At 37.0% G+C, this 72089-nt stretch overlaps 2 protein-coding genes and 1 long non-coding RNA gene across 20 annotated transcripts; all 3 read right to left on the reverse strand.

Annotated features, from left to right (window-relative positions):
* Positions 1-11925: 11925 nt before the first annotated feature.
* LOC145639143 (uncharacterized) lies at positions 11926-18856 on the reverse strand. Of its 18 annotated transcripts, none has more exons than XR_014114825.1 (12): positions 18571-18856; positions 18388-18477; positions 18071-18170; positions 17507-17568; positions 17170-17262; positions 16952-17087; positions 16691-16800; positions 15126-15235; positions 14270-14443; positions 13062-14180; positions 12634-12918; positions 11926-12528 (listed from the first exon to the last, which is right to left on the reverse strand). It is a non-coding gene; the product is annotated as an uncharacterized LOC145639143 (long non-coding RNA). The 18 variants fall into 18 exon arrangements; XR_014114824.1 differs by having other exon boundaries at positions 18071-18295; XR_014114827.1 differs by having other exon boundaries at positions 18566-18856.
* A 1302-nt stretch (positions 18857-20158) lies between these two features.
* Positions 20159-22624, reverse strand: LOC145640434 (putative disease resistance RPP13-like protein 3). Its single transcript, XM_081691717.1, has one exon. It carries the CDS (start codon positions 22622-22624, stop codon positions 20159-20161), a length of 2466 nt encoding a protein of 821 aa, XP_081547843.1.
* Positions 22625-22675: 51 nt separating this feature from the next.
* LOC145640435 (disease resistance protein RGA2-like) lies at positions 22676-27608 on the reverse strand. Its single transcript, XM_081691718.1, has 2 exons — positions 26993-27608; positions 22676-22971 (listed from the first exon to the last, which is right to left on the reverse strand). The coding sequence occupies exons 1-2, from the start codon at positions 27606-27608 to the stop codon at positions 22676-22678; spliced, it is 912 nt and encodes a 303-aa protein (XP_081547844.1).
* Between the last annotated feature and the right edge of the window lie 44481 nt (positions 27609-72089).

Consider the following 72089-nt stretch of genomic DNA (forward strand, 5'->3'; position numbering starts at 1 on the left):
GACTCCAAATTTTGGGTTTAACTTTTAACTTAATTTTGGTAATTATAATTCTTAATAATTTTTTTGGAAAAATACACTTTAATAATAATCCCAAATATATATGAGCGATTATTTTTTTGTTTTATTATTCCAAGGTTTATTATCTAATAAATCCCAATTATGAGGTTAATTTGCCTCCAATGGTCCTAATGAGTAATGACCAGTGACCTGCTGAAAGAGTTTTTTTTTTTTTTCAATATCCATGTGGCAACACGTGAATGATCTAAAATTTAATAAAATATATCAAAAAAAAATTTTAAAAAGTGAAAAAAAAAGAAAAATTCCGATCCACCCACCTATTTCCCCACCCTTACCTTTGCCGGAACCCTAACCCATCCCTAAGTTTGTCAAAAACCGGTCGGCTACCCCCATTAACCATTAAAATCGGTCGGCCTTATACCACCTTTTTCAAGCTACCCCCAACCCCTAAAACCAGCCACTCCAACCCCAATCATCGCCGACGTAGATCCAAAAATCACCGCTAACCTACTTTTTGAGGCAAACCCATCTTCCCTCTCACTGTCACCCTCTTCATCGTGTTGGTGGTTTTTGAGGTCTAGTTGGCTAGGTGAGTGGTTTTGTAGGTCTGGGGTAGGTTAAATGGTGCGGTAGAGATCCGCCGGCAGATTTCAGTGTTTAATGGGGTGGTCGGCTAGTTTCCGGCGTATTAATTGGTGGGGTTAGGGTTTCGCGGTGGTTTTTGGTGGCTGAGACTTTTTTTTAAAAAAAAAAATTATTTATTAATTTTAGACCATTCACATGTTAACACGTGTCATGGTAACTTGTTATGATAGGTTGTTGACTTTGTGTTGATCGATTGGGATCATTGGAGGCAAACTAACCCTATAGTTGGGATTATCAGATAATAAACCTTACTTAAGATTATTAAAAGCAAATTGCCCATAATTAGGATTGTTAAAGTGTATTATATTTTTCCTAATTTTTATTACAAGTCTAGAAGGTAATGCAATTATGTGCTTTGTTTTCCTTTCCTTGTTGACTCCATTTTTTTTTCTTCTAAATTTGGAAATATTCCTTATTAAATTTAGTACTCTAATAAATGTGTTTGTTCATGAACATAATAAATGAATAGCTCGTTAAACATAAATAAATGAGTGTTTTGTGAACATAAATAAACGAGTTGTTTATGAATTTTTATGAACGAGCATATCTATATTCGTGTTTAAACTCAATTGTTAAACTGAGCTCGAATACGAGTAGTTTATTGATCGCACCCTGTACATGCATAGCACATCTTGTTCGAAACCTAATTGTAATCGTATGTGTGTGTGTGTGTATGTATGTATGTATGTATGTATGTATGTATGTATGTATGTATGTATGTATGTATGTATATAGCACATCCTATCCTATAATTCTCAAATGTGAGACATTTGGTTCTTGTTCGAAACCTAATTGAATGAGAAGATCCCTAAAATGAGAAGGATGAGAAGGATTTTATTAGCATAATTTTTGTACTAAATATGCATATTTTTCGAACTAAATGTGCAAAAAAAAAATTTGACAGAAATTCAATGTGCATAAATTTTGAACAGAATGTGCATATTTTCTGTTTTTCCAGAAAATTCAAAATTTTTATTAGTTTGAAAATCAATTTTGCACATTTAGTGTAAAAAATATGCACATTTAGTGAAAAACTTATGCACATTTTAACTATAATAAGTGAGTAAACCATGAAAGAATGAAAGTAGTATTTACAATATGTGAAAATATGTCAACTAAAAAAAAGAAAGTAATATTACATTACCTAGCTAAAATTTTATTGATTTATTGATGTATGAGAAATTATTGATCATCATTAGTAAGAACAAACGTTAAGATAAGAGTATTTACTTTAATTTCCAAGATGATTCCACTCACCATGTTTGTCCCACAAGAAAGTAAGATAGGGACATTCATAAATGTGAAGGTAACTCAAGCTTGGAAATAAGAGCTTTAATTCTTGCCAATCCATATGAAGTTGAGGTAAATGCCGAAGAAGCAATCTCTTAACATGTGGAAAGGAATATTGATCAGAATACAACTTCTGAAGACTACATCCTCTGATGTATAGCTTTTCGAGGCTGTGAATACTGCTGTGGCTAGACAGTTCTAGCAGTCGTGAAGCTGTGCTGTCATCAGGAGGAGCCTGGAGCTCTAGTTTCTCAATGGTTTTCGGGAGCCCCTGTGTGTATACATATTTCTCGCTAGCCACGTTAGCAGAAGCGTTCAGAACAAAGGCTTTCACCCAAGTGATTTTCAATGTCCTGAGCTCCTGCATTAGGTTGAGAGTTTTGAGATCTTCGTTTGTGGGAAAGCTCACTCTTCTAGTGCGAATGCTCAATTTGATGAGCTTTGTCAGGTGTTCCAAATCGTCGAATTCAGCAAATCGTTCATTTGAATCTTTTGGCTGTTGCAGGTTATCAGTAATTATGAACCCCAGGAGTACTCTAAGCTCGGTCAGTAGGGTGATTCCATAGGGGATGTGATTCAGCTGATAGCACTCCGATAAGTCCAAGCATACAAGCTCGATTAAGCTCCCAATATCGTTGGGAAGAGAAATTAAGTCTTGACATGATCTGAGATCCAATACCCTTAGTTTCTTAAGCTTGCAAACCGAATGTGGTAGCCGTTGAATTCTCAATATCCCTCTAAGGCTCAGAAACCTTACGTCTTTCTCCTCCTTCAACAACCGATCAAATACGCTTATAAACGTGTCTTCCACCATAACATGGCCGCCCATGCCACGGTGAATGTTACCGAGGTGTACTACCTGTAATGTCAAGTTATCGGCTTCATCAAGTCCTCTAGGCTTTTTTATCACCTGTTCGTTCAGCCTATATGTACTTTTGTTGACCATCATCAATAATTTTTTGTTGCCTTTACGCCATCTGTATGCAAATGGACCAGCAGATGATACTTTTTCTCTACCGCTTTCTGGAAGAAAATATGATAGTGATTCCAAGCACCAGATGAAACCTGGGCTTATTAGAATTCTGCTGCTGCTGTTGGCGCGTATCAGGTTGAAAGACGGCTCAGCTACAAGCTCAGCTAGAAATTGTTCTCCCTCCAACGGATCATCTATTATATCTATTCCTATCAACCAATTTAGTAACACTCCTTTGTTAATCTCCAGATTCGATGAAGTTAAAGACTCGAGACTAGTGTAAAGTCCTGAGAATTGGCTGCAACTTACAAGCCGATCTCTCTGAATGAGTGGAAGCCCCATAAATGCTTCCTCGAGATGATATATATCTGTATTATAAGGCTGTATGTCTTGATGAATCGATGGCGACAACCCACGACCGTTAGCACTCAGCTTTTGAGAATCATCCTTCATCGAATCAAGCTCTTTCAGTAGCTCCTTGTAGCTTTTCTCATTTTCGTGGTCAACAGAAATCAACCCTTCAACAACACCTCGAACTTTTTCAATGACTTTAAATCCGCCCCTGTCAAAAGAGTAGCAAGGTGGTTCTAGGCTTTGTTTGGCTTTTGTCAACTCTTGCTTAAATCTTTTGATTTCGTTGACAATATTAAAAGATTCAATTATCCTAATATTTTGATGACCATCTTTTTTCGTCATATTATGATGTAGGGCTGCAAGACTAGAACCATATTTGAATAGGAAACTAAGATGTTGAGTTGATATATACGAACACGACTCTGACGACTCAGACATGGATTTTTTTTTTTTTTTTTTTTTTTTTGGAAAAATAACAACATACAATGTAATTATACTAGAATAAGATTATAAGACAACTCAAATATGATGAGAATCTTGAAATAGGAGCAACTAACCTAGTGACTTGCGTAATGACGATGTAGCATTTTGGTCGTGAAATAAAGAATTTGATTTGGACTTGGACATAGTAATAAAATTAAAGAACTTATAGCAAAACAAGCAACGAATTTCTTTACTTTGTCAAAGGAAAGTAAAGTGCAAGTTGCCAAATCTCTTTTCCTGTATGTTGGGCCCGTTTCACTAAGCAACCCAATAACCCCTAGGGCACAGCAAGCATTCAATTTACATCAAGAATCAAGCAAAGATTGATACGAGCACAGCAAGAGAATCAAGAGATCAATTAAGCAATGACATGCCAAAAATGCAAGGAAAGAAGAATAAAATTGAGAAGATCTTCCCCTTTTGAATATATTCTGATATCTTTGTAACCCTAGCTGTTCCTAGGTATAAATAGCAGAATTAGACATTGTAATAGCTTCATATGCTCACTAATACATTAATACAAACAATGTACTTCATTAATTCTCTCGGAACTGTGTCCTTTCTAATCAAGGAGCTTGTCCTTACTCAGTATTGTATCTTTAAACTCTCTCTTTTATATTAATATTGTTTGTTTATTGCTTTATTATTGTTCTTGGTTGTTGTGTTTAATGTTAAAGGTTTGGTTGTTATTACCCCTTAATCCCTAAGCAAATTCCTAGATCATCCTAACTAAGATTTGCCTAAACAATTTGGCGTCCATCGTGGGGCTGATAATGAATTAACCTGCCAAGTCCACCAAAACCGAGACAATCACCATAACTAGACAACTAGTACCCTTCACCATAGCTGAAATCAATGAGCTGACGGAATGAACGCATTCCCTCAGACCCTAGACCAACACAAAAGCCAGATCGAAACGCTACTAGCCCAAAAAGTCCAAATCGAGGCCAAACTTACTAACCTAACCAAACAAAATGAGGCCCTCCGCAGCCAAATACAATTGGCTGCATCCAAAACAATCAATATCGGAAAGAATATCGAAGGCATAGCCATGCAATTAACTTGATTTGATAGGAGCTTTCCATACCCATACTAACGGGGAAACAAGTTCTAACAACAGGGATGAATCCCTGGACGAAGGTTTTATTGATGCAGGTGCATTTCAAAAAAGCAAGAAGGAAGGAACTGAGGAGGAAAAGATAAAAAAGGTGGTCAAAGAATACCTCAAGCCATTCGAGGCCAAGATCGAAAAAATCCCAAGAGTGCCAAAGCCCATGGAGGAAGAGGCTGCAGATGGCTGTATAGAGTCGCTCTTCTCAAAAGTGATCCCCATGGTGGAAGTACCAAAGAGGTTCAGTATGCCCAATATGGCCATGTATGATGGTACAACAAATCCAGATAAGCACGTGTCCCTCTACAAGCAGAAGATGATGACCAGTTCAATCCCCAAAGATTTTAGAGAGGCCTTCATGTGCAAAGGCTTAGGACTTAGGAGCCACATTGTCAGGTCTAGCTCTAACATGGTTCATTAATTTAGATAATGGGACTATTCGATCTTTTGCAGGAATGGTAAACCTATTCAAGATCTAGTTCGCCAGCAGCAGAATGATCGAGAAGCAATCTTCAGATCTATATCGAGTCATTGAGAGGCATGGAGACTCCTTGAGAGATTATCTTAACAGGTTTAACAAGGAGAAGATCGGGATACACAAATGTGATGCTCCTACAACTATCAAGGCATTTAGAAGGTGTTTGCTGGATCATAGCAAGCTCTATAAGGATATAACCAAATATCCCTGCGCGTTTTTTGAAGATGTTCAAGCCAAAGCAATGGCACAAGTCAGATTTGAAGAGGACGTGTATGCGCGAAACACTCATGAGCCAGATTGCTTGTCAAGAAGAAGCAACAACTTCTCTAGAAGGGATCATTGATTCAAGCCTTATCAGGGTTCCCGTTTTATGTAAGGACCAGTCAACGCTGTAGAAGGAGGATTCACATATTGGAGGGAAGATCTAGAACTCCCACCTAAACTACATGAATGTTGTTTCAATGTTAACCTTATAGGTCTGATTAGGACCTTGAACAAGATGGGAGATACTGTTCAAAAGCTCAGAAAGAGCGACAGATCAGGAGAAAAGAAAGATCCTTCAAGATGGTGTGATTTCTATTCAATGCGCTCAGGAAGGAAGTTGCCTACTTATTGAAGAAGGGCTACATCAAAGAACTCTTGACGGACATGTCCAAAGCCTCAGGAAGAGAGAAAGAATCCAAGTAGGGTGGGCCCCCACCTGCTCCTCCAATAGTCAAGACCATATGTTTCGTATCAGGAGAGTTAGAAGTATGCGGTCTGACGTATTCAACAGCAAAGCGTCATGGTAAGGAAAGTAACATGGATCACCCCGAAAGGAAGGCGCGAGCAAAGTTAGATATCCCCATCACGTGTGAAGAAAGCGATGTGGTGGAAGGACATCATGACGGACTAGTAATATCACTTACAATAGAAAATTGTCTAATCAAAAGGATCCTAGTTGACAACGGAAGTTCAGAAAATATCATCATGCTTGAAACATATGAACATTGACTAGAAGAGTATCATTAATAAATCAACAATAATGCTAGTAGGATTCAGTGGGGAAACCAAGAAAACCATCGGAGAAATCACATTGGCTACTGATATGTCCATTTTATATAGTGTTTTACCTCCGTCCCTTGGTCATAATTGGTAGTGTTTTTGGCTCTTTAGAGCCACTTTTATTACTAATTGGTGTTTTCTAGTGTTTTCGTAGTTTTGGTTGACTTTTGTAGGGATTTGCACTTTTGGAGCATTTTCTCGAGATATTATGAAGTGACTACGAGCATTGGAGGAGCACGACCAGTTTTTATAGCCTAGGACCGGTTAGAGTCATCGAACCGGTGATTAAGGGCTCAGTATTTGAGATTCCGAGGCATGTGGACCGAGTATTCAAGGCCTGAAGAGAAAATCTGGATTAGGCTAAAGAATCGGAACCCAATTGAGAAGTCCAAGTTACAAAGGAGTGTGACCCGGCCAAAATAGGCATGCCCAAAGGCGCGCCCGGCCGGGCGAGGAAGATTAGTTCGCGCCTGGTCGGGCACAAGAGATGCATATATTGGAAAAAAGGCGAGCCCGATCGGGCGGCCCTTCGCCCGATCAGGCGCGAGATTTTTAGGGGTGCTGGTCATCGGAGTTTCTTGATTTTAATTAGGATTAATTATTTTTGTATAAATACGATTTAATGCCTTTTGTTTTAGGACTTCTTCTCTTAGAATTTCTCTCTCTACTTAGTTTTTAGACTATTTTCTCTCTCTACAACTTTGTTCTTAATTCAAATCTTTAATTTCGATTACGTTGGTAACGACTTCTTCTACTTTAATCTCAGCTATTTACTTTATTTCTTTCATCATGTCTTGTTTAATTGCTTTGATTAGTTTAGTTTTAATTATGTCTGAGTATTTTTCTCTCTAGGGTTTATGGGGATCCATAAATAATATGAAGGGGTAATTTGTTATTGTTGATTATTGATGTTGCATGCTAATTTCTTATTGAATTGTTTTAACGCTTTACAACCAGATTATGAATCGAGCAGATTGGATTTGCCTGTAAAAGTATAGCAATATTGAATTGATGAATCGAGCAGATGTTAATTTGATATTAAAGACTATTTTCAATAAGAACTTAGATCTAGTAAATTGCGAGAGTCTGTTAGATCTATGTTGATTAATAAATTGCGACAGCCTGTTAATCATGTTAATTGTGCGATGTTAATTATTGATTGTTATGTTTTACCCTGAAATATTATTTATTGGTGAACCTATGCTCTAGGCCTTTATTCCTTGATTTTCTCTACCCTTAATCTTAGTAGTTTATTTTCCCTTCCATATTATTAATTTGTTACTTAATAAATTAGATTGCTTTAATTAATTAGGAATAGAAAGACCAGTTTCCCTGTGGATTTGACCCTACTTCCCTATCTGCATTAGTTAGAGGATTTAGGAATTACTTTTGATTAGGTGATACGACTTTAGCCTGTCACTACCTATGCAAAAAGGATCAATCTACAAGTCAAGTTCCCGGTGATCGATACTTTGTCATCTTAAAACTTGATTCTGGCAGACCATGGATACATGAAATGAAAGCCATTCCATCCACATACCATTAAGTCATCAAGCTTCCTACAAAGTGGGGGATCTAAGAGATCAAGGGAGATCCGAAAGAAGCCAAAAAATGTTACAAGATAGTGCTGAAAGCAACATTGCAGAAAAAGGCTCAGCATAGCAATCAGAGGGTTAGTTAGGCCAGGAAAAACTCAGTATAGCAGAAGAGCAAGAAGCAACAGAGGTCCAACTGAACCCAAAACACCTAGATCAGAAAGTACGAATAGGATCAAAACTGAGTACAGATCTCCGTCAGCAAATCTCATACTTCTTTGAAGCAGAGAAAGACATGTTCGTATGGACACATGAAGATATGAAGGGAATCTCTCCAGAAGTAATCACACACAAGCTAAACGTAGATCAAAAACATGTGCAAGTGAAGCAGAAAAGAAGAAAGTTTGCGCCAGAAAGGAATAAAGTCATTAATGAAAAAGTTCGAAATTCACTCAAAACAAGAAAAATTAGGGAGGTAAAATACCCAGAGTGGCTTGCCAATGTTGTAGTGGTCAAGAAGAAAGATGGATAATAAAGAATATGCATTAACTTTACAGACATCAATAAGGCTTGCTCGGAAGACCCATTTCCATTACCCCACATCGATGCCATGGTAGATGCTACAGCAGGACACGAGCTACTATTCTTCGTGGACGCATACAGTGGGTACAATCAGATACTCATGTACAAAGACGATCAAGAGAAAACCGCCTTCATCACCAGTCAAGGAATCGATCTATTGGCACAAGGTGACGCCTTTCCGACTGAAGGATGCAGGAGCGACATATCAAAGGTTAGTAAACAAAATGTTCGTAGAGAAAATTGGAAGCACGATGGAAGTATTTTACCTAGGAAACAAAATTTTCGTCCAAGAAGGCAACCGATGATGTCAAAGATCTCTAGGAAGCTTTCACCATCCTGAAACAGTAAGACATGAAGCTAAGTCCTACAAAGTGCACGTTTGGAGTACAATCAGGAAAATTCTTAAAATACATGGTAACACATCAAGGAATAAAGGCCAGCCTAGATCAAGTCAAAGCTATCATGGACTTAGAACGGCCAAAGTTAAAGAAAAATATACAAAGCCTCACAGGAAGAATAGCAGCACTGAACAGGTTCATCTCCAAGTCTTCAGAGGTCTTCTACGACGTAGTGAAGAAAAATAAAGAATTCAAATGGGAGCAAGAACATAAGGAGGCGTTCCAGAAGTTGAAGGAATACTTAGCCAATCCTTTAATACTCTCCAAACCAAACGAGGGAAAGCCACTCCAGCTATATCTCGCAGTATCAGAAGGAACAATCAGCACTCTCCTCACCGAGGAAGAAGAAAAGGAGCAGTTTCCAAGTTACTACGTAAGTAAAATCTTACTCAGTGCGGAAACCAGGTACGCTTCTTTAGAGAAAATCATCTTAGCCTTAGTCACTGCTTCAATTAAGTTGCGTCCATACATTGAAAGCCATTATATACATGTGCGCACAAATAATCCCATTAAGGTTACATGAGAAAGCCGGAAATGTTAGGAAGGATGAAAAAGTGGGCACTCCTTCTCAACAAGTACGACATTTAGTACGAACTTAGATCCGCAATCAAGTCACAAGCCTTTGCAGATTTCATAGCCGATTTCTGTCTAGCTCTTGAACAAGAAGCGCAAAAAGAAGTGTTGGCCCTACAGGAACCTAATGTCGAACATATATGAAGACTCCATAGAAACGAAGCAGCAAACATACGGGGCGTAGGTTTGGGGACAGAGCTCACATCCCCCCAAGGAGACAAAATTGCACAGGCAGTTAGGTGTAACTTCAAGGCAACCAATAATGAAGCTGAGTACGAAGCATTAACAACAGGGCTGACCATTGCCAAAGATATGAAGATAAGACACTTAGAAGTGATCTTTGATTCCTTACTCATTATAAATTAAATCAACGGTAAGTACGTAGCAAAAGACACCAACATGATAATATACCTAGGGGTAACCAGGAAACTCATCAAAGAATTCAAGGAATTCAAGATCGCACAAGTACACAGAAATCTGAACACCGAAGCCGATGCTTTAGCAAACCTTGGGTCAAACATTAACCCTGTTGAGTTCGGAGTTATACCACTAGTATACGTCTTATCTCCAGCTATAGAGAAAGAGTCAACCATGAACGTTTACGAAATACAGGCAGATCCCGTTGAAGAAGAAAACAGTTGGACAAAACCTCTCAATGATTTCCTCACAAACAAAATAATACTAAAAAGGAGGACCGTAGCTCACACACTTGTCATGAAGGCATCCAAGTATTGTCTAATCAGCAACGTGCTCTTCAAGAAGTCAGCTGTAGGACCATTCCTACGGTGCTTAGAGAATCAAGAAGCGTAACAAGTCTTACAATCATTACACTATTGACTCATCAACCATCTGAAGAGTTACATCATTCAAGAGGAAGGAATCTAACTAACAAGGCCCTCAGAATGGGGTACTACTGGCCCAGTATGAGAAAGAGGAGAATAGGAATTTCGTGGCAGAGTATGTTGTCGTTGCCTAAGCTATTGGGATTCCCACTTCCCGACATGAAGGGAGACTTGATGGTCATGGCACAATCGCGTCAAAAAGGATCTGGGCTGCTCAAGATCAAATCATGCAAGCTCACCTATTTGTGCTGCATCATATTGCGGAGGTTCACCCATATTTAGAAGAGCACATGGATAGTTTGCGTGTTGAATTTCCATCAAAAGGGGAAAGAGCACTAATGCAGTTGCATAATAAGATGTTTGTGAAGTGGTTCCATGATCGTGTGATGCGTCAATTGGATGAGACTGTGTCTGATACAATAAAGTGGCTAGCTTATGGTCCAAAGGAAGATGTTCGTTGCGGAGTTCTCAAAGAAGTGCCTAGCATGCCAAAAGCACGCACCATTGACTCATCAACCATCTGAAGAGTTACATCCAATATTGATACCTTATCCATTCATGAATTAGGGAATGGATATAATAAAGCTGCCCACCTCGTCAGGGCAAAGGGTTTACTACTTGGCAATGACAATCTACTTCTCCAAATGAATAGAAGTTGAATCATACAAAGACATCAAAGACAAACACGTCATCTCATTCATCAAAAAGAATCCTAAGCAAATTTGGTGTACCATCAGAAATCATCACAGACAATGGGTCCCCATTAGTAAAAAGACCAAGAAATTCTGCAAGGAATGGAACATATCCCTTATCACATCCACACCAAGATATCCACAAGCGAACGGACAAGTAGAGTCAAGCAACAAGGTCCTAATCAACAATATGAAGGAAAGATTAGAGGGTGCTAAAGGAAAATGGGCAGATGAACTACGTAACATACTGTGGCAGACATAACAACTCCAAAAGGTGCAAAAGAACATACTTCGTTTTCACTAGTATACGGGTGTGAAGCAGTAATCCCTATAGAAGTAAAAGTCCCCATTGCAAGATATGGACTAATGACTAAAGACAGAAACCAAGTTGAGTTGGTACACAACTTAGATATAGTGGAAGACCTCAGAGAAGATGCAAGCCTACCAACAAGAAGTAGCAAGGAGCTTTAACAAGAACGTAAGCAAAAGTCTTTTAGATAGGAGATTGGGTCCTCAGAAAAGTGTACAAGAATATAAGAGAAGTGAATACAGGGAAACTAACACCCGATTGGGAAGGACCATACGAGATTATCAAAGTGGTAGGCAACGAAGCATACAAACTAAGGAATGCAAAAGGGAAGGAAGTTCAACGAAGCTGGAACGCAGCACACCTAAAGCTTTATCATTGCTAAGGTATGTGAAAGTTCAAGTAGCTGGAGCAGAGAAAGGAATGCAATCACTACTTTTACATATTTTTATACTATCAGTCAGAAAGACCCGAAGGCATTCCAAACACAATTCAGAAAAGGCCACCCTAACCCTACTATGTTTTGCAAGGACAGCAGTACAATACAAAACACAACAAAACGCAAAGATCTTTCCTGCAAAACAAGGAACTCACAAAGCGTAAAGCAACAAAACAGCTTGGATACATAGAAAAACAACATGAACATCATAGTATAACAAATAACAAATTACTTAGTTGCATAAAGCAACAAAGCAGACAAAAAACATCCGGCTGCAACAAGGCAGCAAAAAGACAAACAAAAACACCAAATATCCTGCTGCACTTAGGAAGCAACAATATACATACTGAAAACATTAAAAATAGAAATTGTTCTGATAATACTAGGTGACATAACACCACAAAGCTAATTCTCTCCAGTCTTGTCATCAAGGACCTTTTCTTCCTTAAGAACAGCCTTAACATCCTCGTTCACAGAAGAGTTAACCTCTTTATCAACATAGGTCAGCAATAGTGAACCAGGAGCAGCAACTCCTTCAGGAAAAGAAGACTCAAAGGCAACAGTCCCATGCCTCATGCTTGCCCAGCTGATACTCCTCCATTATTTCCAGACGAGCCTTCCCAAAAGTAATAGCTTGCCATGTCAAGAGATTCATTCGCAGCAGCCTTCAAAGTACCTTTCAACTCGTCAAGCTCAGCACGACATTCCTTGTGCTAAGTCCTTTCACCCTTCAGTTGTAAACTCTAACACCTTACTCAACTCGCCTAAGTATGATTGCAGATTTTGGATAAACAAAAAACCACATCAATAAAGATCAAGTAATCCTTTATCATTGTTTTATAAATTATTTTTTTTGGAGTATACCATACCGGGAAAGATTGCACAGCAGCTTCCTAAGAAAGATCAGCAAAAGTCTGCGTGGATTGGCGCTCCTTAAAGGAGGGGAACAACAAATTTCCTGCATAGGGAGCCAAAGTCTCATAGGAGAAGGTTGCAGCGGCAGGCATCTCAAACTTCCTCTTAAGACAAGAAGAATGAGGTGGAGGCAAGGGAGCTTTTTTCAATACAATCACCTTCTGAGGCCTTTTGCTTAATACGACCCAAAATAGAATATGAACTAAGCAAGTCATGAGACCTCAATGACCTAGAAGTATCTACAACTCGGAAAACAAGCAAACCAAAAGAAAATCAATAAGGCAAGACCAAATCACAAGAGATACATAGCATAGACAACCAACACACAACATAAGCAAAGTAACAACATTACGAGTGTACACAAACTAAATTTAAAACAAACCTTGAGACATAGCAGGGCAACTTCTTTATCATAATTAGAATCGTCGAAGTTCTCAATATGCACAACCGCTTTAGGCTATGTTAACTTGATGAAAGACCTCTCGTTTGCACTCAACTTGTACAATTGATCAATGGGAACACTACTTCAACTTGCTTACTTCAATTATCACGCAAATAAGCCAAAAAAAAAAAAAAAAAAAAAAAAAAAAAAAAAAAAAAAAGAAAAGCCAACACAAAGAAAAAAAAAACAAAAAATACATTCGCCTCAACAGTGTCAATCAAGAAATCAATATTTCCACCCAAAGAATCAATCCTCACAAAGAAAAACCTATGATACCACTTTTTATCAAAAGCCTTCTCTAAATCTATCACCAAAGGATCAACATCATCCTTCAAACAAAGACCTTTACCACTAGTTCTAATCGTGTAGGGGTAGTACAGAACCCTCACATCTAAAGAAATACCCAATTTTGCACTCAGCAGATCAAGAATTCGAAGAATTATCCAAGTTTACAATTGACAAGGCAAAACCCTAACTTTGGACAGAAATTGGCGAACAAGAAGAGAGAAAGGGAAAGTGTGCCTAATCACGAAAGGATACTCAAAGAAACACACCCAACCAGGCAGTCCAGTCCAGTCCGCCCTCTCCTTAGAAAACGGAATTTTACTTTACAAATTTTATAAATAAATTCCTACTTGCTTCCCCACTCTTTTTCAATCTCCCTTGCTCGTTTTTAGTATCTTTCCTCCATCTATTCTCCCTCCTTTTAACCCTAACATTCTCTATCCCTCTCTCATTGAATCTGTTCCCTCTCTCTTTGTCACCTTACATCTCCTAATTTCTCTTCCCTTGGCGCTCATTTCAAATAAAAAAAATCAACAAAAGTCATTATTTCAAACACTCTGTATACCTGTACCCAATGAAAAAAACGGGATCACTCATTTCAAATAAAAAAAATCAACAAAAGTCATTATTTGAATTTTGAAACAAAGTAATCAATTTTAATCACAACAAAAAATAAATTTAAAAAAAAAAATATTGACCTAGAAGATACATACCTGGAGTACAAATTAACCGTAGCCATTGCCATCTATTCATAGTGGTGGTGGCTGAAGATCTCTACATCAGTTTAAAAACAAAAGATAAACAACTTCAAGTGGCATATTTTTTCCCGATTAAGGAAACAAAACAAGAGAAAAAAAAAACACCTTTATTCGATCATTAATTTGATCTGGTAAAAATACTAAAGTTAAATTGCACCAAATGCTGAACTACTGTCTGTTCATGTCCTCACCAAATGGGTGCACAAGCTCCTTAGATATTGATGCAACATGTTATTTCCAGATCCAAACTCCCAGGAAGTTAGATTAATGCCTGAAAGGCTGAAATACAGAGAAATTGATGAAAAACTTGAAATGTATACGCAAAATAGATTAAGCTTAAGCAGCAAAATAGGAATTTTACAGGATCACATACTTTATATGGATCGTATAATTATTTACTATATATAATTTGTTGTCTTGACCTACAATGCTACAAGTGATGTCAAATAAAAGACCAACATCAATATCATGTAAGAAAAAAAATATATAATAATCCCACGGGAATTTCCAATTTGCTAATAGAGCTAAAAAGTACCACATTAAATTTCCAAATAAAAATATAAACGAAAAGCCAGAAGAAAATAGTAATAAGGTCACAACTGAACATAAAATAAGAAATGGAAAAAAAGCATATAAAAAATAAAAAAACAGATAAAAAATTAAATAAATAAAAAAAAAAACCCTTACAATAGCATGAACAAAGCAATTGTGAAGCTTACTCAATTCCTACTTTCCTGCTCGCCCTCACCCAGCTTTTCCTTGTACTCTTTTAAAAGTACTCATCGCATATTTTTCCCTCTTAATTATCTCACTTCCCTTCCTATCCCTCTAATTTCAACGTGACTATGTTCAGAAAGCCTAGATCTAAACTCAAAACCAGCACACATCCTAGAAAGCCATCATTTATCTAAAAAGCCATTTAAAAATTTAAATCATACCATGATATTGACATTGGCATTACCTTAGAGGAGATTCCAGAAACCTAAGACAAACATGTCCATCAACAGCGAAAATTTCAAACTCACTGGAAATTGATCAATAGATTCATCTTCCTACTGCCAAACTCATTTCCTACGATCAAATAATAAACATGCCCATGAGATAGAAGATATCATGCCATCAAAATTACGTATTAAAGTATAGAAAACTAAGAGCTGAGAGGCCTGACCTATTACCAAAATATACAAAAGAAAAAAAAAAAAGGAAATGAAACGAAGAATAAACAAAAAGTTGCGGATTAATTGACAATTTTATGATAAAAAAAAGTTTTATAAATATTTCTATTCCTGAAATTAAAATAATACGAAGTAGTTCTTAAACTTTCCAGCTGCTATACATATCAGAAAGAATAACCAAATTTTATAATGAATAAACATGTTTTAATTATAAAGTTCAAGGCTATTCTCTATATATCTAGAAAAGTAGTCACCAAAGACTATTATTAAGCATATTAAATCTCAAGATTCTCAACACATGACTTCAATATCGTATTCAAAACAATGGTAAAGGTAAAGCGAATGGACAAAAAACTCAGCATACAAGCACTCAAGCAGCATAGCAAGATCTAGTTTAAATGGAGAACACAATAAGATAAACGCGGGAAATTAAGATGCACATCTTGTAGTTACTTATGAACCTTGAGACCCATTGATTCAGCAGCAATTTTAATTGTCGAAATGATGGTCTTTAGAAATTCTTTCAAAACAAAGCGAGTTTGCCTAATTGCCTATTCACATAATCCTTTATAAAACACAAGGGTAAAATGTCCATGAAGTAAGCAAACTAGGACCAACTATTCAGCGGGCACTAAGCATTTACCTATAACTAGGGGTGCTAATTGAGTTGAGCAGCTCAAGAGCAACTCGTACTCGACTCGGTCAACGCTCGTTCAAAACTCGACTCGGATTCGACTCGACTCGAGATATTAACGAGCACGAGTTGAGCAAGCTCTAACTCGACTCGATAAGCTCGTGAGCAACTCGATAATATAATATTAATATAGAATTTGCAATCAAAGTTACTATCTTTAAACAAATTTGACACTTATTAAGTCTTAATTTAAATCATAAAAAAAGAAAGAGTAAATGTTTAATAATATCAATATATAATAAGGAAAATAATATAAATTGAACCAAAAAAATAAATAAAGGCATATAATAATAGAAGAACCAAAATTTTAACGAGCAGATCGTGAGCTACTCGACTCGACTCGAAACTTTAACGAGCACGAGTCGAGCATGTTTTATTTGCTCGAAACTTTAGCGAGCACGAGTTGAGCACATGTAAAAAGTTTTCGAGTTGAGTCGGGCACCTCTCAGCTCGTGATCGACTCGCTCGATAAGCACCCCTGCCTATAACCATGTAACTCTAGCAATGTATAGTAACACAATGTACTTAAAGCCAACAATCAAGATAATTGATAAAAAAATAAATAAAAAACAAATGTGCATCACTGCAACCAACTGTATCTTTCTTTTTTATCAACAATAGTCAATTTAATGTAGTTAAGATTAAAGATGGCCATACCTGAGACAAGGTAATCATCTCCGATGCATTCATTATCATGGGGGTAGCTACCTCTCTAGAATTGAAATATCAGGAACTAAGTAATTAAACTAAACAGTAACTACAGCATCCTGATGCAACAAAAGACAGCGATAATTTCAAAATCAAATCAAATCAAATATACTCCACAATCATTCGTATGATTGGTTAAAATCTCCATAGTATTTCTCCACTAATATTCAATATAAAATTATGAAATCAAAATTATAGAGTAAAACTTACTGCCTCAGTAACACATTGCCAGGATGCTGAACAAGTCCGCAATTCCGCATAGATCAGAAACTGAAAGACCATGACTGCTCTCATCCTTAAAGAACATTTCCAGCTTCCTCAATTTGTCGAAAGCACACACATCTTCCTAAACAAAATTTTAAAATCAGAAGAAAACAAAATATAACAATCTGAAAAAAAAAAACTCATACAAGCAAGAAGTCACTCACAGAGTTTGAACTACTTAGGAGGAGAAAGTTTAGAGGCTCGGAGCAAAGCATTTGAGCGGAGTACTTGAGAGCTTCTAAGAGATTATCCAAATCCTAAAATTGAATTGATAACCAAAATTTTTTTACTTGAAATGCTTTGAATCTAATAAAGTAGAAAAACAATTACATGAAAAATCAACATATAATACAATCCTCAGAACATAGGGAAAAAAAAAAATCAACAAACACAGATCTGCAATTTTAAGGGATAAAAGAACAAAATTACATGAAAATTTCAGTCCAAATTTTTTTTATAAGAAAACCAAAAATTTACAGAAAAAGGGTAAATAGAAGTTACAGCAAAAGCTTCAGCTTAGTCTAGTTTTTGAGATTGCCTTCAATAGAAAGCCCCTCTGCAACCTTGTCAATGAAGGACAATACAATTATGTTAGATAAAACAGAAAATATTGCTGGAACAATGAATACCCCAATACTCACTGAAGATTCACGAATCTCCAACAACCTCACCAGCAACAAATTTTGATAAACCACAGGTCACAATTATTAATGTTGTTATTCACCAATTTATCACATTAAAACCAACTAACCAATGTCATCGAATTTATGTTTTATGTAACCGTTTTTTTTTTAAAAAAAAATCTCAAGAATGCATTATATTCTATATATAATATATATGATCAATTCATTAATCTAACATTAAATTAAATTAAGATATAAACCCTCGATAAATAAGAAAATTTGCTTAGAATACTGTGAGATGATATTAAAATTTGGGGATTCCTCGGAAAACCCGAAATTTTCGATAAATAAGAAATTTTCCTCAAAATACTGTGAGATGATATTAAAATTTGGGAACTCCTTGGAAAACCTGAAATTTAGAAAAGAGAGGCAAAGAAGTTACCTTAGTGTAGTGTGGTTGGAGGAGGAGAAAGAAGGGGAATCGCCGAGAAGCAGAGTAAAATCAACAATCGTCAATGATGGACATCCTTCAAAACCCAATTCTGCAAAACCATCACACCTTGTAGCTCAAACGCATCGAGCAAGAGGGGTGCGAAATGGAAGTAATTCCACCCAGTTTGCCAAAAGATTTAAAAATATATTTCAATGGAGGAGAACCCTAAATTGGCTACGCTGTCAATTAAATCGGTGTGAAATTAAACCAAACCCTAGATTGTCAAACTGATATACCATGATTATAAAGAAAGCTAAAGATCATACCTCAGCTTCTATGAAATACTCGGAATACGCTTCAATGGAGGAGAGACTACCTCAACAACGATTTTTTCGGGTTTAAGGTCTTTATAAAAACTGGGAAAAAATGGAGGGAGGAGTGAGAAAATGGAGGTAAGAAATTAAGAATACTCCGTACAATTTAGCTGGGAACACAATTGAGCACCTTACTTCATTGAAAATTTCGTTTTTGAGTCAGTGATTCGTATCACGACACACTGATGTTGTTCTATTATTTTTTTATCTTACTTAAATATTTTAATACTATTTGTAGTAGACTACTCCTTATATTTCAACAGGGTGCAGAGTGAAGTGAGAGAAATTCGCCATTGAAGTGAGAACACAATGATCGGATCAAAGGAGAGAGAAAGCAAATGGCATAAATGAATGGTGAAGCAAGAAATCAAAGGGAAAAAAAGCCGACTACAGGGGACAAAAGCAGAGGGCAAATGTGCAATTCATTAGAATTAGTTTTAAGAGAAACAATGTTACTAAGCATAATTTCCATTTGCATTTTTATAAAGTTTATTTATTTATTTATTTATTTATTTATTATTATTATTACGATTATTATTATTATTATTTATTTATTTATTTATAAGGCCCTGTTTGATTCACCTAAATTTTGCTGAACTGAATTTAATTTTACTGAACTTAAATTATTTATACTGATTTTCTATTATAATTCTTCTTTAAGAAAACTGAATTTTACTGAACTGAACTTATTTTTACTGAACTGAAATTATTTTTACTGAACTGAACTTATTTTTACTAAACTGAAATTATTTTTACTTAATATTATTTTTTTAAGGTGAATCAAACAGGGCCTAAGTTTATACATATATATTTATATACCTAAAGACACCAAGAATAGGAAGCCCTTTATGTATGGTAAGACTTCTCTCCATCGTCAGAACAGCTCTAGTAAGTACGATCAGTCTCCTGGCTAGAAGTTCCTACAAGAAATGAAAAAAAAGGTAAGATAGGAAACTGCTACACAAGTACAAACTTTAATTCATTTCTAAGGTGCCATATACCAATAGTTGTCCCAGTCTTTTTCAATATAGGCTTTAACTTGGCCAGATCTACGATACATGCATTCGGCCAGATACCATCATCCACACTGCAGTAATAGCCTTCTTATCTCCAGTTTTTGGATCAACAATTTTAAAAGGTGGAAGGAAAAAAAAAAAAAAAGAAACTACTAAGAGCATGAATTGGCAAATGAGACACAAAGAATTACAATATTTTAATATGAGGATCACCTTTGTGTGTACATCTATTAATTCATCTTTAAATTTACCAACAGCAGTTGCAAACTTGCAACAACAGCCTTCCTGTGAGACTCCACCTAACAGGTCCAAGCTCAAAGAAATCATCATTTAACTCTGTGAAAAAACCTAAGTATGTCACATCTGAAAGGTCATGGAACTCACCGCTGCTTGGTCTTATTCTTCTTTTGTCACACCATAGCGGTAATACCTATAGGAAACTAACAATATTGGGCTTGAACAAAATCCTTTACCTACATACAAGATAAAAAAACATATCAAGAGCTACACAATAATGGAAGAAATGTTGTCAGGTAGAAATGAAAAATAATAAAATCTCTCAAAACATAAGAGTATACTACTATAACTATTTGGAATATAATATATAGTAGTTGAATATAATATTGAATACACATTGGGAGATTAAACAAACGAACCTTGAATTGATGCAAGCAAACTCCAAGCTTCCATAATCCTTTCTTGTGTTCTTATACAATTTTGTAATTGATTTGAACATAGGGAACATGTGAGATTTTGTGCCATTCAGACTCAGGTTCATCAGGCCCATCATTTTTGGCACGAATCCTTTCTTCCAAAAGTGGACATCTTAAAATGAAGAGTCGTTGTAATTGGGCAAGATGTTTCTTGGCAGGTAGACATCTCAGGTTCTTGCAGGACAACAATCGTAATTCTTGAAGAGATGATAGAGTGCCTATCCACTCTGGGAGTATTTCCAACTCTTTAAAATGACTAAGTTCTAGAAATTTAAGGCTAGGGAGGTGGAGTTGAAGTAGTTGTTGAGGAAGAGAATTGATGTTTATCTGGTTATTTTTTGAAATAGCATTCAATGTAAGATGTGCAAGGGATTGGTTTACGAGCGGAGGAGTCATGATGTCATCAATGTCATTACAACACAATGTCATAAAAGAGAAATGTCTGATATGTCTCCTTCTTCTTTCAATTTCAAGCTCTACTCTAGCCAATAGATATTGAAGATGAGGAAGATAAGGTATCCATTCTAGCAGTGAAGAACTCCCAGTTAAATTCAATTTCACAAGGCCTTGCAGTTTACTCAAATCTGGGATAGGAAACCTTAGTGATATGCAACCATATATATCTAGTTCTACCAAAGATGTGCATGTCGTGACACTGGTTGGGATCTTCTCTAACCTCTTACAAGAAATTTCTAATGTACGCAATGAAGAAATGCACTTGAACATATCATCCGGTAATGAAACCAAGTTTGGATTATGTATAACTAATTCACAAAGAGAAGTTAGGTTAGACCCATGGAAAATATTATTTGGAAGACTAACAAGGGTTCGACAATTGACTAGTCTCAAATGCTTAAGAGAGAGCAATGAACTCATACCAATGGGTAAAGCTCCTAAATTTGGATAATCTTCTAAATGCAACGTCTGTAGTAATGAACAATATGATAGAGACTGATGAAGGCCTGTCACCTCAGGCGTGTTTTTAATAGTGATATTAGTAATATCATAATTTTTGTGATATTTTATGATATCCAAGGGTTCATGACTCTCACTAATTGTCTCAAGATATAAATTTTTTAAGGCTTTAAAACTCAAGACTGGACTTGTTTTCACAACTTCTAGCTTATGACACCTACCAATTTCTAAAACCTCAAGACACGGAAATGGGTCTACTGTTGTTGATGTGGTAGCATTAGTAGGAGGCAAAAGATTCAAAACTTTTAAATGTGGAAAATCTCTTATTCGAAGCTCTCTTAGAAATGGAAAAAATCCTTTTTGTAGACACTCATCATCAATATTGTTGCCCTTTGTGGTACCAAGACTTTCATTTATATGATCATCCTCATGCTCACTATTGTATACCTCCTCGCCTATATATTCCACTTTGTGAAAGTTATTTAGACTCAGACACCTTAGATTAGGAAGTTTACTAAGATCATTCATGGGAAGTTGTTGGCAAACACAACCAGAAATTGTTAGTCGTCTAAGACTGACCAAATTATGCAACTCTCTTGGTAGCTCCCTTAACCTTGTCTCTAACAGAATCAACACTTGTAGCTGATATAACTTACATATTGAGTCCGGTAAAATTTCGAGGGGGTTGGATGACAGATCAAGATATCTCAAATGCTTCAAATTCCCAATGATAGGTGACACTTCTGTTATCTCTTTGCCAACCATTATCAAAGTTCGTAAGTATCTTGCATGGGCCAACACATTCCAACTCAAGAATTCACCACTCCATATATTAATAGTTCTTAATTGTTGTATTATATCTTCCCTAAAAGCTTTGCTTTCTTCCATTTTAAAATTGAATAACACAAAATGATGATAATAATCAACTGTAGTGTATTGATCATCTTTAACGTCCCCAATGAATAAATCCTCTTTGTAAACTAGGATTGCAAGATCATGCACCAAATGGGGCATCTTACATTGCCATATATCTCTAGTAGCGTTCTCCTTATCTTCCTCTAATTGTAAGAATGAGATATCCAGCAAAATGTTGAAAAATGCTTCCCCCGTCTTTTCCATTGTCAAAAAGGACTTGCTTGTACTTTTAAGGAATCCTTGAGCAATCCAAAGATCAATTAGCTCATTCTTCTCAATTATATGGTCTTTTGGGAAGGTCGCACAGTATGCAAAGCATTGTTTTAAAGAAAGTGACGGTAAATGTTGATAACTCAAACACAACGATTGCAGCATCTCACTTTTTGACAAAGCATCCCATACTCCTTTTCGCTCTATGAATTCCCAATCCTGTAGATTTTCTTTCGAATGCATTAAACCTCCAATAAATTGTATTGCCAAAGGATGACCATTACATTTCCTAACAATACTTTGTCCTACTTTCTTATGATCAGAAGAAGGAATATTGACCACTGTTTGTTCAAATAGAGACCAACTCTCCTCTTCTGATAATGCTTTCAGCTCATATGGTTCACCAACCCCTGCACTCATTGCAACCTCTTTACTACGAGTGGTAACCAAAATCACACTACCTTGACAACCCTAAATTGTCTTCAATTGGTCTTTCAAATGATTCCATAAGACTTTATCTGGAGTCCAAACATCATCAAGTACAAGCAAGAACCTTTTGCCTTTCAACACTCTTTGAAGTTGCTGTATAATTTCTTCCATGGCACTCAAGTCGAATTTCTTTAATAAAAGCATTTCAATCATATCCCTTAAAATTCTTTCAGCATAGAAATTTTCAGACACACATACCCACATTTTTCGATCAAAATGTTTTGCAACTTTATCTTCGTTGTTGTATATATGTCTTGTTAAAGCTGTCTTACCATAACCTGGGGTAAAACATATTTGAAAAAAATAGTATTAGTAAGTTTATTAGGATAAAAAGGCCTATAGTGGAGAATATTATAAGAATAAAATATTGACCTTCTTTTACAAAAAAAATAGAATAAATCACAGCCTACAAAGTTAGATTGAGAAAATAGTGAGAAAATGTAGTCACGACTAATATAAATGCTTCAACGACCATATATTATACTTTGTATAAACAATTTTTGAATTCCATGCAGAATACTCCCACCTTCTCAATTAAGTTTGCCCCTTTATATTTTTGACATAGAATCACCAAATTTTAAATATATCTCAATCTATGTCCACTACCTAAAACTAAAGTCTCACAAACTCTTACTCAAGACATGTTCTGATTGGCTAAACTAAACTGAACTTATTAAAGCTTTACAAAACTGAATTGAATATTTTATGAGAGAAGGAAATTAAGAAATGAAATGAAATGAACTGAACTGAAAATAACCTGAAAAAAACAGACCCTCAATTGGTTTTTAATTTTTACTTAAGTACTTAGTAACAATGTTCTATTAACTTTTCTAGCTTGTTAACAAGGTTGATTTTATATTTTATTTGCGTGCTAAAAAATATTCCGCCAAAGGTTTTGGGGATCATTTTAGTTCTACAAGATTCAAATTGAGCTCAAATTTGGCAAAAAAAAAAAAAAAAAACATAAATGCATCGTTTTGCAAATAAAAAAGTCTCGATTTACGTGTCATTATTTTTTATGCAAAATGAGGCATTTACTTTATCTTTTTTTCAAATCCAAGCTTGATTTAGTTACATTATGACTAAAATAACCCCCAAAACCTTAAACGGGACATTTTATAGCACGCCAATGGAGAAATTTAAAAATTAACCCTATTAAATGGCCACATAATGGCAGGTCACTACTACAGGTAGTAGTAGTAGGGCCCAAATTGTATCTCGGCTCCCCACCAATTTCTTGTAAATTGATTGATTTTGTAGGTGGTTTTTTGATAATAATAATAATAATAATAATAATAATAATAAGGTAGGCTTTGCTATAGCTAGAGGAGTGGGGGCCCAAATTGTATCTCGTCTTCCTACTAATTTATTGTAAGTTGTATGACTTTTTGTTTTTGAGATATAATAATAATAATAATAATAATAATAATAATAATAATAACAACAACAACAACAACAACAACAACAACAACAACAACAACAACAACAACAACTTCCACCTAAAGTTATATGCCCTAATAAGACTAATCGGATTAAGACGAAGGAGTATAAACATTACATATATGTGTATGTTATTTGATATGTTTTGTTTTAGATAAGTTGAATAAACGTACCAAAAAAAAAAAAAAAAAAAAAAAAAAAAAAAAAAAAAAACCCTTGTGTGTAAAGATTATTTTAAAATAAATAAATAAATGTATAAACGTTTAATAGTGTTTGGTTGCTAAAATGGCTTTAGCCTAGGTAATCTTACCTATAAAAGCCCAAATAAGTCCAAAGGTATTACAAAATCCTAAAGGCCCAAAATAAGCCTAGTGCACTAATATGGCTCATACTTGCCCACATATGGACTTATAGGGTTCAGAATTACCCTCACTCATGTATTACTATAAATACTAGGGGTGAACATATGGTCTGATTTCGGGCGATTTGTGTCCAAATCAAATCAAACCACAAAATAAGATTTGGTCAAATTTTCAAACCAAACCAATCATATTAGTATTGAAACTAAATCAAACCGTAATAATGCGGTTTGGTTTGTGGTTTATGATGAGATGACAATTTTTTCAAAAAATTAGCAAATAATACTTCATTAGTTTATAATCTAGTTTAAATAATTAATTCAAACGGATTAAATTGTACTACAGAGTTAAAATAAAAATAACAATAAACTAATCAAGTGCTAACACATAAAATAATACATAACAATCATAAATTCATAATACATATGTCAAAAAAAAAAAAAAAAAAAAAAAAAAAAAAAAAAAAAAAAAAAAAACATATGGAGTACTACATTATAGTCAGTAATAATAGAGTACAAACCGTAAAGTTTTTTTAATTTATTTCTCATGTTTTTTATTTTTTTAATATATAATAATTAAGTTTTTATTTAAAAATTATATAAATATTAAAATATGATTTACTGGTTTATGGTTTGGTTTATAATTTTGCAAAATCGAAAACCGTTTTTACAAAACAAGAAACCAAACAATAATTTTATAAACCGTAAACCAAGCCAAACCACTAAAATACAGTTAGGTCTGGTTTGGTTACGGTCTAAACCAAACTGTGTAAAGTCCTAATAAATACCCCTCAAAACCAATTGGTTGTTAGTGTAGTGGTGATTGAGACTACACTTGGTAATGAGGACTCGTGTTCAATCTCCGCAACAACAATTGGGAGGGGAGTGAAACCTAACCACCCATAAGTGATCCCTGAATCCGGATTAGCCCAAAGGGTGAATCAGGTGAAACGCCAAAAAAAAAAAAAAAAAAAAAAACCCCTCAAGAAGCCAAAGGTAAAGAGAGGTCACTCTTACAATAAGATAGCAATCCTCCTCAACTCTCTCTCCCCTAAAATCCTCTCAATGCATGTATTGTTTGGCATCTATCTTAGGACTACAACAATGCAAAAGTGAAACTTGAGACACGAAATCCATCAATGGAGTCGTGATGAAGACTAGAAGATGCGAGGATTTTCGGCGAGCGAGTATCAGACTTTAACGCCACTGTACACGCGGTTCCGGCGACCAGCCCGGTGAGGCTAGTATCGGAACTAAGGTTGTGGGTTAAAGGTGAAGGAGGGGAGAGAAAGTGGAGTAAGAACAATAAAGGATGTTAAGGAGAGAGAAAATGAGGAGTGGGTTAAAGGTGAAGAGTGCATCTTGTCGCATAGTTTTTATATGCATTTGTTGCTATAGGAGGGAAAAATTAGAAAATGGTTTTAGTGGTACATATATTTTTTGTACTATTATACAGGTATATTGTACCATTTATGTCTTAGTAGTACTATTATATCTCACTAGAGTATAGTATTTTAATGTGCCATTTACATATTTATTTGTATTATTAGCATAATATTTATACCACTACAACATGTAATGGTACTATTTACCTATAAAATGTTACTTTATACTCTCACTGCAACTGCAACTTCAACTTTGTTACTAAATTGCCATCCTACATGCAATGTTTGCATATAGGAGCTATGCGCTAGATCTTAACCAAAGGTGAAGGAGAAGAGAGAAAGTGGAGTAAGAGTGAGTGGGAGTGAAAATGAGGGAGGGTGTGAGAAGTCAGTCATGTAACTATGGCCGCACAAAGTCACAAACAACAAATCCACTTGACCGACGAACTAATTGGTGAGGCTTGCCTCACCCAATAGTTTGTGTTTTCTTTTAACACACTATTTAAAATATTTTGTTTCGATCTCTACCTATATAAATATTTTCAAAATAAGATTAAAAAATTATGATTTTTTCAGTTTAGCTCTTTATACATAGTATGATATTATATCTATCGTTTTAGATAATTCTAGAAATTATAAGAAATTAATTATATTGTGGTTAAAATTTTGTCGAGTGTATCTATGTTTTTTTTTTTGGTGTATAGAGAGCCACAAGGGCGAGGGGTGAGAATTGATCCCAATATCTCCTGGAACCGGGAGGGAATGAAGTTCTAACCACTTGAGCTATCCCTCACTCTCGTCGAGTGTATCTATGTGCATGTGTGGATTTTTATTTTGTATACAATTATAAACCTTTGATATTAAATATAGTGTATGTTAAGCTAATGATAGATAGCGAATATTATTGTGTGTAGCATAGAACGTAACCTAGTTAAGTATAAAATAGTTTCAAGATCGATTTGCAATTAAATTAATTAAAATAGTTTTAAATTTTGTGTATGTGTTGCTATATATGGGGGATTTTAGTTTTGAATTAATGTAAAAGTATATAGCACTATAAGCGTAATAAAAAAAAACACAAAATAAATTCAAAAGCACATGCATATTTAAATTTACCTCCAAGCCCAACAATAGCAATGGTGGAGAGATGTTCCTTATCATTGTTTGGACTACATATCATTTCTAGCAACTTTTTCATATCTTCTCCCCTCCCAAACAATTCAAAAGCAATTGCATTTTTTCGAATATTCTCCAAGTTTGTCCTCTCGACACCATCAACACCATGAGAGCAATTAGTAGATTTATCTACCATCTTAAATGGTGTGAGACCAATTCTTTTAGCCTCCTTGTCCAACTCATCAAACTTAGTAAGGATTTCAAGCCTCTTGTGAGTCATTCGAAAGCGGAAGACTATGGGGTTTTTCGAGAGAGTGAAGAAAGTGCACACCTTATTTTTATGCAAGATGTTCTTACCCAATTCATGTTCTCTACATAGGATTTCATAGGCGTTGTCATCCATAACATTATCAACAAAGTAAGCCACATTCGTGACTTTTTGGAGCCATTTTTTCACAAAGAGGTTATCAATATCATGCTTTTCTTTTCCAACAACCTCTAAAAGGCACTTGAGATCTTCAAGGTGATCTTTGGAATCCCAAGAAACGCTTTCTAAAGCTTGATCAACTACAAACTGAGTTGTTGCCTTTACGACATCTAATGGTAAGTCTACCATCTTGAGTTTTTATAAGATAAAAGCTTAAAGAGATTTTTTAAGTCGAAGCTAAGGTTGTTTGTGAAGTGGTAGTCGAATCAAAGAGGAAAAAGTGTTATATAATATGATTTTTTTTTGTTGGATGTGTTGTGGTTGTTACTTCATTGATCTTGCAGCCTATAAATAATGTGTAAGTATTTTATTCCTTACTAACTTTAGAGTAAAAGTTATTCGATGTTTACTTGTTATCACAAACCTTCCAATATGTGTGAATAAAGTCATTCATTACTTATCATCTTGATTCATATTTTTATCTTACCTATCTTGCATTAGCTTTGGGTAAAATAATTTATTCTAGCCTTCACTTGAGTTAACATATAATCATACTTTTAGTTTCCCAAGTAATGAATATACTAGATTAACTTCGTGTGTTGTGTGATTAAAATAAATTTTTTACTTTATTTAAAATTAGTTATTACTCCTTATACTAAAATTTTGAATTATAATATCATTCATTTGTAATAAGAAAATATGGGAAAAATTGTCGGAAATATGACATTTCACTGGTCTTTCAAAAATAAAACGACTTTTTGATTGTTTCAAAATAAAATAATATTTGACACAAATCTACTCAAAATGGAACATGGCCAATTGGTTATTTTTTTAATAAGTTGATTGCAACATGTATCGTATGGTAATTGGTACTCCCTCCATATTTTATTAGTTGCTCCACTTTTGTTTGCGGCCGTATTTTATTAATTGCTCCATTTTTTTCAAACTTTTAACACTATTTTACTACGGAGTATTTTTCCCCCCCACTAGTAGTCTTATCATATCATACAAAGTATTTAAATATGTTTCATATTCTCTCTCCTCATCTTAATTTTTTTTTTGGTTTCATATTATTCGACCAACCCCACTTCTCTCTCCTCGTCTTATTTTATTACTTTCTACTATTTTCTCTAAAACTCTACGCGTGGAAAAATGGAACAAGTAATAAAGTACGAAGGGAGTAGGTTTTTTTTATAACTTTCTTTTTAAAAAAGAAATAATCATATGTGCGAATAGTACAACCACAGACCTTGTCACTAGTCACTACCACACGCTATTTAATTTTGGATACCGGATCTAATCTGATTCGAAAACTATGATATCCAAAATTTTTGATTGGAGAACTTGCATTTCAAATCCGATCAGATTTTATTGGATACCTGATAAGTGCCAAATATGTCACTATTTATTTAGAAGTTTCTAGTTAGTTTTTCATAGTTTTGATGTATTTTTACTTGGATTTAATAACGTTTTATTACCTTTGTCATGTTTTCGTGTGAAATGTCATTATTGCTCAATTTTGGCTTTTCTTGCATATTTTGGTTGCTTATGGAATTAGATTAAACTTTATTGGTCTATTCTTATGTTTAGGAACACTTAGATATGTTCATTGCTCAAGATTGAAGAAATATAAAACATTAATAACAAGTAATGAAGAAATGTGCACTTGATTTGTAAAGATTGAACTTCAAATGACTATATCTTTTTATATACAAAACATTTTGGGGTGAATCCAATTGAAGATGAAAGATTATCTCGAGAAATTTCCAACAACAGGTTATATGCCCAATCCCGATGTAAAACATGGGAGATATGTTCATTTGAAGCAGAGCGATTTGCCAAGTTCGATAGGTTCTGGCGCGCACCCTATGAGCTACGCCCGCTCCAAACTAACTGGAATGATTCTGCCTCTCACTGCCGCAGCAAGGAGCGCCCATGCACTAACTTTAGAGCGCCCGCTCCTATGAGGGCTGCTTGACTTTTTGCAAAGCTTCCTAGGCAATTTAGTAAGGGGTATAAATAAATTTTTTTTGCTCATTTTAGAGAGATGAATTGATTTTTAAGTAGTTTTTAGGTTAGTTTTAGCTTTTTAGAGAAAGAAACTCTAAAATTTTGGAGAGAAAAAGTGAGAAACACAATGGTTTTCATGGATTTTGGATAATTAAAGGAGGAATTTGATGATTTGAAGATCTTCATCTTATATCAATGAACATTCTTACTCTCTTTTCTCTTTATGCTTTATTTAATTGCTTTGTTAATCATGTTTGAGTAGATTTCCTTCTACTAGGTGTTGAGTGAAGACTTGTAATGGTTAATTGAGCTATTTGAGATAAATTTGATGATAACTATATGATTAAATTGATTGAATTGATGATGGCATGTTGTTTGTTTTAGATTGGATTGATCTCCCATTAAACATGGGCATCGTGTCGTGCCAGGCCATGCCTGGGTGGGGCTCGTGTCGGGCCATGCCGTGCCAAATTTTGGTACACCCCAGCCCACTGCGCGGCCCTGCGGACGGTGCCGTGCCGGGCAGCGGGCCAATCTGTATTTTTTTAAATATATATTTATGTATATAAAAAAAATAATTTTTTTTAACAACTTAAGTTTATATAAATAATGTTATTAATTTAGGAAAAATTGACATGAATAATCCCAACTTTGCTTCATTCGCCCAAAATAATCCCAACTTTGGATCATTTTTTAATAATCCGAACTTTGATATTGATTTGCTTCTAGTGGTCCCAACCGGTTTTTTAACTTGTTATAGTAAGTTGTCTGACACGTGTCAGCATATGATTTGTAAAAAATTAAAAATTAAAAATAATTCAGAATTTTTTTTTAAAAAAATAAATTAATTAACTCAAAAACCACCTTACTAGTTCTTCAAACAAAAAAAAAACCAGCTTACTGATTGTAGGGAATAATTTCAAGCTTTTAAAATCCCACTAGCTTGAACCCCACTGTGATCATACACTAAAGTACGGTGGCGTCCAAAAGGGAAGAAGATAGAGCAAAAGAGTCGCCAACAAGTTTTTAAGGAACTTGTAAACCGTTCACGAGGTGAAGGTTACACCCCTTAACGATCCAAGAGATCGTCAACTCCATAAGGTCATGAACCAAAATAGGGTTCGGGGATGATGGTACAAATCCAACCTAAAAGAGATTGAACCTGCCCTAATAATAGGCCTCTACTTCATTCTGCTTGTATTCATGTGCGCTTTCTGACTAACATACAATCAATAGGTTTAACCCTAAACCTGTTTAATCTATGTTGGTTGAATTTAATGCACAAATAAATCTATTATTGGCGATCACTTGAATTTATAATCATATTAACCCTAACAAGATTATTAATTATCTTATTAAGCGTGATTGCAAGTACCAATTCCCTTTAAACATGCAATAAAGGTGATCAAGCAATAAATATAAATAATATGATACATATCAAGCAACACAATAAATAATCAATAATTATACACTACTACAAAAAACCCCTATCGAGTCGCCTGTAAATGACCTAACGAGTTGCTTTAAAGGTGACTCCACAGCCACCGACACAACAACTTCCAATTTTAGGAGTCGCCTCTGAGGCGACTTATATAGCTTCTATATAAGTCGCCTATTAGTTGTTAGGCGACTCTATTTGTTAAGCTATTGTGTCGCTTGTGTTGACTCCATAGGTTAATCTATTGTGTCGCTTGTGTTGAAAGAGGCGACACGTAAAAAATCAACATTTTTTCCAATTATTTTTATTAGCTCATGTAATGTCAGTGTTTATGACACTCAGCATGCTTGATCTCTGGTTCTTTGCCTAGAAGGTTGAAGTTCTTGCCATTATGCCAAAGTTACTTTTCATATATATATATATATATGATATTGTAACTATTTTATATACATTTTTAGAATTAACCTATCGAGTCGCGTCTTACGTATTAGGCGACTTATTAGGTAGTGGTCATATAATAAAACACCTAACAAGTCAGACTTTTAGAGTCACCTATATATAAGGTGTGACTTGTAAACATATCGAGTCGCCTCATACTTATTAGGCGACTTGTTATGTTGAGGTTAAAATCAACAAAGCATTTAATGAGTCGCCTAATATACATGAGGTGACTTGATAGGTTTACAAGTCGCACCATATATGCATGTGACTCTATAACCCGACTTATTAGGTGGCTTAAATTAGATTTTTAAAGTCACCTGTATATAAGGAGTGACTTTTTAACCTATCAAGTCGCCTTATAAATATTAGGCGACTCATTAGGTGAGAGTCATAGATAAGAAAACTCACCTATTGAAATATGTATAAGGCGACTCGACATGCTTTTAAGTCGCACCTTATGTACAGGTGAATTTGAAAATCTAATTTAAACCACCAAATAAGTCGGATTATAGAGTCGCATGCATATATGGGGCGACTTGTTAACTTATCAAGTCACCTCATATATATTAGGCGACTCGTTAGGTGCTTTGTTGATTTTAACCCCAACTTAACAAGTCGCCTAATAAATATGAGGCGACTCGATAGGTTTATAAGTCGCATCTTATGTACAGGTGACTCTAAAAGTCCGACTTATTAGGGGTTTTTTGTAGTAGTGATAATCATCATCAAAATAATAATAATAATAATCATAATCATGATCATGTTAAAGCATAATAAACATAGCAAGATCCTAGGCATGATACTAACATGAATTAATATTAGAAAGAAAATAGGAAGCATCACACTTTTAATCATACTTGATATTAAGATTACCCTAGACATGATACTAGGAATCAAAATAACGCTCTAAACATGATTTCTACATCATAAATCAATTAAACCATTAAAGTACTTACGTGGATGTCTCGTACCTCTTTCTAATAACAAAATACACACGTTAGTAACTTCAAGGAAAATAAATAATCACAGCAATTAAATTAAATAATTGAAATAGAGATTTGGGACCAAACCCCCAGAAATTAAAACCTTTCACGTCTAGGGCGAAGGCAACTTCGAATAAGGCTAGGTGTATCAAGATCTTGTGAATGCGGAATTTTGTATTTGAAAGAAAGAATTTTTATTCTAAAGAATTAAAGAAAGAGAGAATGCTAAAGAATGAATATTATTGAAAGTTGATGAATGAATGATTGATGCTTCTTGATGAATGAAAACGGAGTTTTTGATACGATATTTATAGAGAAAATCATCCAAAAAAGATAATTTAACAAAACAGAGTCTGGAGATCGCAAAACCACCTTGGCGCCAGCCCTGGCTAATTGGCGCTAGGACCAGTGGCTAGAGCCAGGCGCCAATAGCTAGCGCCTTTCGCCAATCCTGATTCCAGGCGCCAAGGCCTGGGGTTGGACGCCAAACTGACATTTAACGCGTTTTCAAAAATATGATAAATTTCCCGTACTGGAAGATAAAATAATATAATTTCAAACGAAAATGCTATTTGATCTGATTAAAACTCTGAAGAGTCCTAATTGAATTAAGAATGATAAGACCTTCTAGAATGTTCTAGAAGACTAAAACCATTCCTAATTACATTAGGAATGATAAATTATATTAGGCCCTCCCCTAGATCATTAGGCCGTACTTAAAGCTCAAACCGGGCCCAATTTAGTAAATTGGCCATAACTTCCTCAATATTCATCGGAATCGGGCTTATAATATATCGTTGGAAAGGTCTTTGCAAGACCCATCCAACTACACCACTATTGGACCCATATCATGGACCAACCAAACTGGATTGGCTGTTTTCTTAAAATAAAGTTTTCAAAATCAGGGAGAAGAGAAAAGAAATAAAAACTTTCCGCAACACTAGACCTTTCCACACTTTTGTTTCATTCGATTATGATTCGACGTGAAAGACACTCATCACCGGGTTTGGTTTTGGGGAGACACAAATGGGTGTCTACAGAAGCCCCCACTTTGACTGAGTTTGGAGAAACACAAGTTTTAAAAACGAAAGCCAAAGTATCAATAGGGACGGAGAATGATTCAGAACGTTCTGCGATCCTAAATCAATCTTGTAACGCCGATACCTGCAAAACAATGTTAGTTAAACAGATAAAAGAGTTAAGAAACGCGTATCTTGCACCGTCGAGCACACGTCTCTGAAAGTAACCGATTGTCGTTGTTGCTGTTGTTGTGACGACCTCCTGCAAGCTAGAGAATGCCATCCCGCTGGAAAACCGCTACGCCTTGTAACTGCTTCCAAATTAGAAGATTGCTTCGCCCGAAACTACCTTCTCCGCTGTGATAATATTCCACGTCCAAGGGAATATCATCGAAAATTATTTCTCTTGAAATAATTTTCATCCGCATTATGATCATCTTCCATGCCTCAGGAACTATGATCGAAGACAACCTCACCCGAAATTACCTTCAGTTGTTTGTGACAACTTTCCGCAAGCTAGGGAATGATGCCGAAGACATCTTCTCTTGAAGTCATCCTCATTTGATGCGATAATTTCCCAAAGGAAATTACCGAAGATCCACGCCTGTCGATCTTTAAAAGTTCGCCTGAACTTTGCTTTTGTTATGCCTGTATGTCGGCGCTCTTTTGCTTTGAACCTGTATGTCGGCGCTCTTTTGCTCTTGAACCTGTATATCGGTGCCTTTTGCTAATGAACCAATGCTTAGGCGCTTTAAGCTTAGTGAGACGATCTTTTTATCAGGTCGATCACTTTGTGCAATCAAGCCGATTACTTAATCATGTCAAATTGTTTAGAGGGGCTAACTGGCTTACCAAGGAACCCAAAATATGTTGCAGAAAGCTAGCACAACCCCAACAGGTGGCTGGCTGCTTTGGCGTCGCTGAAAAACAATCAGCGCCAGCCATATGGCATTAGCGCCAGGCGCTGGCATTGGCGTCTGGCGCCAAGCACAGAACGTGACGCCAATGCCTAGGGACTGGCGCCAGCACGGATTCTTCTTTAAATTTAATTTTCCGTTCATTTCTTGCCCTGTTTGTCGCGAAACAGCCCGAGAGAAGTCCGAAAACTTCAATTGATCGTTGCTCACTCATTTCTCAACCGAATTCGCTCAAATTTGTTGCAAATCAAAGCTCTCTTCATCTATATTTCCGATCTATGTAAGTTTTTCTCAAACTCATACCGGTTTTTATGAATTCTTGGCATGTTTATTCACGAATTTCATGAAAATTCAAAACTTATAATGCTCAATTTGCTTTGTTTATCAAGTTTTATGCCATGAAATTGCTTGTTTATGTTTGTATATTTCCTTGGGAGTGATTTGAGACTTGTTTGACAAAATTTGGTGAAGAAATGAGCAATCTGCCATTGTTGGACCTCTTAAGGTCGTGAAGAACAATGTGGCTTGTTCTTGATGTTTTCGTTAGCAATTCTTGTTCAATTTGTCACAATAATCACTATAGTGTTGCAAGAAATTGTTTGATTGCTTGAAAAAATGCTGTCATGCTCAATTTGAATTTGTGCTCTGTTTTAGTACTACGTACTCTGTTTTCGCGAACATAGTATCATGCAGCTAGGCGAACCCTTAGATACTATAGAACCTTAATTTATGATGATTTTGCACAATGTAGCCTGGCTAGACAACGAGGCTCGGGTTTACGGTCCCGAAACACTCGACGGGAACATGAGCCCGTGGAGGACGACACTACACCGTCCACTTCGCTTGGTCGGTTCCCAGAGTGGGATGAGTAGATTTTGTTCTTTGCCCCTGTCCACCACATTTCCGAGAGGGTGAGACGGAGAACCGAGCCTGGGAGGACACGACATCACGGCTCTGGCTGTGATGGTCTAGGCGATTTGTATAGAATGCACATCGCCAGAGATCGAGAGACGAGACTCCTATGGGAGTCTTGAGGACTGGTGGCCTTGTTCGAGACTTCTGAGGCTATGGTCGCCTCCAGCGGGGGTCACCACGTAGTACGCGCTTTGGTGGAGTTCTTCTGGGACACCACCAACACCTTTCATTTTCCCTGGGGTGAGATGATGGTCACTCCTACAGACTTCAGTCTCATCACAGGACTGGAGTTCTCTTCTGTGCCACTGCCGTTCGACGACAGTATCGACGTCTTTTCTCCAGAGGTCGAGGAGCTGTTGGGGCCGATTGCTGTTCGGGCCCGAGATGAGGTCGAGACGACTTAGTTCAGTGCTAGAGGGATTCCCCGTTCGACGCTGGCAGCGGCTCTTGATGACGATGCGACCACCCGAGAGCAGCGGGTGCGCATCTTCGTGCTGATGTTATTGTCAGGGACACTCTCCCCTGACAGGGGTAGTAGGGCATTGCTTTACTACCTCCCTGCTGTTCGCGATCTCCAGCGGATCGGGACTTATGACTGGGCCAGCTTGGCCTATACTGACTTCGTTCGCGTGCTGAGGGACTCGTGTCGTCACCGGTCCTTTAGGACGAACGTTGCTTTGTCTGCTTTCTGGAAAGTCGTAGAGGTAAACATTATTCCCTATAAAGTTTAGTCCTACATGTTAGTTAGCTTTTACTCACGCGTTTAATTTCTTGTAGATCTAATTCTACGAGTACTTTCCTTCCATTGCGCCGGCGAGACCATCGCCGAGGGGGTATCCGGTAAGCGCCTCTTGGGGCGGCCACCATGTGGACCTGTCTATTGCACGTGTCCGGAGTCGGATCATCTCGGTACGACTTTTAGTGTTTATCTTGCTCTTCTGTGATGTTTTGGACATGTTCTTACCCGATTGGTATTTTTTGTAGGGACCTAAGGTAGTATACCGACCGTGGGGTGGTTGGACAGTACTTGGATTAGCCGTACAATACTCTGCTAAGCGTCGCTACTTTCTGGGGACCTATGGAGCGGTTGCTTACTTAGGGGAGAAAGTTGCTAGACAACACTCTTCCAATGCTTTCGTTGTTCCTGCTCCTCCACCACGTCACATGTTCGACGAGAGAGAGTTATCGAGCATGGCTGAGGAGTCTGCTTCCCTCTGGCGGTCCCATGTGATCCTTGGGCGGAGTTATGCTGAGGAGCTACTTCCTTTGTTGGCTCCAGCCCCTATACCGGCCAAGGATGTGAGGGTAAAATCCTTAACTTTTTGTTTTTTGCTGAGTAGCCCCCAAGTAATACCTTACTGATTTCTTTTCGTCTTATCAGGATAGTCCCACTGAGTTTGTGACACCCCGTATGTCCATCCACTACCAGGGGACGTACGGGCCGATCGAGGAGATGATTTCTCCGGCTCCTGAGGGCGAGCGCTTCGTGGAGCGGTCGATTCCTCGTCACCAGACCAGGGTAAGTCTAATTTTAATTTAGAGTCTTGTATTCAGTCACCATGTATTTTCACTGACTTATTTTCCTTGACAGTTCTCACTCGAGGTGGTTTCGGCTATGGCACGATGCATAGATGCCTTCCGGAGCCAACTCGTTCGGATGAGGAACGCGGCTACCTGTCGTCGAGACGACGCTGTCCGAGAGGTAACTTTTCTTCACTTATTATTTCTGCATTATGCTTCAGTTTTTACCTTGTTTCTGATTTAATTCTTTTTTGCAGGGTCAGCCGATTGCTTCTCACACCCGTACGAGGCCTGAGGGGCGGAGAGATCCGGCGAGGTCTAGCTCGAGACGTCGTCGCACTTCATCCGGAGGCAGAGGTGGTCGTTTTGAGGCTGCTCGAGCCGATGTTGCTGAGGGCTCAGGGTCTTCTTCTGAGGGTGCTCCTGCTGCACCGGTAAGAGAGGCTACCTCGGCTTTCAGAGGTGGTGGGATGTACGAGGTTGGCTCGTCATCGCAGCAGCCTCCGCGGTCTCAGCTTCAGGTTGACCTTGGCTGGAGCGGTCCTGTTTTGAGTTTCCCTCCTCCTACGGAGACTGGAGTTGGTGCTGAGGCCAGAGCTGGTGGAGAGGTGACTCCTCGGACGGCGCAGTTTTATGGCATGATGGGCCTACGTCCTCCGACGCCGTAGTTTGCTTCTGTATATGTATTTTATTTTGACTTTTTATAGAACTTTGCCTTTGACTTATTACTTAGACACTTTGTACTTTATGTTATGTTATTGTAAATTCATTATTATTTATTATTATGTTAGTGTATGTTAGTGTGTGCAAGTGTGATAACAATTTTGCACAAAAATTCCGTCATTTTTATTATTGATGGAGGGTATTCTCCGACTCTCTCCCCCAAAAAGAAAATAAAAAGGAGAAAAAAGCTGATATTTGAAAATTAATATAATTCAAAAAAGAAATAAAAATAAAACTAACTAAAAATAACTGCTATATTTAGTTAATTAATTTAGAAAAAATAAAACGGGGCCATAAAGTCATTAAACCGACTCCAGTTTAATATCAAAACGCAACTGAGCACGCACGGCCTCTCTGCTGATTTGGCGCCAGCTGGCGCCAGCCTGTGGCGCGTGGCGCCAGGCGCTACACCTAGCGTGTGGCGCTAAAAGCTGATGGGTGACGCCAATTTCGGGTGTGTGACGCCAATTGACGCTAACTCCGTATTCCAGTCAGATTGAAATTCCTCGCAATTTGTGCATAAATAGCCCCCTGCTCAGCCGATTCTTCTCATAATTTCATCGAAAAATATTCTTCTCTTCAGAAAAAATAATAATCGTCATGTCTTTGGCCACTAAAACGTTCACCCAATATTCTCATGAATGGTGTCGATCTCTTAATGCTAGAGAAAGAAAAGAATTGGATTTATTTCACTTGGGGGGAATTTATGGTATCAAAGGGGTAGATTTAGACATAGACTTCATACATACCGCTTTAGAATATTGGAATATTGATACACATTATTTTAGAATAGGGTATGATGAAATTAGCCCTTTGCCAGAGGAATTTGGTGCTATTTTAGGCTTCCCTGCTATAGACCTGGTAGTAATCCCTAGAGTAGATGCATATTACTATAAGGATTTCGAGCGCTTTTTTAACTTGAAGGAAAGGGATTTATCAAAGATAGTAGATGGCAATGTGGTGAACTTGAAAGAATTCGCACGCTACTATTTTGATAAACCGCTTTCTGAATCTTTTCATATATATAGAAAAAGGGTGTTCTTATTCTGCATGCTTAATCAATATTGTCTTAGTAGTGGTAAAATTAATGAGGGACAATCAATTATAACCACTGTGCTAGAACAAATTGAATCAGGGAGAAATCCAATGCCGTTGATAGTTGGAGAGACTATGATTAGTCTAGATGAATTGAAAAGGGACCCAAAAGCACCTCTTCGCGACTCTCCAATTTTATTACAGGTAGAAAAATAATATTTTTAATTACAGAAATCAAAAAATATACTTTTATTTTGTAATATTAATTTATTTGCATTGCAATTTTTTTACAGATGTGGCTAATGGAGAGGCTAGGATTAATTAGCCCTCCGGACGACATTGAAAATAATACGCCCACTTGCTTTGTGAGAAGGAAGAAGCGCATTCCTAAAATCGGGCGCCATGGGTGGAGAAAAGTCTTTGAATCACGTGATTTTGCTATCAAGTGGGTCATCCCATGGTGGAAAATAAAAAGGATGGTTGGTGTTAACAAGCAACCTTTCTGTCGTCTCCCAAGCTTGTCTCGCGTGACATATTATTATCCCTGCAGGGTAAAGAGACAATATGGCTTGCTCCAAAATATTCCTTCCGGGGATCTTCGTCCTCCCTATGAGTATCCCGTATCTCAAGAAGTAGATAAATTTGACACTTACTGGAGCGCTAGACCTTTATGGGAAGTGATTACCCAAAAGGTTCCCCCTTCTTTACCTAATGATGTAAAGAAGTGGTTGTTGAAGAAGTCTTCAATTTATCAGGGTAGAACCGATGTGAAGAATCGTCTTGGTGACAGGGTGACACCGGCCAAAGAACGCTTAAGTGCAAGAATTGAGTTCAAAACACCTACAATGCCTAAGAAAAAGAACACTACTAAAGACAAGGGAAAAAGGAAAGCTACAGACAAAAAGGTTTGGGTGGAAAACAAGCATGGGGTGCTAGCTGAGGGAGAAACAATCTACTCTAAAATTGAATGTAGGTCCTCTAAAGGAAGCCTACTAGCTAAAGTAATGGATGAAGAGGAGGAAACAGAAAAGAATTGGAAAAGAGCAAAGAAGGAGAAGAAGGATTAGAACATTGCTTAGCTTTAGATTTATTAGATTGTTAATTTTTATTTAAAGTTAATTTATTTCAGCCTTATTTGAATTCCATTAACAATGTAATTTAATGTTATTAATGAAATATCAGCTTTCAATTAAATTGTAACTTTAAATTTATTTTATTAAAGCAATGAAAAACCGAAAAAATTAATTTTCCAGAAATTCTTCGAGTACGGAAGTCGAAAATTTTCCGAAAAACACCGAAATTCGCCCAGATTTTATTGTCGATCTGGCGCCAGTAATTGCAAATTGGCGCCAGCTATTGAGGTCTAGCGCCAAGCGCCAATACCATCGTCTGGCGCTAACGGCCTATTGCTGGCGCCAGGCTCTGTTCTTCGACGCCAGTAGCTTTTCTGACTTTTTGTTGACTTCTAGTTGATTCTGGAACGCGGAGATGTCGAATAATAAAGTGGCCGCACTCGTAATGGGTTGCCTACGTATCCTTTCCTAAGGAATCAGGCCGAACGTAGCTCTCTTGAGTGTCCTACTCAAGTAATTATGGGTAGTATGTTTTAAGTTGGTCAAGATTGGTCATGTTTGAGAATTCATTGCCATCCATATCAGTTAATTTTGCTGCACCACCTGACAGGATTGTTTTGACAATGTAGGGGCCAGACCAATTAGGTCTAAACTTTCCCCTTGGATCTAAAACATTTTTCCTTAACGCTTTTAATACCAAGTCTCCTACTTTGATATTTCTTGTCTTGACCTTCTTATTAAAATGTCTAGCCATACGAGTTTGATAGCACTGAGTGTGATGTAGAGCTTTTAGTCGTTTTTTGTCGAGTAGGATCAATTCTTCATATCGTGCCCTAGTCCATTCGACTTCATCGAGTTTACTCTCTAGCGCAATACGTAGAGATGGTATTTCTAGTTCGACAGGTTGTACAACATCCATTCCATATACCAAAGAAAATGGTGTACTTCTTGTTGATGTACGGATTGACGTGCGGTAACCCCACAATGCAAAGTGAAGCTTGTCAGGCCAATCCTTATAATTTTCTGTCATTTTCTCGATGATAGTTTTTAAATTCTTATTAGCTGCCTCGACTGCTCCATTTGCTTGAGGTCTATAAGGGGACGAATGATGATGTTGGATACCATATTTATGTAGCAATTCTTCACATTCGGCTTGAAAGTGAGTTCCATTGTCGCTTATCATTTCATGCGGGACTCCATATCGACAAATGGTATTTCTCTCGATAAAGAGTGCTACATGTTTTGCAGTGAGTTTAGCATATGATTGCGCTTCAACCCACTTTGTAAAGTAATCAATTGCTACTAGAATAAATTCGTGGCCTCCTGTCCCTGGAGGAATGATCTTGCCGATTATGTCGATTCCCCATGTAGAGAATGGCCATGGTGATGTGTAGGTGTAGAGCAAAAAATGGAGGAACGTGTTGTAAATTGGCATAAATTTGACACTTAGGGCATCTTTTCACATATTGATGGCAGTCCCTATTCATGGTAGTCCAATAATACCCTTCTCGCATTATTTTCTGGACTAACATTTTGCCATTTACATGAGTTCCACAGATTCCCTCGTGGACCATTCTCATTATTCTTTGTGCATCCACCTTCCCTACACATAGGAGAGCTCGACTTTTAGGTACCCTTTTATGTAGCTCGTTGTCTATGAGTACATATTGAGAAGCCAAAAGTCTCAAGGCTCGTTTCGCTCTTTTGTCAGCACGAGGAGGGTATTCTCCATTGGTGACATAGTTGAGAATGTCTGTGTACCATGGTTCTTCTTCTTGTTCTTCATCTTCGTCTTGGACTGGGTCGTCGTCTTCTATAGCCTGTATATATGCTGGTTTGTGCCTTTTTTCAATAGTTAGAGGCATTTGCTCGATATCCGTGGGAATCCTAACCATTGAGGCTAATCTTGCCAAGGCATCAGCAAATTGGTTTTCTTCTCTAGGTAGATATGTGTATTCCACCTTCTCTAACTGATCGGTAAGAGTTTCCAGATAAGTTTGGTAAGGAGCTAGGCTTTCGCTCCTTACTTTCCACCTTTTAGATATTTGATTGATAATTAGAGAGGAATCTCCGAATATCCTTAACTTCTTTACTCCCAATGCCAGAGCTGTTTCAAGGCCTACCACACATGCTTCATATTCAGCAGCATTGTTGGTAACGTCAAAATCAAGCTTTATTGAGATTGGGACGTGTTCTTCTTTAGGTGATACTAGTAGCACTCCGACACCACATCCCTTTTGGTTTGAGGCTTCGTCGAAATACAAGGTCCAAGTATCATCTTCGGTGACCATCTTCATCCGGAAATTCATTGTCCTGTATTGGTGTCGAGTCTTCTATTGGAAAATCTGCCAGAAAGTCTGACACCACAGATCCTTTAATAGCTTTTTGTGGCATAAACCGCACATCGAACTGGGCTAAGTTGACTATCCATCTTGAAATACGTCCATTGAGTGTTGATTTCTCGAACAAGTATTTGAGTGGATCTAATCGAGATACCACGAAAACGGTATGCACCAACATGTAATGTCTCAGCTTAGTTGTGGCCCACACCAAAGCGAGACACAATTTCTCGAGTGGTGTATAGCGTGTTTCGTATTCGAGCATCTTCTTACTTAAGTAATAGATTGCATTCTCTTTGTTTTTTACCTCTTGTGCTAGCATGGCTCCCATTGTCTCTTTGGTAACCGTCAAATATAACCTAAGAGGTATTCCGGGAAGTGCGGGCGCTAATACGGGAGGATTTGAGAGATAGGCTTTGATCCGGTCAAAGGCTTTTTGACACTCATGATCCCATATTACTGGTACATTCTTCTTGAGCTTTTTGAAGATTGGTTCACATATCGTTGTTAGTTTTGATATGAACCTACTTATGTATTGCAACCGGCCAATGAATCCTCGAATCTATTTCTCGGTCTTGGGCGGTGGCATTGACATGATTGCTCTAATCTTGGTTGGATCTATCTCTATTCCTCTAGAGCTTATGACGTACCCCAAGAGCTTGCCTGAGGTGACTCCAAAAGCGCATTTTGATGGATTCAACCTCATATTGTATTTTCTTAACCTTTCGAAAAATTTCCTTAAGGCTACTTGATGGCCTGGACGGTCCTTTGATTTCACAATCATGTCGTCGACATATACTTCAACTTCTTTGTGCATCATGTCATGGAGTAAGGCAGTTGCTGCACGTTGGTAAGTAGCACCTGCATTTTTTAACCCAAATGGCATTACCGTGTAACAATAAGTGCCCCATGGTGTGATAAAGGTTGTTTTCTCCATGTCTTCTTCCGCCATGAGAAATTGATTGTACCCTGCGTATCCGTCCATGAATGAGAGAAGCGCGTGATTTGCCGTGTTGTATACCAGAATTTCAATGTGTGGCAAAGGGAAGTCGTCCTTTGGACTTGCCTTATTCAGATCTCGATAGTCGACACACATCCTTACCCTTCCGTCTTTCTTTGGAACTGGGACGACGTTGGCGACCCATTCGGGGTATTTGGATACCTTGATGAAACCTGCAGTTATTTGTTTTTGAACTTCTTCTTTTATTTTAAGTGCTACGTCGGGTTTCATTCGACGAAACTTTTGTTTTACAGGTTTCATTCCTGGAATTAGTGGTATAGTGTGTTGAGCTATTTCTCTGCTAATGCCTGGCATATCTTCATATGACCAAGCAAATACATCGATAAATTCTTTAAGCAAGTTAAGTAAATCGGTTCTTTCTTGTTTATTCAATGTTAGTCCAATTTTAACTTCTCTTTTATGAGTTAAATCATTTGAGATGTCAACTGTTTCAGTCTCTTCAATTACCGGTGTTTTCTTTTCAAGTGTTTCCATTGCTTTAATAATTTCTTTATCTTTTTCATCGTTAGCTAAGCAATGTTCGTCATTTTGGGTTAGGGAAGAACACGAGAAGTAAGAAGAATGAGCGATATTATTATACTCTGAGATCATTACATCAAAGAGTGATATGTCCTCAGGGACTGGATCACTAACTATCCTAGGAGAAGAAATAGGAAGGGGAGGCATTATAGCTAAAGACCTAGAAGACTCTACAGGGAAAGACTCAGACTCAGACTCAGACTCTGACTCTGACGATTCTTCAAACATTGGCCCTTGCCCTGTCGTGATCGATATCTTCCTTCCACTCGGAGTAGTCACCTTGATAGTCTTGCGCCACCCTTGCAGCGATCCTTCGGCTGGAGTAATTAGTTTTGAGGGGTCGAAGTTTTCACTTTGTAGGACCGTTTGAATGAGTGAGGAGTTGTCTTTCTCATAAACTGACTCATTCTTTTCTCGCCTAAACAGTAATCCCATGACGTTAAAGTCAAATCATGGGGGTGCTTTCTCCTTATGGACGGGAGTTGGGATTTCATCAGTGAAGTAGCAACCTAAGAAAATCTCGAATCCTGGTTGTCGTATGCCATTTACAACAAATGGTTCGGGAAATTTGTGACATGGATAGTCCTCTCCTTCTTTTATAAACTGGCCATTAAGCGTAAGAGGGTACTGATCCATTGGAATTGCTTTCTTTTGAATGCGAGCGTCCCTACGTGCCTTCAATTTGTCCTGGGCTCGTTTGAGAGCTTTCCGAGTCGGTTCGAAACCAAGTCCGAAAGTATCTAGTTTAGGGAGGCCAGGTGATTCTATCGATTTTGCTATCCCTTTCTTCTTTCCTAAGGTCATCCCAGGGAAGTGTCCTTGTTTCTTCAGTATGGTGTTGATAATCATGTTGGAATGGGGGTCGTGGCAAAGAGATGTCCTTTCATCCTCTTGGATTAAGGAGATTTCTTCGTTAAAGCCCCATAGGTCTTCATCATCTTCGTCGTGCTCCACGTTGATGATTAGATTCTCTATTGATTTGATTCTTATCGGCGAAGCATCAATAGTGATGGAGATTCCTCCAACTATGGCTTTCACTTGTTGGTGGAGAGATGAAGGGACGGCCTTTAGATCATGGATCCAAGGGCGTCCTAAAAACAGATTGAATGAGGCTTTGATGTCTACCACTTGAAAAGTGGTAGCATGTTCTATTGCTCCTGCCGTCACATTTAGGGTTATTTTGCCAAGAGCTTGACGTCGAGTATTATCGTAAGCTCTTATTCCTTGTGTGGACGGAGTTAAATCCTCATCCCTTATGCCAAGCATCCTTGCAGTCCTAAGTGGACAGACATTAATAGCCGATCCATTGTCTACAAGAGTCATGGGAACATTCATCCTTTTGCAGACTACCGTGAGGTTTAATGCCTTGTAGTGTTTGTCACCTTCCGGGGGTAAATCTTTATCAGAGAAGGTGATTAGATTAATCGGACTAGGGAGGTCACTCGTGAGGAAGTTAGCTAGTCCCTCAGGAGTGGTGTCAGAATCTATCCCGATTTTATCCAAAGCATTCATCACAGCCAACCTATGTTCTCGAGATGTTGCCAGAAGCTTCCATACGTTCATCTCAACTTTTGTCTTCTTGAATTGTTTAACGATGTCATTATCTTCGATGATAGGTATGGGAACTTGTTGTACAGTAGGCATAGGTTGTGTTGAAACGGGAGGTTGCATTCTCCCGGATCTTGTGAGGACGTCTATTGATGAATCTTCTTCAGCCCAAATGTCGTCCGTGGTGTATGATACAGAAGGTGAAGGTCCTACTATGTCTTTTAGATAGACATCTTCTTCATCACTGTCCCATACTCCATTAACATTTATGTCTTCTTCTTGTTGGACTTGGACTAATTCCTTTCTATCAATGATTTTTTGCACCAAATCCTTGAACTTGAAGCAGTTTTCTAGGGTGTGTCCTCCTGACTGATGGTATTGACAGTAATATCTATCTGTCCTTTTTAATGATTCAAATGGTCTCGGTTCGAGAGGTTTGACCTTGCCACTCTCGGAGAGCATTTCAAACATTTGTGCATACGGGATTCCAATTGGAGTATAAACTTTATTGCTCTTCTTGGGTCTTTCGGTGACTTGTAAGGGAAAGTATTTTGCCTCATAAGTCGTTTTTACTGGTGTGAATTCTCTCTTAGGTTCTTCATCATATTTCTTGTGAAGTTCATTCATAATTTTGAGAGTTTCACGTAACAGTTGCGATGTCTCCCTCATAAACAGTGTGAGCACTCGTATGTCTACCTCATTTGCTGGTTCTGGAAGATTATCTTTGACATCGAAAAAGATCTCTTCTTCTCCCTCTTCGACATTGGTTGCTTTGACAGGCTTAATGGGAGATGAGGGGTCAACTTCGCTTTCTTCATCGGAGATAGCCAAAGTGTGAGCTAGAGGTGCATTGTCAATACTCGGCTTCTTACTGGCAGGGGGCAACGACAGCTTGTTACTGTCAATTAGGTCTTGGATAACTTCCTTAAGCTTCCAACAGCTTTCAGTAGAATAGCCCCTACCTTGATGATATTTGCAATGTGCATTGGGGTTCCAGTTAGGCAACCTCTTTTCAACTGGTGGATCTCCAAACGGTCCTATGGGAGTTATAAGACCTTTTGCATTTAATCGATCAAACGCGGTGTCATAACTCATGCCAATAGGGGTGAAGTTTCTCCTAAATGGTTTCTTTTGTCCTTAATTGTTCATGGCGAGGACTTCTCCTAGATTAAAGGTGCTAACATTATTTGAGTGGGCGGTTTTGGAAGAAGAAGGATTGTCGCTCTTCTTTCCTTTCCAGCCACTGTTGGAGTTATTGTTGGCAGCTTTAGATTTAGCCAAGTCATCATCAATATTAATCCCAATATCATAAACAGCCTTAAAGGTATGAAGGTTATTTTGATATTTAAGATGTTTTGAATATTTTTCTTGGAGGTTTTTGATGAACAGTCTCACGGACTCTTTTTCACTTGGTACCTCAATCATTTTAGCTGAGGTTTCCCTCCACTTGTTAAAGAAAGATGTGAAGCCTTCATTCTCTTTCTGTTTGAGGATTTCAAGTTCTCTATGATCAGTTTCGACTTGAATGTTGCACTTGTACCTATCAACGAAAGCGTTTGCTATGGATTCCCAGGTAGAGGTCTTTTCTTTTTTAAGAGAAAAGAACCATTGTTGGCAAACGGTCTCGAGAGATAGCGAGAACAGAGAAGGGAAGACTTTCTTATCGATACCCTTGATACTCATTACTGTTTCAAACGCTCTTAGATGGAAGTATGGGTTGTCGATTGCCCTAAATTTTGGGATGTCGTTGGCACTGAACTTCTGCGGAAGAAGATCTTTATCCACCGAGACCCCTTGGGATGTGAGTTCTTGAAACTTGTAGTCGCTGGACAACTTGCTTAGGCTTTCTTGCATGAGGTCCATTTGTTGTTGCTTCACGGGATCCTCGATCTTAAGTGCGAGAAGCTTCAGTGTCTCAGTTACAGTAGCCAGTTGGTTCTTGAGATCGTTAACTTCTTCCTGAGTTGCCATTATGACTCTTGCTTTCCTCTTGCGGGCTATAGGTTTGTCGAAAAGTTGGACTTGTATGAAGAGGTTATCTTTGATTAATCGTCCTTCCTTTCTTGACCACGCGTTGTAAATTAAGCCAATTTGCGTTTTAATTACTTGACTCGAATCAATTTGACTTTATGGTTTTTATTTAAAAAAAAAAAAAAGGTATGCATATTTTTAGGGAGCAATAATGTATATGTGTTTAGGGAACTAAGTATTATTATTTATTGGAGGATAAATATCCGACTTACCCCCCTAAAAAAAATGACGAAAAATAATGCGCGCACACAAGACTCTCTTAATCATGGTCAAGACATGTGTATTGGTGTGTGTATTGAGTGTAAGTGACATGTTTGGACTCTTGTGTAAGACCATGGGACTTAGTGCCTAAACTCGAATATTAATTTAATTAAGCATTATAATCAGCAAAGTTAATCGAGTTAAACAGAAAACTGACTAAATAGACATTAGGTGATGACTCGACAAATAATCCGAACTGTCGGCCAAGCGACAGAACTGGCGTCACAATATGGTGATTGGTGCCAGACTTTTTAGTAAATGTCTGGTGCTACACACCATACAATGGCGCTACAGCTCAGATTTTGGCACCAATATTGGAGCCTCGGTCTGGGACTGTTTTCGATATTATTAGTCAACTGGGGTATGCCTAAAGTCGTACTAGGTCAATTCCGATTAAAAGAAGAAAAAACTTTATTGACTCAAATTAATTAATTAATTAATTAATTAGGCAAAGTTCTTTAAGTCATTAATTATCATCTCAACACAAATCAACAAACGGTTAAGAGGAGCATAGGATATATATGCACAACAAATAATGCACAATTAGTCAAGTAGGCACAACATGATGCAATGAGTTCGCAACCTAACCATGGCTCTAGTTCTCTAAAGTTCGGGATATGGTTTAGTCAAACAGGGTCCATGGTTAATTGTCCAGATGCACCGCGTAGAAGCCTAACCGTGAAGGGTTAACGCGTGTGGATAGGACACCGCGAGTTTTTAGAAAAAACTCACTTCCATGGTTTGGTGAATTCAACCTCTCAGATGTACCCTTTGTTGCCAGGAGCGTTCAATCGGGTAGATAGAGCATGAATTCCCAGAGGGTTATGTCCATATGTAGAACACATATGGGTTTCAGAAAAGTGAGAAAAAATTCAATCAGGAAGCAGGATCAAGCAAACAATACGAAAAACCGGTCGAAATTAGAACGCATATTTCTGGCTCGGTATTGGGGGAAATTGGCGCCAGCAAACAGAGACTGGCGCCAACTTTTAACTGTAGCGTCTGGCGCCAATACTGGCGTCTGGCGCTACGGCTAAAATTTTGGCGCCAAGCTCTGGCCCCTGACGCTACTTCCCACATGCCCTAGCAGCTTTCTATGCTCAATAAAATCATCCAGTTTCACACGGTGTTATTTCAGTCCTAGTTGTGAAAGACATTTCTCTAATTTCCTACGTGTAAAATCCTTATGTTTTTGACTCATTACGGATGGTCTTTCCAATGAGAACCTTTTTATGTATATGACACAATGTTAATCAAAATTACGCACATGAAATACTTAGAACTTTTCGAGTCTCATCCACTCATTCTAAATCATTGCCGAAACAAATTCAGGAATTAAAATAGAAATCCTCCCCAATGGAGTTGCCAAAAACTGTAGGGAATAATTTCAAGCCTTTAAAATCCCACTAGCTTGAACCCCACTGTGATCATACACTAAAGTACGGTGGCGTCCAAAAGGGAAGAAGATAGAGCAAAAGAGTCGCCAACAAGTTTTTAAGGAACTTGTAAACCGTTCACGAGGTGAAGGTTACACCCCTTAACGATCCAAGAGATTGTCAACTCCATAAGGTCATGAACCAAAATAGGGTTCGGGGATGATGGTACAAATCCAACCTAAAAGAGATTGAACCTGCCCTAATAATAGGCCTCTACTTCATTCTGCTCGTATTCATGTGCGCTTTCTGACTAACATACAATCAATAGGTTTAACCCTAAACCTGTTTAATCTATATTGGTTGAATTTAATGCACAAATAAATCTATTGTTGGCGATCACTTGAATTTATAATCATATTAACCCTAACAAGATTATTAATTATCTTATTAAGCGTGATTGCAAGTACCAATTCCCTTTAAACATGCAATAAAGGTGATCAAGTAATAAATATAAATAATATGATACATATCAAGCAACATAATAAATAATCAATATCATGAATAATAATTATAATCATCATCAAAATAATAATAATAATAATCATAATCATGATCATGTTAAAGCATAATAAACATAGCAAGATCCTAGGCATGATACTAACATGAATTAATATTAGAAAGAAAATAGGAAGCATCATACTTTTAATCATACTTGATATTAAGATTACCCTAGACATGATACTATGAATCAAAATAACGCTCTAAACATGATTTCTACATCATAAATCAATTAAACCATTAAAGTACTTACGTGGATGCCTCGTACCTCTTTCTAATAACAAAATACACACGTTAGTAACTTCAAGGAAAATAAATAATTACAGCAATTAAATTAAATAATTGAAATAGAGATTTGGGACCAAACCCTCAGAAATTAAAACCTTTCACGTCTAGAGCGAAGGCAACTTCGAATATGGCTAGGTGTATCAAGATCTTGTGAATGCGGAATTTTGTATTTGAAAGAAAGAATTTTTATTCTAAAGAATTAAAGAAAGAGAGAATGCTAAAGAATGAATATTATTGAAAGTTAATGAATGAATGAATGAATGAATGATTGAGAATGAATTAAAAGAATTGATGAATGATTGATGCTTCTTGATGAGTGAAAACGGAGTTTTTGATACGATATTTATAGAGAAAATCATCCAAAAAAGATAATTTAACAAAACAGAGTCTGGAGATCGCAAAACCACCTTGGCGCCAGCCCTGGCTAATTGGCGCCAGGACCAGTGGCTAGCGCCAGGCGCCAATCCTGATTCCAGGCGCCAAGGCCTGGGGTTGGACGCCAAACTGACTTTTAACGCGTTTTCGAAAATCTGATAAATTTCCCGTACTGGAAGATAAAATAATAAAATTTCAAACGAAAATGCTATTTGATCTGATTAAAACTCTGAAGAGTCCTAATTGAATTAAGAATTATAAGACCTTCTAGAATGTTCTAGAAGACTAAAACCATTCCTAATTACATTAGGAATGATAAATTATATTAGGCCCTCCCCTAGATCATTAGGCCGTACTTAAAGCTCAAACCGGGCCCAGTTTAGTAAATTGGCCATAACTTCCTCAATATTCATCGGAATCGGGCTTATAATATATCGTTGGAAAGGTCTTTGCAAGCCTCATCCAACTACACCACTATTGGACCCATATCATGGACCAACCAAACTAGATTGACTGTTTTCTTAAAATAAAGTTTTCAAAATCAGGGAGAAGAGAAAAGAAATAAAAACTTTCCGCAACACTAGACCTTTCCACACTTTCGTTTCATTCGATTTTGATTCGACGTGAAAGGCACTCATCACCGGGTTTGGTTTTGGGGAGACACAAATGGGTGTCTACACTGATCCCCAACCACCTCACGGTCTTACCCGCCCAGCCCATGCCACCGCCCAGCCAGGCCGCCTCCACCCTCGCCGATCCCCTTCCTGCGTCGACAACACCACCACCTTTCCCAACACCCCCTTCTCTACCACGAATTAAAGAACCCATTCGAAACCCTTACCCATGCCAACTACAACAGCCCTAACTGTGAAGAGTGCGAACCTTCACCCTGCCTGCGAGTCGCAACCCTGAGCTACCAACCTCCACCCTTTTCCGATTTCGTGGGTGGTTGCAGAAGGGGTTTGCAACTTGCGAGTGGGGATAAATTGATTGCAAAATGCGATTGTGGGGAAATGGAGGGTCGGGGTTGCAGCGAGGAAGGGGGAGGTCGACTGGAAGAATTTAGGGGCTGCTGGGCTGGGGCGGATGCAGGCGGTGGTGAAGGGTAAGGAGGGTGTCTGATGATGGTTTTTCTTAAATTTATTTTTTAAATAGTTAGTTTTAAAATAATTAGTTAATTGTTAATTAATACTAATGAATTGCCTAAAGAAAAAAAATTAGTACTAATAGCATATTGTCACCAATCATATTGTGACATGGGTAAATTACATTTTATGTTTTTTTTTAAAAAAAAAATTATCTTCTCAACAAGTTACCGGTCACTTGGGACCATTGAAAATAAATTCATATCAAAGCTCGGATTATTAAAAAAATAATCCAAAGTTGGGATTATTTTGGGTGGATGGGACAAAGTTGAGATTATTCTTATCAATTTTTCCATTAATTTATGTTAATGTTAATATTTTTTTTTTCATCTTTAATTTAATTAAGTTTATGTAAATAATTTATGTTAATTTTATATAAACTTAAACATAAATTATTCATATAAACTTATTTATTTATTAATCAAATAAGTTTATTTAATTAAATAGGTTTATATAAATAAGTTTATTTAATTAAATAGGTTTATATAAATAAGTTTATATAAATGAAGGTGGGCATGGGTCGTGCCACGTGACGGAATGGTGGGCCATGCTGACCCACGGGCCGACGACCATGCTGCCCGCCATGCCCATGCTGGATTTCAATATTTTGTTCAAGGGCACAACCCACAAGTAGGCCACCGTACCGGGCCGTGTCGGGCCCGTGCCGGCACGGCCCATGCCCACCTTTATCTCCCATGATAGCAAACTTAATTGCATATTAAATCTAGTTTGACAAGGAATTGTGAATTAGACTTGATATATTTGATTTCATTTTGGGTAAATTCCTTCTATGCACCAAGTCAATGAGGGATCTAGGCTAGGAATTTGAGAGATTGCTCTTAAGTGTAATTAATTCTCATTTGAATTCTTTCTTTGCATGATTGATTGTCAAATGGATTCTCATTAACTTGTTAATTGTTCAAAGTAGATCTTTGCCCCTAGTAGACTTTATAATATCATGTTCTTTTATGTGTGTTGGTGTAGCTGTAGTGTCCTCTATCCATAAACCGACTTCGACGTAGCTTAAGCATTAGATTGAGTATAATCTAATTTTACTAGTGCCTTGTGGTTCAACTCCGAATTTACTACTAGAATTGTTTAGGGGTTAGTTAAGGATTATAATAAATTTTGTTTGGCCGTGAGGAGGTTAGTCAACGACCTAATTTCCCTGCGTTCAATACCCAGTTTTTTAGATCGTATAATTGGATTTTCATATTGAATCACCAGATTTTGGATTAGGTAGTATAATTTTTTGGAAAAATTTTAATCTGTATATGTAGGCATCGTTTGAAGTGCGCCTACGTTAAGCATGTATGAATATGCTTGACACTCATAGGAAATGGGAATTGACATATACGATTAGGGACAACGATTAGGGACAAGGAAAGTAGCGAGCCGCCAACAAGTTTTTAAGGAACTTGTAAACCGTTCACGGATCATGAAAGGCAACCACGTATAAGGGACAACGATAGGCAATAACGATTGACCCATGAAGGTTACACCCCATTCATAATCCATGAGATTTCTAACTCCATTTGGTTCGGAATCATGAAAGGAAGATTAGAGTCACATTCGCCTGTATTGGTCTCTACTCGATTCTTATAGTGAAAAGTGATTCCTGCGTTCTCAAAGGCATACAAACAAAATATTCAATTCGCTCCAAACTATTATTAGGCTAAATTAGTTGAACATAAATGCAACACATAATTATAAAATATTAGTGATCACTTTAATTAATAACAAGATTAAAAAGGAACCTAAACCTGTTGTCCAAATTATCTTATTAGGCGAGATATTCAATTACATATTCCCTTTAAACATGCAATATGGTGATCAATAAATATAATAAAATTAACATTGGAAGCAATTCAACAATAATATTGTTAGTTAAATCAAATAATTATAAACCTAATCATGATGCTAGCAATATTAAAAAAAAATAAGTACTTAAATTAATTAATTACTCACATTTCGCGAGCTCCTTTAAATTGCTACATCATGAATAAATTGTTAGTAACTTCAATAAAAATATAAATCAAATTGAAACAATTATATTAAAAAGTAGAGTTAATTTGGTCCAAACCCTTAGTTAATTTTACCTTTCACGCCTTGATTTAACACTACTAGAAAACAGGCCATTTTCAACGGAAAAGTTATGTCGAAAACACCCTGAAATCCGTCGGAAAACACATTTTCGGCGAAAATTCCATCGAAATTTGTAACACCCCCGATTTGCTAACTAATAATAAATAAGAAATAAAGGAAAAATAGACAACCTTTAAATAAAATTGCGGAAGCATACACTTAAATCGGAGGTATTATCGCCACACTCAACAACCTGTCGAGTGTTAAGGCTTACAAAATCCCAATAATTACAACCCAATAAACTAGGTGAGCTATATATACAACTTTATAAACTCATGACATCACACTAATCGAAACACTTGAGCTCCTTTAGCTACGACCACTTGATCAACCTGCTTAGAAAATGTTGACTGCTCACATTAAGGACAAATTCCAAAATAGATCGTCCCAGGGCCACCATAAGAAAAAGACATGGCCGCAAACACAAATAGCACATCAAAATAACACACACGTGAGCAAAAAGCTGAGTAATCACCACATATCAGAATACAAAGAATAATATAACAATTAATATAATTAACTCACTTAAACAATGTAGTTCGAAACTACATTACACATTGTACTCTGGAAAATAACCTTTATCAACTCAACCTTGAATAATAATATGAACCTTTACTCATATATCCCGTAAGTGTGCCATGCTCGTTATTTTATACCTAGCCTTGGACATGGGTAATTCGAATAAAACCAACAAATATAAAAACTTGAATACTCTCAATAACCAGAAAACACCTTAACTAGACCACATACAGGTCAATTCCCACTGCTCGGGACCATAGAAAAATAAATAATAAAGATTGTACCTCATTCTTAACTCATGATTATTACCCTCTTACCAACAAGCCAAGGACTAAGTTATATAAAGCCGAGCCTCAAACCAAGAACAAAATAATAATCTCAACCTTTTAATCTCATACATCGATCAAATAACCATTCACAAATTAATTTATAATATCTCAACAATGGCACATGTTCCCAAATAACATAATAATTCTATTCATAAACATCTCAACTCTTAGATAAATAATACTAATAACCCAAATATAATTAACTAACAACCCAAAAATAATACTCTGCATTAACAACCCTAAAACCTCGATAACAGAATACTCCCTATATCAACAACATTAAAACCCTAGAAATAATTGTACAATCAATTATATAAAACAAAGTAATATGATATTCAAATCAATTCAAATCAAATCAAATCAAAATCATACAATATCATAATAATTAATCATATATACAAGGATTACCATTGATAAATCATATCACACATAATAATAATACGAAATATAATACAAACATCTCTAAAATTTAGTGTGATTACACATAATAAATAATACAATCAAATTAATCAAACATCTCCAAATTGATAAAGTGTGATTACCTTTCGGAAAAAATTAAGCAAATATTAGAGCAAGGTACCCCACTGATTCACGAACTTGAAGAGTAATAGATACTCCACCCTCACGTTTAACAAGTCAGGCACATGACTTTGTAATTTTGGAAAAAGTAATAGGTTAGTTTGCACAAATTTATATGGAGACAATTATTTGATGTTTATAATGAAGATTAATGGCAAACAATATACTTGATGCCATAAACCCACGAAAGATAATATGGAGATAAGAGAGAGATTTGATATCCAAACGGCTGCACAATATTATATACCAAAATCTTATTAGGGTTAAAATAGTTTATACACGCTTAAAAATAAAGAGTCATATTTAAATTAAAATAGGGTTTTAAATCTTTTCGAACTCTAAATAAAATTATTAGATTAGAAAAGTTATATAATAAATAAAAATAACTATTTTTTTATAAAATATAATATATAAAATCATAAAATATTCGGGTATTACAAAACTAGTTGTCGAAAAAGGGTTTATAGGAAAAAGCACCTTTTCCGTCGAAAATTCCGTTGAAAACACTATTAAAACGGAATTTTCCGTCGAAAGTGGTATTTCCGGTGCTGAAAAACTCTGTCATAAATTTCTGACGAATACACCTATGTTGGAAATTTACGACGAAAAATTCTTTTAAGAAATTAAAAAAAAAAAAATACGTCGCGCCACCACCAGCACGACGTATCACCGCCACCAACCACCACAACCCATTACCCTTATGGCCTTACCCAAATGCCCGAAGAACCCCAGAAAACCCTACAACCCACCATATCCGAAACAAACCCACCACCCTAACTGAACCAAACCCACCACCCTAACCCACCCCACTTAACCCTAACTAACCCAAATCTAGATCAACCACCCAATCCAAACCCAGATCTATATTTCTAGCAAAAGACCACCCAAAAATTAACCAAAAAAAATCACAACCACAATAGTATTGCCGAAAACCACCAATACAACTGTGGGGAATATTTCAAGCGTTAATCCCCAAGCTTGAATCCCACTGTGATCATACACTAAAGTGCGGTGGCGTCCAAAGGAGAAGAAGATAGAGCAAAAGAGTCGCCAACAAGTTTTTTTAGGAACTTGTAAACCGTTCATGAGGTGAAGGTTACACCCCTTAACGATCCAAGAGATCGTCAACTCCATATGGTTCAGGGATGAAGGTACAAATCCAACCTAAAAGAGATTGAACCTGCCCTAATAATAGGCCTCTACTTTATTCTGATCGTATTCATGTGCGCTTTCTAACTAACATACGATCAATAGGATTAACCCTAAACCTGTTTATGTATGTTGGTTGAATATAATGCACAAATAAACTATTATTGGCGATCACTTGAATTATAATCAAATTAACCCTAACAAGATTATTAATTACCTTATTAAGCGTGATTACAAGTACAAATTCCCTCTTTAAACATGCATAAAAGGTGTGATCAAGCAATAACAATAAATATATTCAAGCAACATAATAATAATCATCATAAAAATAATCATAATCAAAGCAATTATAAAAATAATCATGAATCATGATAAAGCATAATAATAGCAAGATCCTAGGCATGATACTAACAAGATTAATAACAAACCCTAGCATGTCACTAACAATCATAAATATTAGGAAGAACATTGGAAGCATCGTAACAATCATATTTAGTATTAAAGTTACCCTAGACATGACACTAGGAATATCATAATAACAACCTAAACATGATTTCTATATCATAACATCAATAAAAACCATTAAAATACTTACTTTTATGCCTCGTATCTCTTTCTAATAACAAAATACACACGTTAGTAACTTCAAGGAAAATAATAAACAAAACAATTAAATTAAATAATAAAAAGAGAGATTTGGGACCAAACCCTCATAAATTAAACCTTTCACGTCTAGGGCGAAGGCAACTTCGAATATGGCTAGGTGTATCTAGATCTAATGAATGCGGAATTTTGTATGTAAAAAGGCTAGTTTAGAAAAAGAGAGAGAAATAGAGTAATCAAGAAAATCTTAACGAGAGTTGGTAGATTAGAGAGAATCGGTGATTGTAGGTGAGAATTCGTAATAATTGGTGAATAAAAACGGAGTTTTTAACACTTCATTTATAGAGAAAATCAGCCAAAAAGATAAAATATCAAAACAGAATTCTGGCGCACATAAAACCAAGTTGGCGCCAACGCTGCCTATTGGCGCCAGACGCCAACATTAGCGCCAGACGCCAACATTAGCGCCAGACGCCAATGCTAGCGCCAGGCGCTACAACTGGCGTTTGGCGCTGATCTGGAAATTCACGCGTTTTCTTGAAAATAGATAAAAATTGTCGTACAGGAAGATAAAATCGTATCTTCCTAAAAAAACGTTCTTTGATTTTAATTAAAACTCTGTAAAGTCAACAAAAGTCAATTTATCAAAGCTAATTGAATTAGGAATAAAAAATCCTTCTAGAAGAATCTAGAAGACTAAAACCATTCCTAATTGCATTAGGAATGATAAATCTATATTAGGCCCTCCCCTAGATCATTGAGCCGCATATAAGGCTCAAACCGGGCTATGGTGAATAATTTCAAGCGTTAATCCCCTAGCTTGAACCCCACTGTGATCATACACTAAAGTACGGTGGCGTCCAAAAGGGAAGAAGATAGAGCAAAAGAGTTGCCAACAAGTTTTAGGAACTTGTAAACCGTTCATAGGATGAAGGTTACACCCCTTAACGATCCAAGAGATCGTCAACTCCATAAGGTCTTGAACCAAATAAGGGTTCGGGGATGAAGGTACAAATCCAACCTAAAAGAGATTGAACCTGCCCTAATAATAGGCCTCTACTTTATTCTGATCGTATTCATCTGCGCTTTCTGACTAACATGCAATCAATAGGTTTAGCCCTAAACCTATTTAATCTATGTTGGTTGAATATTAAATGCACAAACAAACTATTATTGGTGATCACTTGAAATTACAATCAAATTAACCATAAACAAGATTATTAATATCTTATTAAGCGTGATTACAAGTACCAAATTCCCTTTAAACATGCATAAAAGGCGTGATCAAGCAATAAAAATAAAATATCAAGCAACATAATAATAAATATCATGTTAATGACAATCATCATAACAATAATCAAAATAACAATTATAATCACAATCATAACAATAATCATCATAATAACAATCATATTATTAATCATGATCATAATAATAATAACAATAATAAAATTATAATCATAATCAAAACAATTATAAAAATAATCATAGATCATGTTAAAGCATAATAATAATAGCAAGATCCTAGGCATGATACTAACAAGATTAATAAAAAACCCTAGCATGTCACTAAGCAATAAAAATCAAGTCTTTAACCCTAACATGATACTAACAATTATAAATATTAGGAAGAAAATAGGAAGCATTGTAAGAATCATATTTAATATTAAAATTACCCTAGATATGATACTAAGAATATCATAATAACAACCTAAACATGATTTCTACATCATAATATCAATTAAAACTATTAAAGCACTTACTTTGATGCCTCGTACCTCTTTCTAATAACAAAATACACGCGTTAGTAGCTTCAAGGAAAATAATAATCAAAACAATTAAATTAAATAATTAAAATAGAGATTTGGGACCAAACCCTCATAAATTAAACCTTTCACGTCTAGGGCGAAGGCAACTTCGAATATGGCTAGGTATTTCTAGATCTTGCGAATGCGGAATTTTGTATGTGAAAACAAGGTTTAGAAAAAAGAAAGAAAGAGAGATGGATGAATGATTAAAGAAATCTTGATGAGAATTAGCGGATGATAAAAGAGAATGAGAGAGAATTGAAAACTGATTGTAGGTGAATGCTAATTAAAATTGATTGTTGATGAGAATTGGTGAATGAAAACGGAGTTTTTAATACGTTATTTATAGAGAAAATCAGCCAAAAAGATAAAATATCAAAACAAAGTCTGACGCACAAAAAACAGAGATGGCGCCAACCCTGGCTAACTAGCGCCAGGCACCAACACTAGCGCCAGGCGCCAATGCCTGGAGTCAGGTGCCAAGCCTGTTTTTAACGCGTTTTCGAAAATCAGATAAGTTTGCCGTACTGGAAGATAAAATCATATATTTTCCTCAAAAATGCTATTTGATTTTAATTAAAACTCTGAAAAGTCAACAAAAGTCAATTTATCAATGCTAATTGAATTAGGAATGAAAAGAACCTTCTAGAAGAATCTAGAAGACTAAAACCATTCCTAATTGCATTAGGAATGATAAATCATTTTAGGCCCTCCCCTAGATCATTGGGCCGTACATAAAGCTCAAACCGGGCCCAGTTTAGTAAATTGGCCATAACTTCCTCAATATTCATCGGAATCGGGCTTATAATATATCGTTGGAAAGGTCTTTACAAGCCTCATCCAACTACACTACTATTGGACCCATATCATGGACCAACAAAAATGGATTGGCTGTTTTCTTAAAATAAGTTTTCAAAAACAGAGAGAAGAGAAAAAAAATTAAAACTATCCGCAACACTAGACTTTTCACATTTTCGCTTCATTTGATTATGATTCGACGTGGAAGGTACTCATCACCGGGTTTGGTTTTGGGGATACAAAAATGGGTGTCTACAGAAGCCCCCACTTTGACTGAGTTTGGAGAAACACGAGTTTCGAAAACAAAAGTCAAAGTATCGATAGGGAAGGAGAATGATTCAGAACGTTCTGCGATCCTAAATCACTCTTGTAATGCCGATACCTGCAAAACTAGCATTAGTTAACAGATAAAAGAGTTAAGAAACGCGTATCTTGCACCGTCGAGCACACGTCTCTGAAAGTAACTGATTTGTTGCTGTTTTACTGTTTTAATGACCTCCTGCAAGCCAGAGAATGCCATCCCGCTTGAAAACCGCTACGCCTGTAACTGCTTCCAAATTAGAAGATTGCTTCACCTGAAACGATCCTCCTCCGTTATGATAATATTCCACGTCCAAGGGAATACCATCGAAGATTTCTTCTCTTGAAACAATCCCCATCCGCATTGATAATACTCCACGTCCAAGGGAATACTATCGAAGATTGCTTCTCTTGAAACAATCCTCAGTTGTTTGTGACAACTCTCCACAATCTAGGGAACGCCACCTTGCTGTTTCGATGTTCACTCGTCTCTGAACAAAGAGCTTCTTTTTTATATGTTCAAGCGCCTCTGAACAAAGAGCTTCTTTTCTTTTTTTTGGATATGTTCACGCGCCTCTGAACAAAGAGCTTCTTTTTGATATGATCTTCTGAATGATGTGTCCACGCGTCTCTGAACGAAGAGCTTGATAATAGTATGCCCACGCGTCTCTGAGCAAAAGAGCTTGTAGGAAATGTCCACACGTCTCTGAACAATAGAGCTTGAAAAGGATTGTCCACACGTCTCTGAACAATAGAGCTTGAAAAGGATTGTCCACGCGTCTCTGAATAAAAGAGCTTTGACGATATGCCCACGCGTCTCTGGAGCAAAGAGCTTTGATGAAATGTCCACGCGTCTCTGAACAAAAGAGCTTTAATGATATGCCCACGCGTCTCTGGAGCAAAGAGCTTTGATGAAATGTCCACGCGTCTCTGAACAAAAGAGCTTCGGTACTTGAGTGTTTCTTGCGATAATATTCTGAAAAAATTTCCGAAGACCAAGGTTTGTCGATCTTTAAAGCTCGCCTGAACTTTGCTTCCGCTAAAACCAATATGTCGGTGTTTCCGTGATGAGCCTATTTTTAGGCGCTTTAAGCTAAGTGAGACGATCTTTCATCAGGTCGACCACTTATTGTGATTGTAATCAAACTGAGTACTTAATCATGTCAAATTGCTTATAGGGGCTAACTAGCGTACCAAGGAACCCGAAATTGTTGTATGAGGTCGAAATCACCTTTTTGAGAGGCTTCGAGCTCTGTCACTGCTGAAATATCTCTGGCGCCAAGAATTGACTCTGTCGCCGAAAGCTGGGATAGGGTCTTCCCTATTCTGCTGCACTTGTATTTATTTTTTACTATAGAATTTTGCTAATATTTTTAACCATCTTAGGGTTGACCTAAGGCTTTAAATCATCTTAGGGTTGACCTAAGATATTAATGTTGCTGGACTCATCGACTTGACATGACTCAAGGTATAAACTTGACTCGCTGATTGACTGACTCGAGGTTGACTCGACTCGAAGTGAAATGACACGTGAGACTCATGACCCGTGTGTGCATTGTGTTGATTATGCGACTCAAAAATGCAAAAAAGCAAAAATTTTCCGTCATTTTTGTGGAGGGTACCGACTTTCTCCCGAAAAAGAAAGACGCGAAAAAGAAACGAAGTTTTGAAGGTGCATGTTGAATAAGCTTAGTCAAATGTTGTTTGATACTATCTCTCAAGGTGCAAGGATTAACCCATCCTAGGCTATCTCAACTATTGACTCCATGATGAAAGTATTTGGGTAACTTAGGCACGGAGGCTAAGTACTTCATACTTTGTGATGCAACGATGATTGATAAGTGATGAGCGATGTGACAAGGCATGCTTCAGCGTTGTATTAAGATTTCATGACAAAGGGTTCCTAAGGGAAGTATATTTGGTCATGTATCTGTGAAGTGTGTGATAGTGAAACTAAAGCTAGGCCGCAAGAGCTAAGTGTGTGGAAAGAATATTATTTGTTAAAAGAGTCAAATGGTGGTGACTCTTAGGCTAGGTAAGCTAATGATGTAAGGATCAAGCCCCCAAGTCTAGCTCTACATGGATAGGGATGAGCATAGGAGATCCTTTGATATGATCATGACGTAAGTGTGTGAATGTGAATATGAATGCATGTTTATTACAGCCGCACCTCAATGTGAGGTTGCCTACGTATCCGTTAGGAATCAGGCCGAACGTAGCTCTAGCCCACCTCGCACAATTGTGTGTATACCTCAAAAAGGTCTTTTTAAGAGTTGTAACGTGGTTAGGCTAAAGGTTTGAAAGAAGAAGGGGATGAAGGCTCAAGACCCTAGCTAAGCCCCCAAGGTGTGCAACCTCGCTTTCGAATCTTTATATTTTTATGCTTGAGTTTCTACTCTTTTTTAGCTCTCTTTTTGCATTAGCATTTATCTTTATTTTTATGAGTGTGGGCAATCCCAAACATGAGGTCTATCACTCACTTGGCATTCATGTTTCTCAGGCACGATACCGAGCACTCGATAAGAGACGCAATCTGAGACGTGTTCATATCGAAGACATGTTCATGTCAAAGACATCGGAACACTTTCCCTTTTGTACACTTTTATTTATTTTTTGATATTGCTTATTTTTTCTATTTTGATCTTTTGAAGTCACCCAAGCCTTTTGAAATTGCATAAGTTACACACCATCCCATCCCAAGGTTAGGTAGTTATGGGTTGAAAAAACAAGGGTCTATCATTAGACGAGGTTCAAAGTGGTTTATGAAGAAAGGATTGTATAATTGAAGGGTGAAAGGTAATATAATGTGGCTACAAGGGGTGCCTCAAATCATTGGTATACCTTGTGCTTAATTCGACATGGATTTTTTTTTAATGCAATATAATGAAATGATCATATATAAGGAAATAAATGCTCATTTTATTAAAAGAAAATATATAATGATCCTACAAAATAAATCTAAGGAGAATAAAAAGATGCCTATGCTAGACTTATTGGGGAAAGGGTAAATAAAAAAGAAATAGAAAAAAGAGGTCACAAAATCTTGTCCTTGAAGCTCGCCTCTTGTCTTGTGTTGTTTACTTTATCATCACTCGCTATTCTTGTAAACTGGAGGTATGGTAAGCTTGTTGTTATCAATCAAATGTTGGATAGCCTCCTTTAGCTTCCAACAGCTCTCAGTTGCATGACCCCTACCTTGGTGGTACTTGCAGTGTTCGTTTGGATTCCAACTAGGCAACCTTTTCTTAAGTGGGGGATCTTGAATAGGCCCAATGGGAGTAATGATTCCCTTGGCATGGAGTCGATCGAAAGCATCATCATAGCTAATTCCAATAGGGGTAAATTCCCTTTTTGGTTGCTTTCGATTACCCATGGCTAGAATCTCACTAAGGTCGAAAATACCAACACTATTACTAGAGTAGGTGTTTTCGAAAGAAGAAGGATAGTCGTTTTTCTTCCCTTTACAGCCACTGTTATTATCGTTACTAATCTTGGCCTTCTTGTCGCGCGGAGGAACATGAAGGAGATTTGAATCAATGAAGTCTTGAACACGATCCTTGAGGGCGAGGCACTCTTCAGTAGTGTGACCGCAACCTCTATGGTATCGACAATAGGAATTCGGATCCAAATTGGGAAAATGCTTTTCAGGTGGAGGGTCTTGACCTTGATCGTAAAGACAGTCAAAAGCTTCATTGTAAGTCATTCCTATTGGTGTGTATTCTTCAATGGTCCGTTTTGTCCGTGGCTTAAGATAATTAAGTTCTTCATTAAACCCTTGGCGAGAATTTTGTTCGATGGCCATTACCCGATTTGCTAGTCCTTCTACCACATTTAAGAGCATGGCAATGACATCTTGCAGTGTTCGAACGTCCTCTTTTAGACTTGACGAGTCTTACTTGGTATTATCTAAGAAAAGACTTTCATCCTCCTCAATTATGGCCACTTCATCAAGAGAGGTCATATAAGCTGTCTCGATCATGGGATCTCCTACAGGTGTGATAAGAAGTGATGGATCGAAGGATGCTTGGTCATCTTCGATGGCTAGAATCTCAGAAGTTTCATTGTCATCGATCAGATCTTGAATAACTTCTTTGAGTTTCCAACACTCTTCAGTGTCGTGACCCTTTCCTTGATGATATTTGCAGTGCTTATTAGGGTCCCACTTAGGTGGCCTGGCTTCTGGAACTGGATCTTTGATGGGCCCTATGGGCATAACTAGTCCTTTGTGATGTAACTTCTCGAAAGCTGTTTCATAACTCATACCAAGTGGAGTGAACACCCTTTTTGATCTTTGGATTCGTGGTCTAGAGGCGTTCGTGGCATGTACTTCGTTAATGGGAGAGGAAGAAGAAGGATGGTCGTTCTTCTTTCCTCTCGCACCATTATCTTTCAGAAGGTCATCTTTAATGTCAAAGCCTATATTATAGACAGCCTTGAAAGTATTTAAATTGTGTTGGTACTTTAGGTGCCTTGAATACTTCCCTTGGAGATTCTTGATAAACATCCTCACAGATTCTTTTTCGGTAGGAGCCTTGACCATATTAGCGGAAGTTTCCCTCCATTTGTTGAAGAAAGAAGTGAACCCTTCGTTTTCTTTTTGTTTTAACATCTCAAGTTGTCTATGGTCCGTCTCGTCTTGGATGTTGCACTTATATCTATCTATGAAAGCGTTTGTTATTGACTCCCAAGAAGAGGTTTTTTCTTTCTCGAGGGAAAAGAACCATTGTTGACAAACGGTTTCAAGAGATAGTGGGAACAGAGAGGGGGAAACCTTCTTATCGATACCCTTAATGTTCATTATGGTTTTAAAAGCTCTTAGATGGAAGTAAAGGTTATCCGTTGCCTTGAATTTAGGGATGTAAGTGGCGTTGAACTTATACGGAAGAAGTTCCTTGTCCAGCGAGACCCCTTGTGAACTCATGCCCTGAAATTTATAGTCACTAGATAGCTTTCTCAAACTTTCTTGCATGAGGTTCATTTGTTGTTGCTTCACGGGATCATCGATCTTGAGGGTTAAAGTCTTTAACGTCTCAGTCACGTTAGTCAATTGACTCCTAAGTTCATTAACTTCCTCTTGAGTTCCCGTTATCTTTTTAGCCTTCCTCTTTTGACGAATCGGTTTATCAAAAAGTAAGACTTGAACAAAGGTGTTGTCCTTGATTAACCGCCTTCTCTCCTCGACTAAGTACTGTGAAAAAGGAATTTGGGGATATTCATTGTTAATTATTTGACTCAAAGTTTATTCAACATGCAATGGATGGAGGAAATGAAGAAAGATGTAATAGAATGTGAAGAAGAATGATGGAGGTGGAGAGATATGAAGAATTAGGAATAGAATGTACCCCCCAACTCAAATGACGGGAAAACCGACTCATGCATGAACCTAGGACATGGTCATGGTGATGTGTACTCAAAGTGTGTGCTAAGACTAGTGAGTGTAGGTGACATGTTAAGACTCGTGTCATGACCATGTGACTAGACTATGTGACTAGACTTAAGCAAAGACTAAGTTAAGACTTCACGTATATGCATTAAACTGGATAGACTGTGATATTTTAGTCATAACTTTTTATCTGTGATCTGATTTAGGTGAAACCAACGCCAAATTAAAGATAAAACTCGGGGCTACAGATCCATAGGCTGAACGAGTCGTAGTTCTTTCTAAAACTCCGGCTATGACCAAAACAAGTTGACGTTTGTGCAGTATACGGGAATAAAAATCCGGGTTGACTTAAAGGAACTATAACTCGATTTTATATTTATTTATTGGATCAAATTAATTAATTAATTAATTAAACAAAGTACTTTAGTCATTAATCAGTTTATTTAGTCTTAACACAAGTCAAACAAACGGTTAGGAAAAATCACATAAAGTATGCACAACAAATAATGCACAATTAGTCAAGTAGGCACAATATGATGCAATGAGTTTGCAACCTAACATGGCTCTAGTTCTCTAAAGTTCGGGATATGGTTTAGTCAATAGAGGGTCCATGGTTAATTGTCCGGATGCACCGCGCGGAAGCCTAACCGTGAAGGGTTGGCGCGAGTGGATGGGACACCGCGAGCTTTTAGAAAAAACTCGCTTCCATGGTTTGGTGAATTCAACATCTCGGATGTACCCTTTGTTGCACGGAGCGTTCAATCGGGTAGATGGAGCATGAATTCCTAGAGGGTTATGTCCATATGTAGAACACATATAGGTTTCAGAAAAGTGAGAAAAAATTCAATCAGGAAGTAGGATCGAGCAAACAATACGAAAAACCGATCGAAACTAGAACACATATTTCTGGCTCGGTATTGGGGGAAATTGGCGCCAGCAATCAAAGACTGGCGCCAGGATTTAGCTGTAGCACCTGGCGCCAATGCTGGTGTCTGGCGCTACAGTTAAATGCCTGGCGCCAATGCTCTAGTCATTGGCGCTACTTCCCACATGCCTCAGCAACTTTCTGTGCTCGATAAAATTTTCCAGTTTCACGCGGTGTTATTTCGGTCCTAGTTGTGAAAGATATTTCTCAAATTTCCTATGTGTAAAATCCTATATTTTTAACTCATTACGGATGGTTTTTCCAATGAGATATTTTTTATGCATATGACAATAATGTTAATCAAAATTACGCACATGAAATACTTAGAACGTTTCGAGTCTCATCCACTCATTCTAAATCATTGCCGAAACAAATTCAGGAATTAAAATAGAAATCCTCCTCAGTGGAGTCGCCAAAAACTGTGGTGAATAATTTTAAGCGTTAATCCCCTAGCTTGAACCCCACTGTGATCATACACTAAAGTACGGTGGCGTCGAAAAGGGAAGAAGATAGAGCAAAAGAGTCGCCAACAAGTTTTAGGAACTTATAAACCGTGCATAGGATGAAGGTTACACCCCTTAACGATCCAAGAGATCGTCAACTCCATAAGGTCTTGAACCAAATAAGGGTTCGGGGATGAAGGTACAAATCCAACCTAAAAGAGATTGAATCTGCCCTAATAATAGGCCTCTACTTTATTCTGATCGTATTCATGTGCGCTTTATGACTAACATGCAATCAATAGGTTTAGCCCTAAACCTGTTTAATCTATGTTGGTTGAATATTAAATGCACAAACAAACTATTATTGGTGATCACTTGAAATTACAATCAAATTAACCCTAAATAAGATTATTAATATCTTATTAAGCGTGATTACAAGTACCAAATTCCCTTTAAACATGCATAAAAGGCGTGATCAAGCAATAAAAATAAAATATCAAGCAACATAATAATAAATATCATGTTAATAACAATCATCATAACAATAATCAAAATAACAATTATAATCACAATCATAACAATAATCATCATAATAACAATCATATTAATAATCATGATCATAATAATAATAACAATAATAAAATTATAATCATAATCAAAACAATTATAAAAATAATCATAGATCATGTTAAAGCATAATAATAATAGCAAGATCATAGGCATGATACTAACAAGATTAATAACAAACCCTAGCATGTCACTAAGCAATAAAAATCAAGTCTTTAACCCTAACATGATACTAACAATCATAAATATTAGGAAGAAAATAGGAAGCATCGTAAGAATCATATTTAATATTAAAATTACCCTAGACATGATACTAAGAATATCATAATAACTACCTAAACATGATTTCTACATCATAATATCAATTAAAACCATTAAAGCACTTACTTTGATGCCTCGTACCTCTTTCTAATAACAAAATACACGCGTTAGTAACTTCAAGGAAAATAATAATCAAAACAATTAAATTAAATAATTAAAATAGTGTTTTGGGACCAAACCCTCATAAATTAAACCTTTCACGTCTAGGGTGAAGGCAACTTCGAATATGGCTAGGTGTTTCTAGATCTTGCGAATACGGAATTTTGTATGTGAAAGCAAGGTTTAGAAAAAGGAAAGAAAGAGAGATGGATGAATGATTAAAGAAATCTTGATGAGAATTAGCGGATGATTAAAGAGAATGAGAGAGAATTGAAAACTGATTGTAGGTTAATGCTGATTAAAACTGATTGTTGATGAGAATTGGTGAATGAAAAAGGAGTTTTTAACACGTTATTTATAGAGAAAATCAACCAAAAAGATAAAATATCAAAACAGAGTCTGACACACAAAAAACAGAGCTGGCGCCAACCCTGGCTAACTAGCTCCAGGCACCAACACTAGCGCCAGGCGCCTGGCTTGGTTCCAGGCGCCAATGCCTGGAGTCAGGCGCCAAGCCTGTTTTTAACTCGTTTTCGAAAATCAGATAAGTTTGCCGTACTGGAGGATAAAATCATATATTTTCCTCAAAAATGCTATTTGATTTTAATTAAAACTCTAAAAAGTCAACAAAAGTCAATTTATCAATGCTAATTTAATTAGGAATGAAAAGAACCTTCTAGAAGCATCTAGAAGAATAAAACCATTCCTAATTGAATTAGGCATTATAAATCATATTAGGCCCTCCCCTAGATCATTGGGCCGCATATAAGGCTCAAATCGGCCCCAGTTTAGTAAATTGATCATAAATTCCTCAATATTCATCGAAATTGGGCTTATAATATATCGTTGGAAAGGCCTTTGCAAACCCCATCCAACTACACTACTATTGGACCCATATCATGGACCAACCAAACTGGATTGGCTGTTTTCTTAAAATAAGTTTTCAAAAACAGAGAGAAGAGAAAAGAAAATTAAAACTATCCGCAACACTAGACTTTCCACACTTTCGCTTCATTCGATTATGATTCGACGTGGAAGGTACTCATCACCGGGTTTGGTTCTAGGGAGACACAAATGGGTGTCTGCAGAAGCCCCCACTTTGACTGAGTTTGGAGAAACGCAAGTTTCGAAAACAAAAGTCAAAGTAGCGATAGGGACGGAGAATGATTCAGAACGTTCTGCGATCCTAAACCACTCTTGTAATGCCGATACCTGCAAAAATAGCGTTAGTTAAACAGATAAAAGAGTTAAGAAACGCGTATCTTGCACCGTCGAGCACACGTCTTTGAAAGTAACCGATTGTTGTTGTATCCTTGTTGTTTTAATGACCTCTTGCAAGCTAGAGAATGCCATCCCGCTTGAAAACTGCTACGCCTGTAACTGCTTCCAATATAGAAGATTGCTTCGCCTGAAACGATCCTCCTCCGCCATGATAATATTCCACATCCAAGGGAACACTATCGAAGATTGCTTCTCTTGAAACAATCCTCAGTTGTTTGTGACAACTCTCCACAATCTAGAGAACGCCACCTTGCTGTTTCGATGTTTACTCGTCTCTGAACAAAGAGCTTCCTTTTTTGATATGTTCATGCGCCTCTGAACAAAGAGCTTGATAATAGGATGATCTTTGATGATATGTCCACGCGTCTCTGAACAAAAGAGCTTTTGAATGATATGCCCATGCGTCTCTAGAGCAAAAGAGCTTGATGAAAATGTTCACGCGTCTCTGAACAAAAGAGCTTGAATAATATGCCCACGCGTCTCTGGAGTAAAGAGCTTTGATGGAGATGTTCACGCGTCTCTGAACAAAAGAGCTTGAATAATATGCCCACGTGTCTCTGGAGCAAAAGAGCTTTTGAAAGGAATGTCCACACGTCTCTGAACAAAAGAGCTTGAATAATATGCCCACGCGTCTCTGGAGCAAAGAGCTTTGATGATTGAATGTTTGTTGCAATAATATTCTGAAGAAAAATTTCCGAATACCAACGTTTGTCAATCTCTAAAGCTCACCTGAACTTTGTTTTCGCTAAAACCAGTATGTCGGTGTCTCCGTGATGAGCCAATTCTTAGGCGCTTTAAGCTAAGTGAGACGATCTTTCATCAGGTCGATCACTTATTGCAATTGTAATCAAACTGACTACTTAATCATGTCAAATTGCTTATAGGGGCTAACTGGCGTACCAAGGAACCCGAAATTGTTGTATGAGGTCGAAATCACCTTTCTGAGAGGCTTCGAACTCTGTCGCTGCTGAAATATCTCTGGCGCTAGGAATTGACTCTGTCGCCAAACACCGTGACCTAGCGCCAAGCGCTGAAATTTATTGTCAGACGCTAGATGTTTTCCTCTGGCGCTGGAGTAGGGTCTTCCCTGTTCTGCTGCACCTGTATTTATTTTGACTATAGAACTTTGCCAATCTCTTTAAATATCTTAGGGTTGACCTAAGGTTTAACATTGCTTGACTCATCGACTTGACACGACTCATGGTATAAACTTGACTCGATATGATTGACTGACTCGAGGTTGACTCGACTCAAAGTGAAATGACACGTGTGACCCATGACCCGTGTGTGCATAGTGTTGACTCAAAAATGCAAAAAAACAAAAAATTTCCGTCATTTTTGTGGAGGGTACCGACTTTCTCCCGAAAAAGAGAGACGTGAAAAAGAATCAAAAGTTTGAAGATGCATCTTGAATGAGCATAGTCAAATGTTGTTTGATACTATCTCTCAAGGTGCAAGGATTAATCCATCCTGGGCTATCTCAATGGTTGACTCAGTGATGAAAGTATTTGGGTAACTTAGGCACGGAGGCTAAGCACTTCATACTTCGTGATGCAATGACAATTATGATTGATGAGTGATGTTGATATGACAAGGCATGCTTCAACGTTATGATTTCATGACAAAGGGTTCCTAAGGAAAATATATTTGGTCATGTATGCGTGATGTGTGTGATAGTGACACAAAAGCTAGGCCGCAAGAGCTAAGTGTGTGGAAAGAATATTTATTGAAAAGAGTCAAATGGTGGTGAATCTTAGGCTAGGTAAGCTAATGATATAAGGATCAAGCCCCCAAGTCTAGCTCTACATGAATATGGGATGAGCATAGGATATCCCTTGATATGATCATGTTGTAAGTGTGTGAATGTGAATATGAATGCATTTTTATTACGGCCGCACCTCGATGTGAGGTTGCCTACGTATTCGTTAGGAACCAGGCCGAACGTAGCTCTAGCCGAACCTCGTACAAGTGTGTATACCTCAAAAAGGTCTTTTTAAGGGTTGTAACGTGGTTAGGCTAAAGGCAGAAGAAGAAGGGGATAGAGGCTCAAGACCCTAGATAAGCCTCCAAGGTGTGCAACCTCGCTTTTGAATCTTTATATTTTTATGCTTGAGTTCCTACTCTTTTTTAGCTCTTTTTGATTTAGCATTTATTTTATTTTAATAAGCGTGGGCAATCCCGATCATGCGGTCTATCACTCACTTGGCATTCATGTTTCTCAAGCACGGTACCAAGCACTCGATAAGAGACGCAATCTGAGACGTGTTCATATCAAAGATATTTTCATATCAGAAACATTGTAACACTTGCCCTTTGTAGGCATCGTTCGAAGTGCGCCTACGTTAAAGCATGTTGTGAATATGCTTGGCACTCATAGGAAGTGGGAATTGACATAACGATTAGGGACAAGGAAAGTAGGGAGCCGCCAACAAGTTTTTAAGGAACTTGTAAACCGTTCACGGATCATAAAAAGGCAACCACGATAAAGGGACAACGATAGGCAACAACGATTGACCCGTGAAGGTTACACCCCATTCATAATCCATGAGATTACTAACTCCATATGGTTCGGAACCATGAAAGGAGGATCAAGGATGATGGTACGAAGTGATTCATGGAGTCACATTCGCCCGTATTGGCCTCTACTCGATTCTTATAGTGAAAAGTGATTGCTGCGATCTCAAAGGCATACAAACATTGATTCAATTTGCTCCATACTATTATTAGGCTAAATTGGTTGAATATTAATGCAACATATAATTCTATAATATTGTGATCACTTGAATTAATAACAAGATTAAAAAGGATCCTAAACCGGTTGTCCAAATTATCTTATTAGGCGTTATTTTCAATTACATATTCCCTTTAAACATGCAATATGGTGATCAATAAATAAACATTAACATTGGAAGCAATTTAACCATAATAGTGTTAGTCAAATCAAATATAAAATAACCTAATCATGATACTAGCAATAAGAAAATAAAATAAGAGTAATTAAATTAATTAATTACTTACATTCAACACGTTCCTTTAAATTGCTACATCATGAATAAACTGTTAGTAACTTCAATAAAAAAAATATAAAGTAAATGAAAATTAAATTAAATAAAAAGTAGAGTTGATTTGGTCCAAACCCTCAGTTAATTCTACCTTTCACGCCTTGGTTTAAGTATAGAACTTCAGGTATTTATAGGCAAAAAAGAGGGGTCGAAGAATCAAGAAAAGATCGAGTTCGAATCGGATTAAAACTCTTGCGATAGACAGCAGCTTTTGCGGTTTTTGTTTTTATCATATCTTTTGATCCAGAAATCGGAATAAGATAAATAAGATATCGTTGGAAATCTATTGAAGTCTAATTTCTAACCCAATTAGAATAAGATTAAAATATTTTGTATAATAAAAGATATGGCCGAAATAGTGAGACGGTGTCAGTTTTGGATAGAGTTTGACATTTTATTCATATCTTTTCCGTTATAGCTCGAAATTGATACTATAATATATCATTGGAAAGATAATTTCAAGGGATATCCAACCATATAAAATTTGGATAAAACTATGATGCACGAAAATAATATATGTCTATCTTTGAACATCTTTCAATTCGGATATAAATAGGATTTTCAAAAAAAGGAGTTTTACTCAATTTCAAACTATTTAATCTTATCTTTTCAAAAAGGATAATTAAGATCTTGTAGAAACTTATAGAAGCTTCCAATTAAATCTAATTGGTTTAGGAATGGGATTAAATAATTTGGACCCTCCACATGATCATTAGGTCGTAGGTAAGGTGGGTTTAGGTTCGGTCTGGGTTCGGTTAAATATTTTGGCCATAACTTATTCGTTATATCTTGGATTTGGGCTTATAATATATCGTTGGAAAGC

Source organism: Chenopodium album, chromosome 7 (genome assembly GCF_948465745.1).
Source record: "Chenopodium album chromosome 7, dcCheAlbu1.1, whole genome shotgun sequence".
NCBI lineage: Eukaryota > Viridiplantae > Streptophyta > Magnoliopsida > Caryophyllales > Amaranthaceae > Chenopodium > Chenopodium album.

Coding starts and splice junctions, on each gene's coding strand:
- LOC145640434 (XM_081691717.1), bottom strand. CDS start 22,624: ATGAGTGCAGGGGTTGGTGAACCATATGAGCTGAAAGCATTATCAGAA.
- LOC145640435 (XM_081691718.1), bottom strand. CDS start 27,608: ATGGTAGACTTACCATTAGATGTCGTAAAGGCAACAACTCAGTTTGTA. Junction 22,972..26,992: donor TGCTATTGTTGGGCTTGGAG/GTAAATTTAAAT, acceptor GTTTTACCCCAG/GTTATGGTAAGACAGCTTTA.